Source organism: Vicia villosa, linkage group LG2 (genome assembly GCF_029867415.1).
Source record: "Vicia villosa cultivar HV-30 ecotype Madison, WI linkage group LG2, Vvil1.0, whole genome shotgun sequence".
Lineage (NCBI taxonomy): Eukaryota > Viridiplantae > Streptophyta > Magnoliopsida > Fabales > Fabaceae > Vicia > Vicia villosa.
This window is the reverse complement of record NC_081181.1, coordinates 111461056-111533144: the sequence shown is the minus strand read 5'-3', so window position 1 is coordinate 111533144 and position 72089 is coordinate 111461056. Positions and strand designations below refer to the sequence as shown.

Below are 72089 nucleotides of genomic sequence, written 5' to 3'. Positions count from 1 at the left end.
TTTAGGCGATGGCCGTTAAGCCATTGTTTGAATGTGTAGAATCCATTAAAGATCTTTCAAACTCAACTTATCTCGCCTTTTACAAAACAATTTTAACTCATCAAATCATTCTTTTTCTCGCCCAAGTGCGAATCTCTTTCATCACCCAAGAGGGGTTTGTACGTACTTGTACAAGTTGCTCTTTATAGCATTTAGGCGACGGCCGTTAAGCCTTTGTTTGAATGCTCGTTTTCTTCTAATAAACAACTTCAAATTCATTAACACTTTTTGTCATCTTGACTTTTCATTTCAAACTTCTTTTCATAAACGAGACACTTAGTTAAATTCAAATGCAGTTATACTTCCACATGTGAAGATCGAATATTTTCCACTCGAATACGATGATGGACAAAATCTCGTTTACTTTTGATTTAGTTATCCATTCTTGTAGTGATGCAAACAATCTCTTATCCATGTGCGCATAGTATTGTTTGAATGCGATCGAGTACCTCTCGCTAAAATCAACCAACAAACTTTCGTGGTTCCATACTCCAAACTACGATTGCTCTGACTTTCCCATTGCACGAGGGAATACGTAGGCACATAATACAAATGTCTTGGCGAGCACAATAATTAAAAAAACCATATTTTGTTCCTTTCTTTCTTCTAATTTAAACAAATAACGCAAGTAGATATTAAGCTAACAAACAATCACAAGATTAAATAAATGGGTCCCATCGAGTACGATGGAGGTGAGGGGTGCTAATACCTTTCCCTTGCTTAACTGACTCCCGAATCCGCTTATGGTTGTGACGACCATCCTATCCATTATTTCATTTTCTTTTTATGGGTTTTATCGATATTTTCCCTTTCCTATTTGGAATAAATAAAGTTCGGTGGCGACTCTGTTCTTTTCGCGCCCATCGAGGTGCGGAATTTTTTAGGCCGGCCGCTACACCTATGATTGTGAAATTTTGCATTTTCCAAATGGAAGGTTTCTAAAATTGGAGACTGAACCTCAGTCGCCTGAATAGAATAAATTTCGTTGTAATACACAAAGGAGCCTTTCCCTCTCTTGAATATACTAAAATGGATAAAATCCCCCAAGTGAAGGAGGTACCCTTTGCATCAAGAACCTGGCCAAGCTCAAAGATATTTGCTTCACTGATATGCTGACTATTAACTCATCCTCGAAGGAGTCACATACAAGTTGAGAATGATCTGGCATCTAGAAAGCTTCATAATAGAAAGGTACCTTACGTCTAATCCTGCAATGCGTCTAAACTTCTCTTTACAATTATGGACTTTTCACTATTCTTTCTATTGTATATCTTTTTAAACATCTTTTCCTTTTTATCTTTGCCTTATTGCATGGTACAATATTCATCAAATCTCTCATTTTCTTATCTTCCTATCTTTGTTTGTTGATAGAAAGCAAAAAGGAACCTAGTTGATAAAAAGCAAAAAGGAATCTAAAATATGTAAGAGAAATAGGTGTTTGTTCTATCTCATGCATGTCCAAATAAGTCATGAACTTTTTAAGAATAAAGTTGGTTCTAAGTTATTATATATTTATCTTTTTAAGTGTTGCCATATAAAGTGTTGATATATGTGTATATATAGAACATTCCTTAGTCTATCTAAAACATAATAGAATATATCATTTCTCTATCGAGTAACTCGTCATTTATTTTCACGCTCCAGATGTCAATTCCTGGACATGAGGAGGGTGTTAAGAGTCTCACATTAGATAATAATGGTCAGAACATGTGTTTATAAGTGAGTTAGGCTCAACCATATTTCTCACCCTACAAGTCGGTTTTGAAAAATTGAGTTAGGCTCAACCATATTTCTCACCCTACAAGTCGGTTTTGTAAAATTGAGTTAGGCTCAACCATATTGCTCAGACTAACATCAATTTACAGTGATGCTTCATTGAGCTTGTTAAGTTGGAAAGTGTATGTGATACCTAACTCGTTTGCTTCCAATGGCAATGACAGTGCCAATGTGAGCTGAAATGCAAACTTTCCATTGACGTATTTTGTTCTTCATTCCATTTCCACCCATGGTGCTTGACTTCAAATTCAGAACCTTGTAATCAAGACCTTTATAAGGACTCCATTTGGAAGCCATTTTGAAATTTCTTTCCTATTTTTGCCATTTGTGATGTTTAAGGTTAGTGGGAGTTTTTTTTCAACCCGTGTAGTAATCAAAACCTCTTCATTTGAATGAATATTTGCTACGATTAATATCGAGCTGTAAATTTAGATGCCTGATTGATTAGGAGGACATGTATGTGTCTCAGCTAGCTAGCCAGTTCAATCCATCATTTCCTCATCAACAACTATGGATTTGTAAACTTAAAGTCAGACACTACACTTTTTATCTACACATTGGCATCATTGCATACTTTCTAATATATCTAGATGGCATACTGTAAGAATGGGACTCCAAATTTCTATAACAGATTAAGAAATCACATCTTTCAAAATCATAAATGTTCTACAGGTTATATTCATTCAAACGAATTCACCATAATAGCACAAAACAATACAAACAATGGAATACCACTCAATTCCATCTCATCCCATCCGCTCTGCTCCATTCGATTCTCTATCAATCCAAACAAGGCCTAAGAAATCTATTCCTGAGATTCTTTCAGAGAATCACAAATTATACTAGAGACTACTATGATACTTAGACTCATTCAGGGATCCTATACAACATCCAAACATGATCAAAAAACAAAATAAAATCACTCCAGTAACAAGCTTTCTGAATACTTCATGTTTCTCTACCATAAAAAGCAAGTAGGCCTCCTGCTTCATAACATATTCTCTAGAGACTGGTTCAACCTACAAATATGAAAAACAACAAAATCAGTTCAAGAGACTGGTTCAACCTATGACTAAAATTGGTTAAAAAACATGTAAAAATCCAAATTTAAAATTTACCAATTCATCGTTCATTTGATACCACTGGTTAGCAGAGCAAACGAAAGCAACATAGTGGCCACTAGCTAATCCAGAACCTTGGTGTACGATGATTGCATAAAGCTGGTAAACTTCATTAGAAATAGGCATCACAAAGTCAAACTCAAAATTAACATGACAAGAAATCTTCTCAGCATCATGACTCCACGAAAATCGATTGAAATGAACAATTAGTACATCCGGAGTTTTGACAAGTATCTTGGATTAGGGGTGGCAATTGTATCCATTAAGCTAAAATTTATCCGATCCATCCACCAAAAAATCCATCTAATCCATCCACCAAATAAAAAATAAGTCAATGGATGAATTAAATCCATCCATTTATATACATGGATGGATCCAATCCATCCAACACATTTTGATAATCCAATTGATTATTTTTATTTTATAATTTAAATAGTTTAAATTATTTTTTTAAAAAAATAATAAAATATGAAAATACAAAAAATCGAGTTTCTTTAGAAAATTGAAAAATCGGGTTTTTTCCGAAAAAACCGTGTTTTTACGAAAAACGAAAAAATCCAGTTTTTTCAGGAAAACAAAAAAATCGAGTTTTTTCGAATAAACAAGAAGTCGTGTTTTTTCGGAAAGACGAAAAAATCGTGCTTTTTCGGAAAAACGAAAAAATTGAGTTTTTTTTCCGAAAAACAAAAAATCGTGTTTTTTCGAAAAACGACAAATCTTGTTTTTCCGAAAAATGAAAAAAAATCAGGTTTTACCTGAAAAACGATAAAGTCGAGTTTTTTTTCAGAAAAACGAAAAAATCGAGTTTTTTTCTAACAAAATGAAAAAAGTTGAGATTTTTTGGGGAAAACGAAAAAAATCGTGTTTTTTTCTAAAAAATGAAGAAAGTCGAGTTTTTTTTCGAAAACAAAAAAAACGCGTTTTTTTTCGGAAAAACGAAAAAAGTCGAGATTTTTTTGGAAAAACGAAAAAAAGTCGTGTTTTTTTTCGAAAAACAAAAAAATCGAGTTTTTTTGGGAAAAACGAAAAAAGTCGAGTTTTTTTGAAAAAACGAAAAAAGTCGAGTTTTTTTCGAAAAATGAAAACATAGAGTTTTTTCCGAAAAATGAAAAAAATCGAGTTTTTCTCTGAAAAATAAAAAAAGTCGAGTTTTTTTCGGAAAAACAAAAAAGTCGAGATTTTTTTTTCAAAAAACGGAAAAAGTCGAGCTTTTTTGGGGAACACGAAAAAATCGAGTTTTTTTCAAAAAACAAAAAAAACGAGTTTTTGGGAAAATGAAAAAATCTAGTTTTTTTTCGAAAAAACAAAAAAAATCGAGTTTTTTTTGTCAGAAAAACGAAAAAATCGAGTTTTTTCAAAAAAACGTAAAATCGGGTTTTTTTTCGAAAAAAACAAAAAAAATGAATTTTTTTCGAAAAAACGAAAATTCAAATTTTTCCAAAAGAACGAAAAATCAATTATTTTTTAGAAAAACGAAAAAACTATTTTAAAATACGTAAATTATTATTTTTATGAAATTTTTAAAAAATTAAAATATTTTTAATTGTCTTTTGGATGGATGAATATCCATCCATTAGAAATTTGTTAATGGATGGATTTGATGGAATTTATTCCTTAATGGATTGGATTGGATTTTTATTTAGAGAGTTTAATGGATTGTAATGGATTGGTTTGATCCATCCATTAAGGATCCAATCCATATCCATCCATTTTGCCACCCCTAATGGATTACTTAAAGAATTTCTTTTTATAGGGTGCTGGAATTAGCAATATGGGTATGACATGCTACATGTCATCCATTTTGCAGGCTTTGTGTCATTCTCACTATTTCTATCTTTCCATCAAACAAAGTTGTGTGGGATCAGTTTTGGAGCACAATCATGGTACTCTGTCTCTTCCCTTCCTTAAGTATATGCATGTTGGTATGCATATAAATTTCATAAAATATAATGAAAACTAGGCTTGAGTTTAAAAAATACATTAAAACATGGAAACTGATGTTAGTAATTTATTTCAGGTGAACATGATTTTTGTGTGTTAAGAGCTTTACACGCCTTCATCGTGAACACTTTTCGACCAGGCCCTGATCCTAGGGTCATTATTCCCTATGAGCTTTCGGGTAACTTGCTGGAGATTTCACATAATTTCCACCTATGGCGTCCGCAAGATACACACGAGTATTTACTACATCTCTTCAACAAACTACAAGGCTGTGATCCAAATTTGATTCAAAAAACATTTGGAATCTATTTTCACATCATGGTAAATAATTTGGTTAAATTGGAGTTCTTATCTTCAAATCTCTTCAAAAAACATTTGGAATCTATTTTCTCATTTTCACATCATGGTAAATAATTTGTTAATTTGTTTACCATGATGTGAAAATAAATAATTTGTTTGATGGAAAGATAGAAATAGTGAGAATGACACAAAGCCTGCAAAATGGATGACATGTGGCATGTCATACCCATATTGCTAATTCCAGCACCCTGTAAAAAGAAATTCTTTAAGTAATCCATAAGGGGTGGCAAAATGGATGGATATGGATTGGATCCTTAATGGATGTATCAAACCAATCCATTAATCCATTACAATCCATTAAACTCTCTAAATAAAAATCCAATCCAATCCATCCATTAAGGAATAAAATCCATCCAATTCATCCATTAACAAATTTCTAATTGATGAATATCCATCCATCCAAAAGACAATAAAAAATATTTTAATTTTTTAAAAATTTCATAAAAATAATAATTTACGTATTTTAAAATAGTTTTTTTGTTTTTCTAAAAAATAATTGATTTTTCGTTCTTCCGAAAAAAATTGAATTTTCGTTTTTTTCGAAAAAATTCGATTTTTTCTGTTTTTTTCGAAAAAACTCGATTTTACGTTTTTTTGAAAAAACTCAATTTTTTCATTTTTCTAAAAAAACTCGATTTTTTCGTTTTTCTGACAAAAAAAACTAGACTTTTTTTGTTTTTTCGAAAAAAAACTAGATTTTTTCATTTTCCCAAAAAACTCGATTTTTTCGTGTTCCCCAAAAAAGGTCGACTTTTTTTCGTTTTTCGAAAAAAAACTCGATTTTTCATTTTTCGAAAAAAAAACTCGACTTTTTTTGTTTTTCAGAGAAAAACTCGACTTTTTTTGTTTTTCAGAGAAAAACTCGACTTTTTTTCGTTTTTCCAAAAAAATCTCGACTTTTTTCGTTTTTTCGAAAAAAAACTCATTTTTTTTTGTTTTCGAAAAAAAACTCGACTTTCTTCATTTTTTAGAAAAAACACGATTTTTTCGTTTTCCCGAAATAAAACTCGATTTTTTCGTTTTCCCCAAAAAAATCTCGACTTTTTTCATTTTTTAGAAAAAAACTCGACTTTATCATTTTTCAGGTAAAACCTGATTTTTTTTCGTTTTTCGAAAAAACAAGATTTTTTCGTTTTTCGGAAAAACTGGATTTTTTGAAAAAACACGATTTTTTGTTTTTCGGAAAAAAACTCGATTTTTTTTGTTTTTCGGAAAAAAAACTCGATTTTTTTTGTTTTTCCGAAAAAACACGATTCTTTCGTCTTTCCGATAAAACACGACTTCTTGTTTATTCGAAAAAACTGGATTTTTTTGTTTTCCTGAAAAACTGGATTTTTTTCGTTTTTCGTAAAAACACGGTTTTTTTTCGTTTTTTCAGAAAAAACTTGATTTTTCAATTTTCTAAAGAAACTCGATTTTTTGTATTTTCATCTTTTATTATTTTTGAAAAAAAGTAATTTAAACTATATAAAAATAATCCATTGGATTATCAATATAAATGAATGGATTTAATCCATCCATTAACTTATTTTTTATTTGGTGGATGGATTAGATGGATTTTTTGGTGGATGGATCAGATGGATTTTTTGGTGGATGGATCAGATGGATTTTAGCTTAATGGATACAATTGCCACCCCTAGCCCTAGTTAACAAACAGTATATTTTAACATATGAAGGACATTGTGCAATAAAATAGGATAGAACATATGAAGGACATTGTACAATAAAATAGGATAAAACATATGAAGGACATTGTGCAATAAAATAGGATAGAACATATGAAGGACATTGTGCAATAAAATAGGATGCAAAAATTCTTTAAGTTAACATACAACATATTTTTAACATATGAAGGACATTGTGCAATAAAATAGGATAGCATATGTTTAACATATGAAGGACATTGTGCAATAAAATAGGATAGAACATATGAAGGACATTGTGCAATAAAATAGGATAGAACATATGAAGGACATTGTGCAATAAAATAGGATAGAACATATGAAGGATGTAATACGGTGAGCTGACTTCATTTGAAATGTTGCGGATAGCAAGAGTCGCCACCGACTTTTATTTTATCCAATTGGAAAGGCTAAAAGAATAGGAAAGACCTTTGAAAGATTTTGAGTTCGGGGGGTAAGTTATACAAAGGGAAGGTGTAAGGCACCCTTTGTATCCATGGTTATCCATGGGCTCTTAATTGCTTAGCTCACTTGTTTTCAAAATGTTTGAATTGTTTGAAAAGTAGTGTGTAAATAAGAACTTTAGCTTGTAAATAAGCGTAGTCTTTTTGAAAAGTTTCTTTGAAAAGAAGTGGGAAAAGATTTTGAATTTTAATTTGAAAAAGAGAAAAGCAATTAATAGCAACTACCTTAAGTTTAGAAATTTGTTCTTTTAGCTTTTCAAGACGAAAGGGTCTATCCATACCATAAGAGGGTAGGAAGTCTTTCAATTGGAGGTTTAAGGGTCATCGAGAATAATCGTTCGCCATAAGACTGTCCCATGCCATAAAGAGGGCAGGTAGTCTAAGGGAAGGATATAATAGCCATTTAATCTTTAGGCAACAGACGAGGATACCTTAGCAATTGGGACAATTATTCTTTATAAGGCAACCTCGAGGGAGTTTCAATCACTTTGAAGGCAACATTGCTTTAGGTAACCTCGGAATCGAGGGACTTGACTATTTTTAGGCAACAAAGTTAAGGCAACAAGGCATCAATTAATAAGGCAACAGGCAACAAGAAGAATTACCCTAAAGTTGTGTGGGTGCAACAATCACGTGATTAAGTTCGATTATTATCTTGTAATTAGTTATCCTAATTCTGTTAAAGGCTTGCACTCCCTAAGATTACTAACCACGCAGTTTTAAAATGGCAGGAATTAAAGGCAAAATTAAAAGTTCCTACGTTATTACAATAAGCACCTGCGGGCAGAAAAATAAAATAAAAGGACAGAGATTAAAAGGCAAAAAATAAACCCTAATTAAACTATTACATCCTGTGAACAGTTACATAATATAGTAAAAATTTATTGAGAAATTAAAAGAAATAATTAAGTAGATAATGCAGCAGTAGTAATAAAATAAAGACAAGATAAAAGTAATGAAGGCAAATAACTTAAATAAATTAAAATAAAGGCAAATAAATTTTAAAAAAAAGCATGCGACAATCATAGAACATGAGGTGAGAAGAGAAATCGCGCTTTGAAAGCAAATTCAATTTGATTACAAAAGGGGCACCCTAAACCCTAAAGGTTTATTAAGAAAACTTGTTGTGACCTAAATAAGGTTTAAACGGGGCGCGTTAACGGACAACACCTACCTAAAATACCTAAGGCTGCTAGGGTTTCTAAATTAATCAAGGCTAGTCAAACCCCTAAAATTAATCCTTGGTTTTTTAACCTAATTAATTATTTTTATGAATCCTGATTTATTTTTATTAACCTAAATTAACCCTAATTATTTTTAAACCTAATTAATTTTAAACCTTATCAAATTAATTATTCTAAGTTAATAAAAAACTAAGTTTGCCCCTTTTTTTAAAAAAGGTTTGGTTAATATGCAAAGGAGAAATCAATTTGATTTTAAAAGGTTTTAGTTAAAATTAAAATTGAGAAAAAGAAATTGGTAATAATAATAAAAAACAAGAAAATAACTAAGGGAACCTGACTGTGATCTCATGTGGCGCATCTGATGGTGTATAGTGTGCACTCATATTGGTGGGTGTCGGATTGTCTTTGGAAAGGATCTGATGGTGGTGGTTGAAGGTGTATCGCAAACCTGCGTTGAAAGGGCGCACATGATCTGAAATCAAGAAAATTGTAAAAAAAACATTGTGGATCCTGGGGATCGATCCCATGCCCTTTAAGTCACGCGAAAAGCTTGCTTGCCTTCTGAACCATTGTCTTCATTTGTTAATATAATTCACGTCAAAATAAAAAAGGAAAATAACCAGTGCCAAACCCAGTGGTCAGACGTGGGACCCTCGTATTTACTCATGGGCCAATCAAATGGAGAGAGAATGGCGTTGACTTGTTGAATGCCGAATCAGAGTTGGAGAGAGGGTGTGTGGATTAGGGGTGTTCGTGGTTCATAAACTGCATTGAACTGAACCAAATTAATGGTTCAGTTCAGTTTTTGAAAACCATTTTAATAAAAAACCAATTAACTGGTAAAACAGTTTCAATTCAGTTTTAAATTAGTTCAGAACCAGTTTGTATTTATAAACTGGTTTATAATCAGTATCTAGTTATAAACTAGTTTAAAACCAATTTATAGTTAAAAACTAAATTTTTCTTTTTCGATTGAAGATTTATTTTATAAATTGTTTCAAAATTGTTTATTTTATATATATATATATATATATATATATATATATATATATATATATATATATATATATAAAGATTTATTAGTGTGTTGTACTTACCAGCTACAAAATCAATTATTAGAATCATATGTAGAAATAATTACTACTGCATTTCATATTTTATTTTTTATTTTATTTACCACCTGAAATTTGTTTGTTAATTATAACATGCAAGCTTAGCTTCTATTATGTATGCAAGCTTAACTTCTATTATGTTTTTCAATAGTTGCAGTGAATTTTTTCGGTTTTGTTTTTCCAGTTTTGCAAGTATCACACGTAGGGTATGTGGCAATAGTTTATGTATTGATAAATATTTTTGCATAATTTTTTTTTGGTTTTCTTGATAAGCACTTTTGCATAAACTTTTTTTGGTTTTCTTGATAAGCACTTTTGCATAAACTTCTTTCAACTATGAATCCACTTTTTTAATTGTAACAGATTTTCTTTTTAACTTCTCCTAGTTGGTGATACTAGATTATCTATATGGATATTCAATGCATTTTCTTAATTGTTGGGTCTAATTATCGTTAATTCATCTATATAATTGATTATAATTGTATAATTTTAAATGCAATATAAATTAATTACCTATATATTTTTGGTATCACATTTGTCATATTTTACCATATTGGTGTATTTGAAATATGGTTGCATTATTTTTAAACTTAATTTTCTAATAATAAATCAGATTTTTTTAATTTTTTATGTTTTAAAAAACAATTAGTAAAACAGTTTAAACTGGTTTTTAACTTAAATTTGGTTAACTGAATTGTTTAAAATATATGGTTCAGTTCATAAACCATTTAAATGGTTCAAGTTTTTTGTGGTTCAGTGCAATTCAGATTAGGAATATGGTTCAATTAACCATATTTTTGCACACCCCTAGTGTGGATGATGAGAAACCAATAACACTTCGCCAACGCACCGCCCCTGCAAGACCCAACGTCTGAAACCTGTGCAGCCACCGGAACAGTGTTTTCCGGTTATCTTCTCAGGCATATCGCGACGGCCAACCCTGCAAAAACAATCACAACACAAAATAAAAACATCCAGATCCAATAATTGGACCCTTGCGAGTCTCATGGTGAGGTTCTTTTCTCCTAAAAGCTCATGTATCGTGCCATTCGAACTCACAGTTCCTCACACCATAACAATGGCATAACCTCATCCTTACGTCAAACCTTGCAAAAAAATAGTTCTAAAACATTCCAATCATCAACCTGAATATTAAGCTACGCATCAAATTAATTTAAAGGGGATGCATGAAGAGTTTGAGATTGAGAAAATATCACTGTCGGGTATGATCGAGGGAAGGCATTCCAATACTGTTCGAGCTTGCGTGATGACGTGGAATGACTCCAGGAAGCCTCAAGAGGATGATAGACTGCTTGGAATTAGATGAAACTCGCTGGATACCGTTTAGCATCGTGCCCTAGTTTTGAATTCTTTGTAAGAGTTTTTATTATCGTTCTCTGAGTTAGGGTTCTCTCCCTTGGCTGCTGAACGTGTTTAGGCTTATATAGCTGAAGGATTTAGGGTTGAATCTTTGAGAAAAAATCAATCAAATGAGTGACATGAATATTAGAAAAGATTTTGTATAAAATCTTTCTATTCTTGAACATTATGCTATTCCATGCATTTTTCTTTTTAATCATGGCCATTGGATTGATTTGATTGGATCAAATATTTGGGAGGATTGATTCATAGAATTCTATTTCAACAAAACTTGATTTTGTTTGATTTAATTTTGAATTTAAATAAATAAAATCAAATATAAATGAAATAAAATTATGAAATCAATTTTCTATGACCAATGGGCCTCCCTCAAGCTCAAAATCACGTGGAAAGTCCAAGTCTTAAGGCCCAATCTTCAAAAATATGAAAAGCTAAAGAGGAATTTGGGAAGGAGAATTGGAACGCGTACAATGCATTGCTCACTGTGGCCATTTACGGGATTGTGATGTTCCCGAATGTTCCCAATTTTGTAGACTCGGCCGCGGTACACATTTTCATGGGAAAGAACCATGTTCCTACATTGTTGGCTGATACTTATTATGCCATTCATTCCCGATATGAGAAGCGTGGTGGTGCTATTACTTGTTGCCTTCAGTTGTTGTTCATCTGATTCCTCTCTTTGTTGCCTAGCAAAGGACCTTTTGTAAAAACAAGGGAAACACTCAAGTGGACCCAAAGGATTATGTCACTTACTTCCTATGATATCCAGTGGGAAAGGTACCGAATTAATGTTTCTAAGGTAATCGTTGGGTGTGGGGAGTTCAATAATGTTCCTTTGGTTGGTACTAGGGGTTGCATCAATTACAATCCTGTGGTATCTCTGCGTCAATTGGGGTATACCTTGAAGGACAAGCTGACAGAAAATTTGGTAGCAGAGACGGTCTATTTTGAGAAGGGGTCGGATCCGGAGAAATTGAGAAGCATAGTTGTAGCTTGGAAAAAGGTTCGTAGGCATTATGGAGTTCATTTAGGGAAGAAAGAATCGCTTGCTTTGACGCCGTATATGGAATGGATTGTGAAGCGGGTTAGAAATTTGTTGCTTCCATATGAGAAAGTTTTGCCACTTCAAATGCAACCTCCTTTGATCCTATCTGAATTTGTGCCAATAGAACTTTACAAGAATGCTTTGGTTACCAACTACAGACTGCATGAAAGAGAACAAGAGACCAACTTGAAATTCTTTGAAGAAAGAGAGGCAAAGATGAGGTTAATGCACCAGCTCAAGCAAGTTGAAGGCGCAAGTTCAAGCCAAGCCAGTGCCCAGAGGCGTCTTTACGAGATGTTAGAGGAAGAGTTATGTCGCAAGCAGCAGGAGTGTCTACAGTTGCAGAGGTCAGAGAATTGTCTCAAGAGGCAGAAACAGGATTCAGATAAACAACTAGTGGAAGAGAAGACCAAGTTTGCTCGACTTGAGGAAGAATTAACAAGACTCTGAGCCCAACGGAGAGGAGATGGAGGAGCTCATTCTGTTATCAGACGATCCTAGTGCTGCTGTGGAGTGGATTTGTTTGGTCCATGGTGTCGATTTGCTGTTTATTTTGATATTTGTCGCCCATATCCAGGATTTTTGGATGGGGTCGCATTTTGATATGCTGGATTTATTTTGTATGCCTTATGAGCACTTTGTGACATGGATATGTGTTTTGTTTGTAAGAACTCAAATTCGCAGTTATGTTGAATGAAATATGCTCTGTTTGCTGAAGTATTCTCGTATGTGGATCATTGTTTGATTATATTCTGTATCAGGGTTTCTATGCCCTATCCGAAAGTGGGATGAACTCTTGGATACCTGAAAACTGACAAACATTTCATACATATCATTCATATGTCATACATGTCATACATTTGCAGGTTTTGCAGGTCTTATATCTTATGTCTCGTTGTTTTGTTGTCAGAAGGTGTTCTAAGACGGCAATTCATTCATATCCAACTCGAAGCAATCAGCGAAGACAAATGGAGCAGATACAGGAGCCGATGGCTGAGATGCGAGCTCAGTTAACTAAACAGATGAATGCACAGATGGCACAGTTTATGGAGGAGTTGGCTAACGTCACCAGGGGCCAAGAGGATTTGCGAGTTCTTGTCGAGAATTCCAGGAGGACCGAAAATTACGGACATCAGTATGGTTTGTTTGACAATGTGTCGGGCCGTATTGACGATCATCGTGATGAGAATGAGTTCAGACGTCCTCACTATGTGGCTTATAATCCTTTCAACCAGAATCAGGGTTTTCCTCCACCGCCTCCATCTCGTCTGTTAGGGAGGAGAGATAATCAGAATCGTGGTAATCAGGATTTCAATTTCGAGAACGTTGATCAGTTGTCAAGGCATAGTGCTGAGGGTGCGCATGAGGAAGTTGAAAGGTATCGTCTGATTGAGGAACGTTTGAGGGCTGTTGAAGGCAAAGGGGTGTTGGGTATGGATATCAATGATCTGGGTCTGGTGTCAGGCGTGAGGATTCTGCCAAAGTTCAAGGTCCCGACTTTTGACAAGTATAATGGGGCGACCTGCCCAATGACACATGTCAAAGCATATTACCGGAAAATGTCTGTGTATTTAGAAGAGGAAGGCTTTCTGATGCACTTCTTCCAGGATAGTCTTGCTGGGGCATCCTTGGAGTGGTATGTTCAACTTGAGCGATCTCACATCCATTCTTGGAGAGATCTCGTGGAAGCTTTCATTAAGCACTATCAATACAACATGGAATATGCTCAGAAATGGCGCGAGCTAGCGGCAAGAGTTCAACCACCTATGACTGAGCGTGAGATAATTGACATGTTCAACGGTACTTTGTCTGGACACTACTACTTGGCTTGCAGTGCTTCCGCAAATTTTTCTGAAATGGTGAGATATGGCAAACATGTGGAGATGGGTCTAAAAATGGGGAAAATTCAGTTGGGAGCCTCTTCTAACGCTTCTAGTGGCAAGAAGCAAGCTGAGGGTTATGCCAGAAGGAAGGAAGGAAATGCGGATGCCGTGTACGGAAGGAATGGTCAAGGGAGAAATAATTCGCAGGTTAATGTTGTTACTATTCCTGTGCCGCAGCAACAACAACAACATCAGCATGGACAACGTCCTAACAACAATCGCTACCCTCCCAGGACTAGGCCTCACAGAAATTTTGATGCCATTCCTATGACGTATTCCCAATTGTTGCAGCATTTACTCAGTATCAAGAAAATAACTTTGAGGGATGCTTCTAACGCTCCAGATACACAGTCTCCGAACTACAACGCGAATGCGCGTTGTGCTTTCCATTCTGGTGTTGCGGGGCACGATACCAAAAGATGCATTGCTTTGAAAAAACAAGGTGCAGGACCTATTGGATCAGAATATGATACAATTCACGCCAACGCCGAACATTGTCAACAATCCAATGCCTACTCATGGAGGGGGCGCAAGGGTGAATGCTATTGAGAATGAAGGGATAAGTGTTGTATCTGATGTGAGCTGTTTGAATTTTCCTCTTGTGTCTGTGAAACAACATCTGATTAATAGTGGCATCTTTCCTGGCTGTGGTATCAATTGTAAGAATTGCAAGAGTCAACCTGGGGGCTGTGCTGATTTGAAAGGTATGGTGCAAAAACTGATGGATGAGGGTCCTCTTCAATTTTACCGAAGGTTGAGAGGCGCGAAGAGTGAGAATGGTGAAGTGTCTGTGATTTCAATTCCTTATGAGCCTGTTGTTCCAATATGTATCCAAGTGCCTATTCAGATACCTGTCAATATCCCATATGAGGAACAACCAGCGGCGTTGATGATTACGGTGCCAGGACCAGTTCCATATGAGAGTGAGAAGGCCATTCCTTGGCATTATGGCTCAGATGTATATTACTATGGTACGAAGAAAGGGGATGGGCCATCTAAAGAGAAATTTGTTGAGGCCGCAGTTGCAAATGCTGATAATTTCGCCGGTACTGGTAGGATCACTCGCAGTGGTAGGGTGTTCTCTCCTCAGCCAGTACAAAACAATGCAGATGCTTTGGCTAAGGCCAAAGGCAAACAAGTGGTGACTGATGTCCAGAATTCTCCGATTCAGAATGGGGCACCTGATAACACTGTATCTTCCAAGGATGTGGAGGAATTGTTGAGAATCATCAAGAAGTCTGATTACAAAGTTGTTGAGCAGTTGGGTCAAACCCAATCAAAGATTTCCATCTTGCAATTACTGATGTGTTCGGAAGGTCATAGAGATGCTCTCTTGAGAATTCTGAATGGTGCCTACGTACCACAGGAAATATCTGTGAACCAGTTAGAGGCGGTGGCCAATAACATTTCAGGTGGAAATGGTTTGGGATTTACTGATCGTGTGTAGCAACCTGCCCTAAAAATTAAAGATTTAGAGTCGCCACCTATTCTGAAGGGCGAATAGGAAACCCTACGCAGTTTAGAGATCGGGGTAAGATACTATATTCAGGTCGAGGGTGTTAGAACAAGATTTGTTCTGATCAATTATCTTAGTTTTGATGATAACAATAATATGAATTTTGCTTAAGATAATATGGTACTCTAATCCAATGCAATTTCCTTTTCAGGAAATATATAAAGAGTATGCATAATTCAGCGCTCAGAAGCTTTGTCTCAAAGGGTTCAGCATGCAACATCAGAACATGGTCTGGCAAGACATCAGAAGATGGTCGAAGCAGAATCAGAACATGGGTCTATGGAAGCATCAGAAGAACATGAGATCAGAAGCACTGAAGTTCTGATGGTATCACGCACAGAAGCACTTCAAGGTCAGAAGATCAGAAGATGCTTTGCACCAAGCTGTTTGACTCTGATGATATTCAAACGTTGTATTCACAAACATCAGATCAGAAGGAAGTACAAGTGGCAAGCTACGCTGACTGACAAAAGGAACGTGTTATACCCCAAAATTTGCCCGCATCTTTTTCAAGAAAACTCCAATCTGGAAATTAAGAGTCTCATATAATCATGGATTTTTATTTCAACAAATATCCTGACATATGAAACACTTAGTTTTTAGAATTTTTCTTATACAGTAATTTGGCTTGCAGTTGAATTTATTCTTACGCAAACGCCAAATACTGTTTATTACTTCACACATGCTATTTATTTATTTACAGATAAATAGTACTGACACAATTGGTACAGAGTTAAATCTTTTGCAGGCGCAGAATCAGTAAACTCATACTGTACTGGTAACAGTAAATATTAGTTATTTATTATGTCTGTGTTTTTCTAACAAGTCAAGTAAATAAACTTTCATTTTTCACATAAAACAAAAAAAAACAACAAAAAAGAAAATTAACTTTGACTGTTGCTTTTTCACTCTAACTGCTACATCAATACCTGAACAGTCAGTTGACAGCCAAACTGCTGGCAGTACAATTCTCAGTGTTTTGTACCATCAATCAAATCAATCTTTCACAATTCAAAATTCCAAGATTTTTGTTCTAGAAGTCTTCTGAATATCACGCGATTAGCAGAGACTCAACACTGCGCAAAAATCAGGTACGCTTAACTGTCTCCTACATAAACAGTCCCTGACTAGGGTTTTTCTTGTTTTTACAGGAGCAACAAGTTTTTGAGAGCTCAAATGGATTTCATACACATCCATATATCTCAAAGTACCATCATACAAATTTTCAAACTTCAATTCACTCAGACGCACCGTCAGCAGCTCAAACAGTCAACAGACGACCCGTTTGACCAAAAAAGTCAATAGACAGTCAAAAAATGAAATTTTTTGTCAAAGTCCATATTTTGTCAAAGGATTCATCATTTGATCATTGGATGATCATAATTCATCAAGGAAAGATCAAAAATCAACAAAACCCTAAGATTCAAAATTAGGGTTTTTGCCTGAAAAGTCAACTCAACTTTGACTGATCATAACTCTCTCATCCTTCATCCAAAAAATTCAAACCAAAGCTTGTTTTGAAGGAAATTCAATTATCTTTCAAATGCCATTGATCCCATGGTCATTGGATTTACCATTTGAAAAATATGATCAAAGACATTACAGGTCATTTTCAAAGTCAACAAAAAGACACTTTTTTCAAAAGGACACACAAGGAGCTTCAAAAATCATTTTGACATGAGACCAAAGGCATTGGTTAGAGGACTCTTTGAGGTTTCCAAAAAGTGCAAGATCTCCTTCATATGACAAAAATTGAGGGATTTACACCTTGTTAAAGTTGGCTAAATTTTGGAAAATGCATGAAACCAACATTGCTCAAAAATGTATTTTTTCCAAATGGGGCCAAGTTTTCAGCATTCAAACATCATTTCCATGTTACTATGGGCCTCCCACGACCAAGACAAAGCCCACATCATTTTTCTCCATTTTTTGATTTAATTTTATCATTTAAGATTAAATTAAAAAGGAAAAAAGGAAGGATAAATCATAGCTTATTTTCTAAGCTAAAAGCTCACACATGTGGCTTAATTATGCAGCAAGAAAGCTGCAAGGAAAGGCTAAGGAAAGAGCAAGCCAAGGTTGCTTGAGTTCCAAGCTTGAAAGTCAAAATTCAACAAAAGCAATCATTGCTTTTAGCTTCAAATTTAAGCACTCCAAGGCCTATAAATGAAGCTGCATATTTCACAAACAAGGGAGCCAAGACACCACGAAATTATAGCTCAAGCATAGCATAGAAACATCATAATCCTCACAAAAATTTCCAAACTTTGTAATTTTCAATTTCCATATTCCAATCAATATTAATACAAACAAACACTTTCAATCATCTTCTAAGATCATATAAAGTAAGAACAAACTCTTTGTGTGGTCCCATGAGAGTCGTATCACGTGCATAAGCGTTCTTCATATTCATACATGAACAATTTTCGTTTTCCTATATTTACTTAACCTCAATATAAACTAATCATTCTAATGAGTTCATAAGGCCTCATAGGGTAGATCTGGGCTCTAACATGAGAGTTTCCACGTGAGAATAACTCTAAGCCATTAACAAGTGTTCTTGCATGCTTAAGCTTCAAACTCTTCGAATCCCTAGATACAGCGCCCAAATAACAAAACTAACCCCACCATCGTGTTCAGGAGGTGATTTTAAGTAGATCTGGGTCATTTATTTTTATTCATAACGCTTATTTTTGCAGGTTGATGAAGCTACCAAAAGTTGCGCTTTTACTGCACAAATAGGGGAGGTTTAAAACCCCCGCTATTTGTTTTAAAAAATAAGAGAGATGGAGGTTGAAGACGACCACGCGTCCAAGCGTGGTTCGCCGGTCAAAAGTGACCCTCTCTCCGCTTGCGTGGCATCTCCTTGCTGGACGGTCAACTTTTCAAACCTCTCTCCCTCAGCTTCCATTGGTTCACGCAGTCAGTGGTGGGCCCAGTCTGAATTTGGTCTCCCCACTAATTCAATGCTTCACTCTATCCCATCATATCATGTTCCCTCATGATCTGAGCCATATGATCAAACTCAAAAGCCAATCCAACGCATCATACAAGCAGTCCATACCATGCACTTTCCAGCCCATCACACCTGATAAGTATCCCTTTTGTTTCTATTTTTATTTTCTATTTTATTTTAATTTCTTTGTTAAATTAATTAAAAATAGTTTTAAAAATCCAAAAAATACACAAAAAATATTTTTAGACTTCTAAAATAATATATTATTTTCTGAAATAAAAATATTTTATTTTTCCTCAAAATTTCAATATTTTGCATAATTAATTAGTATATATTTATATATTTGCTTTTTAATTATTCTAACCAATCAAAAAATCATAAAAAAATTGTTTTTTATATAAAATATTGTTTATATATTATAAACTAATTTTGTACATATTTTGAATAATTTTCTTTTTAAGTTTTAATTATTTGTATAATTATTTGTATAATTATGTATTAATTAGCTTAATCAATTTCCAATCAATTTCAAAAATTCCAAAAAAATTAGTTTTGTTTTAAAATTAATTAACAAATATTTTGTACATATTTTAAACTTAATTTCTAGGTTTAAATCTATTTTCTTCTTTTTTCTTCATTTTAATTTAATTAATCATGCATTAATTATAATTAAAACCAATCATAAAAATTCCAAAAACATGCCTTTTATTTTTCTTGCAATTTAAAATTCCTAGATAAATGTATAGGATGTCAAATTCATGTAAATAGGCTAGTTTACGTTTCCTGCACAATCGATGTAATAGCGTAGATTTACTTTCCGCACTTTACATTTCCGCATTTTAATTTCCAGCACATATAAACTGCGTGTATGTCAAAGACAAAATTGAACCGTTAGATCACTAACTTCAAAGATAAATATCTGAATCCAATCACAATCACACTTGCACCTCTTAAGGTAATCCCTTCTCATTCCTTTCAAAATCAAAGTCAAAATTCCACTGTTTTGAATACAAAATCGAACCTTGCTTTTATATCCGGTGAAAGGATAGATTTTTAAAGGAAATAGGATAAAGACCTTACAACTCAGGGTAGACCTCCTAGTTTGCTTGCTCAAATCAACACAAACAAAATTCTCATACACTGTTGTTTTTCAAAACAAAACTTTCAAAAAAGACAATACTTTGTATACGTCCTAACACGGATTATTACAAAGTTAACGTTCTTTCCAAAACATCTTTCGAAAGATAAACAAGCATTTTGTATACATCCACACACGGATCATTACAAAATTCAATTTACAAAAGTATGTGAAACCACATATGAGCAATTTCAGAGCAATTGAAAAGTGATCGAAAAACAAGTGAGCTAAGCAAACTTAAGAGCCCATGGATAACCATGGATACAAAGGGTGCTAACACCTTCCCTTTGTATAACCTACCCCCTTACCCAGAATTTCTTAAAGGTCTTTTTTCTGTTTCTTTTATAAACCTTTCCTTAATTGGATAAAATAAAAGGTCGGTGGCGACTCTGTGATATTTTCAGAAATGCGAAAGCATTAAGCGACAAAAAAGAGTCAGTTCACGTATCTCTACAGATCAGAGGTATGGCCCGGAATTAAAAAAATCGGAGGTCCACAGAACTGGCGACTCTGCTGGGGAGATACTTTCAAAAACAAAATGTTTTCAAAAGGGGTTACCTTAAGAGAATAGACCACTTCGATGTTTTCAATTGATTGACTTGATTGCTCTATTTTTCAAAGGCTTGCTTGGGTATTTTGCTTGTGTGAAAGATTCTAACCCGAATCTCGAGATACCTTAAGTATATGACAATAGACCAAGGAAACTGTACGGCATGTACCGATACGGTTGATCTGGTAGTCATCGTTAGTGCGATACTTTGGTTTATACTGATGTCCCTTGAAAACGATCAAGGAGTATATTAGGCTTCCGAAATGTCATTAAACACTAATTTGTCTTAGAACCTTTTTAGTTGAACTTGACTTGTGGCCTTTTAAGTGGCTAGCTTTGAAATTGATCGAAGTTAGTTATCCTCGAGGAATATTTTGATCGGCCGCTCGAGCGCCGTATTGAGATGTTACTTCCAAGGATCAAACATAAGTTATACCGATATAAATGCTATTCCTAAATCTGTTGGTGAACTACAGAACTTAGAGACTTTAGATTTAAGAGAAACACTTGTTCATGAACTACCAAGTGAAATAAACAAGTTGGCGAAGCTGCGACACCTTCTTATACAAAATCTTTATTATGTAGAGGTAGATCATGGAGGGGTAGATTCATTCAAGAAATGAAAATGTTAAGGCAGTTGAGGATGTTAGGCTTAAGGCATGTAAGAAGAGAGCATGTAATGTTATAGGAGTTGCAGTAGTAGAAATGAAACACCTTGAAAATCTTAATATCACTACGCTTGTTGAGGATGACAATTAACTTGAACTTTGCCTCATCTCCACCTCAAGTTAAGCGGCTTCATTTGAAAGCTAAGCTAGATACATTGCTTAATTGGATTCAAAAACTTGAGTATCTTGCTGAGATAAAGCTGGCTTTATCTAAGTTGAAAGATGATCCATTACAGTAACCGAAAAACTAGCCAAATCTGCTGAAGTTTGGCCTATCTGACAATGCCTAAGATGGTGAAATTTTGCATTTTCCAAAAGGAGGGTTTCTAAAATTGGAGACTGAACCTCAGTCGCCTGAATAAAATAAATTCCGTTGTAATACACAAAGGAGTCTTTCCCTCTCTTGAATATACTAAAATGGATAAAATCCCCCAAGTGAAGGAGGTACCCTTTGCATCAAGAACCTGGCCAAGCTCAAAGATATTTACTTCACTGATATGCTGACTATTCACTCATCCTCGAAGGAGTCACATACAAGTTGAGAATGATCTGGCGTCTAGAAAGCTTCATAATATAAAGGTACCTTTTGTCTAATCATGCAATGCGTCTCTTATAAACTTCTCTTTACAATTCTTGACTTTTCACTATTCTTTCTATTGTATATCTTTTTAAACATATTTTCCTTTCTATCTCTGTCTTATTGCATGGTACAATACTCATCAAATCTCTCATTTTCTTATCTTCCTATCTTTGTTTGTTGATAAAATGCAAAAAGGAACCTAAAAAATGTAAGAGAAATAGGTGTTTGTTCTATCTCATGCATGTCCAAATAAGTCATGAACTTTATTTATCTTTTTAATGTGCTGCCATATAAAGTGTTGATATATGTGTATATATAGAATATTTCTTAGTCTATCTAAAACATAATAGAATATATCATTTCTCTATCGAGTCACTCGTCATTTATTTTCACTCGTCATTTATTTTCACGCTCCAAATGTCAATTCCTAGACATGAGGAGGGTGTTAAGAGTCTCACATTAGATGATAATAATGGTCAGAACATGTGTTTATAAGTGAGTTAAGCTCAACCATATTTCTCACCCTACAAGTCCGATTTGAAAAATTGAGTTAGGCTCAACCATATTTCTCACCCTACAAGTCGGTTTTGTAAAGTTGAGTTAGACCATATTTCTCAGACTAACGTCAATTTTACAGTGATGCTTCATTGAGCTTGTTAATTTGAAAAGTGTATGTGATACCTAACTCAGTGATGCTTCATTGAGCTTGTTAAGTTGGAAAGTGTATGTGATACCTAACTCAATTTTTCAGAACAATCATATCCACACAACAATCATACTACAGACATCATTCAAGCCCATTTCCAGAACGCACGGGGAAGAAGACGAAGGAGATCGAATAACAGAAGCATAACATACATGGTTTCTATTTCTTTCTTTTTCGTTTTGATAGTTTAAATCTTGTTATAGTCATGTAATCGATTTCTATAACTGTGAAGGCTGATGAAAATTGGGAAGAGGGGATCGATTGGGTTTAGGGTTTTGTTTGCTTTGATATAGATATGTTCATTGCATGATGCGAATCGAGAGAAGCGAGAGTTTCGTTGTGGTTGTTTCGATTTTGACGAAAGGCAGAGAATGTACCATGAGATTAGATAAACAGAGATAAGCAAGGATGTTTTAATCTGAAGCCATGGTGAAACCGTGTTTTCTTTGTGTTGTTCTTGGTGTATGCCATAAAAGTTAAATTTCTTTTCATATAAAATCACAAAAAAAATGTTTATTGTTTATTTTATTTACTAGATTTATTAAATGACCAAAAAAAATCTTTAGATGTATGTTTAGGTTTTCTTCTCAAAAATATTTCAAATGATACAAAAATACCTTTTTTAAATCGAATCGAGTTTTGAGTTTTAATGGGTGAAGAAGGGTTTGTACGCACTTGTACAAGTTGTTCTTTAAGCATTTTGCGATGGTCGTTAAGCCAATGATCGAATGTTTAGCCTCCATTAAAGACTTCCATAAAACTCGATTTAACTCACCTTTTTATAAAAACGCTTTCTTTTAACATCCGAATCATTTTAGTCTACAATGGATAATGAAGAAGAGTTTGTACGTATTTGTATAAGTTGTTCTTTAAGCGTTTAAGCGATGGCCGTTAAGCCATTGTTTGAATGCGTAGACTCCATTTAAGATTCCATAAAACTCGATTTAACAAATGCTCTTTCAAGTATTTTAAGCGATGGTCGTTAAGCTTTTGTTTAAATGCTTGAATCCAATTAAAGATCGTCCATAAAATTCGATTTATCTCACCTTTTTTTACAACACGCTTTCTTTTAATCTAAATTTGGTCTATAATGGATAATGAAGAAGGATTTGTACGTACTTGTACAAGTTGTTCTTTAAGCCTTTAGGCGATGGCCGTTAAGCCATTGTTTGAATGTGTAGAATCCATTAAAGATCTTTCAAACTCAACTTATCTCGCCTTTTACAAAACAATTTTAACTCATCAAATCATTCTTTTTCTCGCCCAAGTGCGAATCTCTTTCATCACCCAAGAGGGGTTTGTACGTACTTGTACAAGTTGCTCTATATAGCATTTAGGCGACGGCCGTTAAGCCTTTGTTTGAATGCTCGTTTTCTTCTAATAAACAACTTCAAATTCATTAACACTTTTTGTCATCTTGACTTTTCATTTCAAACTTCTTTTCATAAACGAGACACTTAGTTAAATTCAAATGCAGTTATACTTCCACATGTGAAGATCGAATATTTTTCACTCGAATACGATGATGGACAAAATCTCGTTTATTTTTGATTTAGTTTTCCATTCTTGTAGTGATGCAAACAATCTCTTATCCATGTGCGCATAGTATTGTTTGAATGCGATCGAGTACCTCTCGCTAAAATCAACCAACAAACTTTCGTGGTTCCATACCCCAAACTACGATTGCTCTGACTTTCCCATTGCACGAGAGAATACGTAGGCACAAGATACAAATGTCTTGGCGAGCACAATAATTAAAAAACCATATTTTGTTCCTTTCTTTCTTCTAATTTAAACAAATAACGCAAGTAGATATTAAGCTAACAAACAATCACAAGATTAAATAAATGGGTCCCATCGAGTACGATGGAGGTGAGGGGTGCTAATACCTTTCCCTTGCTTAACTGACTCCCGAATCCTCTTATGGTTGTGACGACCATCCTATCCATTATTTCATTTTCATTTTATGGGTTTTATCGACATTTTCCCTTTCCTATTTGGAATAAATAAAGTTCGGTGGCGACTCTGTTCTTTTCGCGCCCATCGAGGTGCGGAATTTTTTAGGCCGGCCGCTACACCTATGATGGTGAAATTTTGCATTTTCCAAATGGAGGGTTTCTAAAATTGGAGACTGAACCTCAGTCTCCTGAATAGAATAAATTTCGTTGTAATACACAAAGGAGCCTTTCCCTCTCTTGAATATACTAAAATGGATAAAATCCCCCGAGTGAAGGAGGTACCCTTTGCATCAAGAACCTGGCCAAGCTTAAAGATATTTGCTTCACTGATATGCTGACTATTAACTCATCCTCGAAGGAGTCACATACAAGTTGAGAATGATCTGGCATCTAGAAAGCTTCATAATAGAAAGGTACCTTTCGTCTAATCCTGCAATGCGTCTAAACTTCTCTTTACAATTATGGACTTTTCACTATTCTTTCTATTGTATATCTTTTTAAACATCTTTTCCTTTTTATCTTTGTCTTATTGCATGGTACAATATTCATCAAATCTCTCATTTTCTTATCTTCCTATCTTTGTTTGTTGATAGAAAGCAAAAAGGAACCTAGTTGATAAAAAGCAAAAAGGAACCTAAAAAATGTAAGAGAAATAGGTGTTTGTTCTATCCCATGCATGTCCAAATAAGTCATGAACTTTTTAAGAATAAAGTTGGTTCTAAGTTATTATTTATTTATCTTTTTAATGTGCTGCCATATAAAGTGTTGATATATGTGTATATATAGAACATTCCTTAGTCTATCTAAAACATAATAGAATATATCATTTCTTTATCGAGTAACTCGTCATTTATTTTCACGCTCCAGATGTCAATTCCTGGACATGAGGAGGGTGTTAAGAGTCTCACATTAGATAATAATGGTCAGAACATGTGTTTATGAGTGAGTTAGGCTCAACCATATTTCTCACCCTACAAGTCGGTTTTGAAAAATTGAGTTAGGCTCAACCATATTTCTCACCCTACAAGTCGGTTTTGTAAAATTGAGTTAGGCTCAACCATATTGCTCAGACTAACATCAATTTACAGTGATGCTTCATTGAGCTTGTTAAGTTGGAAAGTGTATGTGATACCTAACTCGTTTGCTTCCAATGGCAATGACAGTGCCAATGTGAGCTGAAATGCAAACTTTCCATTGACGTATTTTGTTCTTCATTCCATTTCCACCCATGGTGCTTGACTTCAAATTCAGAACCTTGTAATCAAGACCTTTATAAGGACTCCATTTGGAAGCCATTTTGAAATTTCTTTCCTATTTTTGCCATTTGTGATGTTTAAGGTTAGTGGGAGTTTTTTTTCAACCCGTGTAATAATCAAAACCTCTTCATTTGAATGAATATTTGCTACGATTAATATCTAGCTGTAAATTTAGATGCCTGATTGATTAGGAGGACATGTATGTGTCTCAGCTAGCTAGCCAGTTCAATCCATCATTTCCTCATCAACAACTATGGATTTGTAAACTTAAAGTCAGACACTACACTTTTTATCTACACATTGGCATCATTGCATACTTTCTAATATATCTAGATGGCATACTGTAAGAATGGGACTCCAAATTTCTATAACAGATTAAGAAATCACATCTTTCAAAATTATAAATGTTCTACAGGTTATATTCATTCAAACGAATTCACCATAATAGCACAAAACAATACAAACAATGGAATACCACTCAATTCCATCTCATCCCATCCGCTCCGCTCCATTCGATTCTCTATCAATCCAAACAAGGCCTAAGAAATCTATTCCTGAGATTCTTTTAGAGAATCACAAATTATACTAGAGACTACTATGATACTTAGACTCATTCAGGGATCCTATACAACATCCAAACATGATCAAAAAACAAAATAAAATCACTCCAGTAACAAGCTTTCTGAATACTTCATGTTTCTCTACCATAAAAAGCAAGTAGGCCTCCTGCTTCATAACATATTCTCTAGAGACTGGTTCAACCTACAAATATGAAAAACAACAAAATCAGTTCAAGAGATTGGTTCAACCTATGACTAAAATTGGTTAAAAAACATGTAAAAATCAAAATTTAAAATTTACCAATTCATCGTTCATTTGATACCACTGGTTAGCAGAGCAAACGAAAGCAACATAGTGGCCACTAGCTAATCCAGAACCTTGGTGTACGATGATTGCATAAAGCTGGTAAACTTCATTAGAAATAGGCATCACAAAGCCAAACTCAAAATTAACATGACAAGAAATCTTCTCAGCATCATGACTCCACGAAAATCGATTGAAATGAACAATTAGTACATCCGGAGTTTTGACAAGTATCTTGGATTAGGGGTGACAATTGTATCCATTAAGCTAAAATTTATCCGATCCATCCACCAAAAAATCCATCTAATCCATCCACCAAATAAAAAATAAGTTAATGGATGAATTAAATCCATCCATTTATCCAACACATTTTGATAATCCAATGGATTATTTTTATTTTATAATTTAAATAGTTTAAATTATTTTTTTTTAAAAAATAATAAAATATGAAAATACAAAAAATCGAGTTTCTTTAGAATATTGAAAATCGGGTTTTTTCCGAAAAAACCGTGTTTTTACGAAAAACGAAAAAATCCAGTTTTTTCAGGAAAACAAAAAAATCGAGTTTTTTCGAATAAACAAGAATCGTGTTTTTTGTTTTCCTGAAAAACTGGATTTTTTCGTTTTTCGTAAAAACACGGTTTTTTTCGTTTTTTCAGAAAAAAACTTGATTTTTCAATTTTCTAAAGAAACTCGATTTTTTGTATTTTCATATTTTATTATTTTTTAAAAAAATAATTTAAACTATATAAAAATAATCCATTGGATTATCAATATAAATGAATGGATTTAATCCATCCATTAACTTATTTTTTTATTTGGTGGATGGATTAGATGGATTTTTTGGTGGATGGATCGGATGGATTTTAGCTTAATGGATACAATTGCCACCCCTAGTTAACAAACAGTATATTTTAACATATGAAGGACATTGTGCAATAAAATAGGATAGAACATATGAAGGACATTGTACAATAAAATAGGATAAAACATATGAAGGACATTGTGCAATAAAATAGGATAGAACATATGAAGGACATTGTGCAATAAAATAGGATAGAACATATGAAGGACATTGTGCAATAAAATAGGATGCAAAAATTCTTTAAGTTAACATACAACATATGTTTAACATATGAAGGACATTGTGCAATAAAATAGGATAGCATATGTTTAACATATGAAGGACATTGTGCAATAAAATAGGATAGAACATATGAAGGACATTGTGCAATAAAATAGGATAGAACATATGAAGGATGTAATACGGTGAACTGACTTCATTTGAAATGTTGCGGATAACAAGAGTCGCCACCGACTTTTATTTTATCCAATTGGAAAGGCTAAAAGAACAGGAAAGACCTTTGAAAGATTTTGAGTTCGGGGGGTAAGTTATACAAAGGGAAGGTGTAAGGCACCCTTTGTATCCATGGTTATCCATGGGCTTTTAATTGCTTAGCTCACTTGTTTTCAAAATGTTTGAATTGTTTGAAAAGTAGTGTGTAAATAAGAACTTTAGCTTGTAAATAAGCGTAGTCTTTTTGAAAAGTTTCTTTGAAAAGAAGTGGGAAAAGATTTTGAATTTTAATTTGAAAAAGAGAAAAGCAATTAATAGCAACTACCCTAAGTTTAGAAATTTGTTCTTTTAGCTTTTCAAGGCGAAAGGGTCTATCCATACCATAAGAGGGTAGGAAGTCTTTCAATTGGAGGTTTAAGGGTCATCGAGAATAATCGTTCGCCATAAGACTGTCCCATGCCATAAAGAGGACAGGTAGTCTAAGGGAAGGATATAATAGCCATTTAATCTTTAGGCAACAGGCGAGGATACCTTAGCAATTGGGACAATTATTCTTTATAAGGCAACCTCGAGGGAGTTTCAATCACTTTGAAGGCAACATTGCTTTAGGTATCCTCGGAATCGAGGGACTTGACTATTTTTAGGCAACAAAATTAAGGCAGCAAGGCAGCAATTAATAAGGCAACAGGCAACAAGAGGAATTACCCTAAAGTTGTGTGGGTGCAACAATCACGTGATTAAGTTCGATTATTTATCTTGTAATTAGTTATCCTAATTCTGTTAAAGGCTTGCACTCCCGAAGATTACTAACCACGCAGTTTTAAAATGGCAGGAATTAAAGGCAAAATTAAAAGTTCCTACGTTATTACAATAAACACATGCGGGCAGAAAAATAAAATAAAAGGACAGAGATTAAAAGGCAAAAAATAAACCCTAATTAAACTATTACATCCTGTGAACAGTTACATAATATAGTAAAAATTTATTGAGAAATTAAAAAAAATAATTAAGTAGATAATGCAGCAGTAGTAATAAAATAAAGACAGGATAAAAGTAATGAAGGCAAATAAATTAAATAAATTAAAATAAAGGCAAATAAATTTTAAAAAAAAAGCATGCGACAATCATAGAACATGAGGTGAGAAGAGAAATCGCGCTTTGAAAGAAAATTCAATTTGATTACAAAAGGGGCACCCTAAACCCTAAAGGTTTATTAAGAAAACTTGTTGTGACCTAAATAAGGTTTAAACAGGGCGCGTTAACGGACAACACCTACCTAAAATACCTAAGGCTACTAGGGTTTCTAAATTAATCAAGGCTAGTCAAACCCCTAAAATTAATCCTTGGTTTTTTAACCTAATTAATTATTTTTATGAATCCTGATTTATTTTTATTAACCTAAATTAACCCTAATTATTTTTAAACCTAATTAATTTTAAACCTTATCAAATTAATTATTCTAAGTTAATAAAAAACTAAGTTTGCCCCTTTTTTAAAAAAAAGGTTTGGTTAATATGCAAAGGAGAAATCAATTTGATTTTAAAAGGTTTTAGTTAAAATTAAAATTGAGAAAAAGAAATAGGTAATAATAATAAAAAACAAGAAAATAACTAAGGGAACCTGACTGTGATCTCATGTGGCGCATCTGATGGTGTATAGTGTGCACTCAGATTGGTGGGTGTCGGATTGTCTTTGGAAAGGATCTGATGGTGGTGGTTGAAGGTGTATCGCAAACCTGCGTTGAAAAGGCGCACATGATCTGAAATCAAGAAAATTGTAAAAAAAACATTGTGGATCCTGGGGATCGACCCCATGCCCTTTAAGTCATGCGAAAAGCTTGCTTGCCTTCTGAACCATTGTCTTCATCTGTTAATATAATTCACGTCAAAATAAAAAAGGAAAATAACCAGTGCCAAACCCAGTGGTCAGACGTGGGACCCTCGTATTTACTCATGGGCCAATCAAATGGAGAGAGAATGGCGTTGACTTGTTGAATGCCGAATCAGAGTTGGAGAGAGGGTGTGTGGATGATGAGAAACCAATAACACTTCGCCAACGCACCGCCCCTGCAAGACCCAACGTCTGAAACCTGTGCAGCCACCAGAACAGTGTTTTCCGGTTATCTTCTCAGGCATATCGCGACGGCCAACCCTGCAAAAACAATCATAACACAAAATAAAAACATCCAGATCCAATAATTGGACCCTTGCGAGTCTCATGGTGAGGTTCTTTTCTCCTAAAAGCTCATGTATCGTGCCATTCAAACTCACAGTTCCTCACACCATAACAATGGCATAACCTCATCCTTACGTCAAACCTTGCAAAAAATAGTTCTAAAACATTCCAATCATCAACTTGAATATTAAGCTACGCGTCAAATTAATTTAAAGGGGATGCATGAAGAGTTTGAGATTGAGAAAATATCACCGTCGGGTATGATCGAGGGAAGGCATTCCAATATTGTTCGAGCTTGCGTGATGACGTGGAATGACTCCAGGAAGCCTCAAGAGGATGATAGACTGCTTGGAATTAGATGAAACTCGCTGGATACCGTTTAGCATCGTGCCCTAGTTTTGAATTCTTTGTAAGAGTTTTTACTATCGTTCTCTGAGTTAGGGTTCTCTCCCTTGGCTGCTGAACGTGTTTAGGCCTATATAGCTGAAGGATTTAGGGTTGAATCTTTGAGAAAAAATCAATCAAATGAGTGACATGAATATTAGAAAAGATTTTGTATAAAATCTTTCTATTCTTGAACATTATGCTATTCCATGCATTTTTCTTTTTAATCATGGCCATTGGATTGATTTGATTGGATCAAATATTTGGGAGGATTGATTCATAGAATTCTATTTCAACAAAACTTGATTTTGTTTGATTTAATTTTGAATTTAAATAAATAAAATCAAATATAAATGAAATAAAATTATGAAATCAATTTTATATGACCAATGGGCCTCCCTCAAGCTCAAAATCACGTGGAAAGTCCAAGTCTTAAGGCCCAATCTTCAAAAATATGAAAAGCTAAAGAGGAATTTGGGAAGGAGAATTGGAACGCGTACAATGCATTGCTCGCTGTGGCCATTTATGGGATTGTGATGTTCCCGAATGTTCCCAATTTTGTAGACTCGGCCGCGGTACACATTTTCATGGGAAAGAACCATGTTCCTACATTGTTGGCTGATACTTATTATGCCATTCATTCCCGATATGAGAAGCGTGGTGGTGCTATTACTTGTTGCCTTCAGTTGTTGTTCATCTGATTCCTCTCTTTGTTGCCTAGAAAAGGACCTTTTGTAAAAACAAGGGAAACACTCAAGTGGACCCAAAGGATTATGTCACTTACTTCCTATGATATCCAGTGGCAAAGGTACCGAATTAATGTTTCTAAGGTAATCGTTGGGTGTGGGGAGTTCAATAATGATCCTTTGGTTGGTACTAGGGGTTGCATCAATTACAATCCTGTGGTATCTCTGCGTCAATTGGGGTATACCTTGAAGGACAAGCCGGCAGAAAATTTGGTAGCAGAGACGGTCTATTTTGAGAAGGGGTCGGATCCGGAGAAATTGAGAAGCATAGTTGTAGCTTGGAAAAAGGTTCGTAGGCATTATGGAGTTCATTTAGGGAAGAAAGAATCGCTTGCTTTGACGCCGTATATGGAATGGATTGTGAAGCGGGTTAGAAATTTGTTGCTGCCATATGACAAAGTTCTGCCACTTCAAACGCAACCTCCTTTGATCCTATCTGAATTTGTGCCAACAAAACTTTACAAGAATGCTTTGGTTACCAACTACAGATTGCATGAAAGAGAACAAGAGACCAACTTAAAATTCTTTGAAGAAAGAGAGGCAAAGATGAGGTTAATGCACCAGCTCAAGCAAGTTGAAGGCGCAAGTTCAAGCCAAGCCAGTGCCCAGAGGCGTCTTTACGAGATGTTAGAGGAAGAGTTATGTCGCAAGCAGCAGGAGTGTCTACAGTTGCAGAGGTCAGAGAATAGTCTCAAGAGGCAGAAACAGGATTCAGATAAACAACTAGTGGAAGAGAAGGCCAAGTTTGCTCGACTTGAGGAAGAATTAACAAGACTCCGAGCCCAACGGAGAGGAGATGGAGGAGCTCATTCTGTTATCAGACGATCCTAATGCTGCTGTGGAGTGGATTTGTTTGGTCCATGGTGTCGATTTGCTGTTTATTTTGATATTTGTCGCCCATATCCAGGATTTTTGGATGGGGTCGCATTTTGATATGCTGGATTTATTTTGTATGCCTTATGAGCACTTTGTGACATGGTTATGTGTTTTGTTTGTACGAACTCAAATTCGCAGTTATGTTGAATGAAATATGCTCTGTTTGCTGAAGTATTCTCGTATGTGGATCATTGTTCGATTATATTCTGTATCAGGGTTTCTATGCCCTATCTGAAAGTGGGATGAACTCTTGGATACCGGAAAACTGACAAACATTTCATACATATCATTCATATGTCATACATGTCATACATTTGCAGGTTTTGCAGGTCTTATATCTTATGTCTCGTTGTTTTGTTGTTAGAAGGTGTTCTAAGACGGCAATTCATTCATATCCAACTCGAAGCAATCAGCGAAGACAAATGGAGCAGATACAGGAGCAGATGGCTGAGATGCGAGCTCAGTTAACTGAACAGATGAATGCACAGATGGCACAGTTTATGGAGGAGTTGGCTAACGTCACCAGGGGCCAAGAGGATTTGTGAGTTCTCGTCAAGAATTCCAGGAGGACCGAAAATGATGGACATCAGTATGGTTTGTTTGACAATGTGTCGGGCCGTATTGACGATCATCATGATGAGAATGAGTTCAGACGTCCTCACTATGTGGCTTATAATCCTTTCAACCAGAATCAGGGTTTTCCTCCACCACCTCCATCTCGTCTGTTGGGGAGGAGAGATAATCAGAATCGTGGTAATCAGGATTTCAATTTCGAGAACATTGATCAGTTGTCAAGGCATAGTGCTGAGGGTGCGCATGAGGAAGTTGAAAGGTATCGTCTGATTGAGGAACGTTTGAGGGCTGTTGAAGGCAAAGGGGTGTTGGGTATGGATATCAATGATATGGGTCTGGTGTCAGGTGTGAGGATTCCGCCAAAGTTCAAGGTCCCGACTTTTGACAAGTATAATGGGGCGACCTGCCCAATGACACATGTCAAAGCATATTACCGGAAAATGTCTGTGTATTCAGAAGAGGAAGGCTTTCTGATGCACTTCTTCCAGGATAGTCTTGCTGGGGCATCCTTGGAGTGGTATGTTCAACTTGAGCGATCTCACATCCATTCTTGGAGATATCTCGTGGAAGCTTTCATTAAGCACTATCAGTACAACGTGGACATGGCGCCGAGTCGAACTCAACTTCAGAGTTTGGTTCAAGGTGCTAAAGATTCCTTCAAGGAATATGCTCAAAAATGGCGCGAGCTAGCGGCAAGAGTTCAACCACCTATGACTGAGCGTGAGATGATTGACATGTTCACCGGTACTTTGTCTGAACACTACTACTTGGCTTGCAGTGCTTCCGCAAATTTTTCTGAAATGGTGAGATATGGCGAACGTGTGGAGATGGGTCTAAAAATGGGGAAAATTCAGTTGGGAGCCTCTTCTAACGCTTCTAGTGGCAAGAAGCAAGCTGAGGGTTATGCCAGAAGGAAGGAAGGAAATGCGGATGCCGTGTACGGAAGGAATGGTCAAGGGAGAAATAATTCGCAGGTTAATGTTGTTACTATTCCTGTGCCGCAGCAACAACAACAACATCAGCATGGACAACGTCCTAACAACAATCGCTACCCTCCCAGGACTAGGCCTCACAGAAATTTTGATGCCATTCCTATGACGTATTCCCAATTGTTGCAGCATTTACTCAGTATCAAGAAAATAACTTTGAGGGATGCTCCGAACGCTCCAGATACACAGTCTCCGAACTACAACGCGAATGCGCGTTGTGCTTTCCATTCTGGTGTTGCGGGGCACGATACCAAAAGATGCATTGCTTTGAAAAAACAAGGTGCAGGACCTATTGGATCAGAATGTGATACAATTCACGCCCACACCGAACATTGTCAATAATCCAATGCCTACTCATGGAGGAGGCGCAAGGGTGAATGCTATTGAAAATGAAGGGATAAGTGTTGTATCTGATGTGAGCTGTTTGAATTTTCCTCTTGTGTCTGTGAAACAACATCTGATTAATAGTGGCATCTTTCCTGGCTGTGGTATCAATTGTAAGAATTGCAAGAGTCAACCTGAGGGCTGTGCTGATTTGAAAGGTATGGTGCAAAAACTGATGGATGAGGGTCCTCTTCAATTTTACCGAAGGTTGAGAGGCGCAAAGAGTGAGAATGGTGAAGTGTCTGTGATTTCAATTCCTTATGAGCCTGTTGTTCCAATATGTATCCAAGTGCCTATTCAGATACCTGTCAATATCCCATATGAGGAACAACCAGCGACGCTGATGATTACGGTGCCAGGACCAGTTCCATATGAGAGTGAGAAGGCCATTCCTTGGCATTATGGCTCAGATGTATATTACTATGGTACGAAGAAAGGGGATGGGCCATCTAAAGAGAAATTTGTTGAGGCCGCAGTTGCAAATGCTGATAATTTCGCCGGTACTGGTAGGATCACTCGCAGTGGTAGGGTGTTCTCTCCTCAGCCAGTACAAAACAATGCAGATGCTTTGGCAAAGGCCAAAGGCAAACAAGTGGTGACTGATGTCCAGAATTCTCCGATTCAGAATGGGGCACCTGATAACACTGTATCTTCCAAGGATGTGGAGGAATTGTTGAGAATCATCAAGAAGTCTGATTACAAAGTTGTTGAGCAGTTAGGTCAAACCCAATCAAAGATTTCCATCTTGCAATTACTGATGTGTTCGGAAGGTCATAGAGATGCTCTCTTGAGAATTCTGAATGGTGCCTACGTACCACAGGAAATATCTGTGAACCAGTTAGAGGCGGTGGCCAATAACATTTCAGCTGGAAATGGTTTGGGATTAATTGATCGTGATCTTCCTCCCGAGGGGAGAAACCATAACAAGGCGTTGCATATTTCGATGGAGTGTAAGGGGACGACCTTGTCTCGTGTCCTAGTTGATACAGGTTCTTCCTTGAATGTGCTTCCCAAATCGGCTCTCATGAGAATTGACTATGCTGGTGTTGATTTGAGGCCCAGTGAATTGGTGGTACGCGTTTTTGATGGTTCAAGGAGGTCTGTGTTCGGAGAAGTAGACTTGCCTATCCAAGTTGGTCCTCAGGTCTTCACCATAACTTTTTACGTAATGGATATTCAACCTGCTTGCTGTTGTCTGTTGGGACGACCCTGGATTCACAAGGCTGGCGCTGTGACATCCACTCTTCATCAGAAGTTGAAGTATCCAGTTGATGGTAAAGTGGTGACGGTTTATGGTGAGGAAGATTACATCGTGAGTCATCTGTCCTCTTTCCGATATGTGGAGATCGAAGGTGAAATACATGAGACGCCGTTCCAAGCGTTCGAGGCTGTAAATGCTGTGAGAACTCCTCTTTATGAGATAACGAAGCCAGAAACGGTTATGTCTTCCCTGAAAGACGCTCAGGTTGTTGTTGAGACTGGAAGAGTGGAAGGTTGGGGGCAAGTAATTGATGTGCGTCCCAAATTTGACAAGAACAATCTTGGTTTTAACCCGGGGAGGCAGAATTCACCGCTCAAGCCTGATATCCTCAGCCCGATCAAGTTTGTGAGTGGTGGTGTCATTCAAAATGGCCAGGTTAATGCCATTGTCAATGGTGAAGAGGTGGATAGCGACTGTGACTTTGATAGTTGGATTCGTCTAAGTATTCTTGGAAAGATGCCTCACAACTGGACAATCGAAGATATCATTCAAGTCACACAAGCTCAGGAGTAAATTTCTTGTTTTTACTTTTCTTATCATGCAATAATTCCTACGTTATGCCCAAGGCATAGTGAATCATTTGTAGGGCCATGCAGTTCGCATTTTCAAAGTTAATCATGAAATAAAAGGACGTTTTTTGCATTCAAATGTTTTGCTCTCTGTCTTTCTTTTTAACTTTTTCCTTTAAATGGCAATGCTTTTGCACACACTTGCACATAGCTTAATAAATAAAACTAAAATAAAAAATCAATCATGCAGATGTTCCACCACCACGGATTCCATTGGTAATAGTTACGCTATTGCTTATTATGATTTTGACAATCTGATCTACCAAGCCGAGGAGGAAGCTTATGAAGACTGTGACCTTCCCGATGAGTTGGCCAGATTGTTGAAACAGGAAGAAAAGAAAGCGATTCAGCCGCATCAGGAAGCAATTGAGATGGTAAATGTGTTAGAACAAGATTTGTTCTGATCAATATTCTTAGTTTTGATGATAACAAGGATATGAATTTTGTGTGAGATAATGTGGTACTCTAATACATTGCAATTTCCCTTTCAGGAAATATATAAAGAGTATGCACAAATCAGCGCTCAGAAGCTTTGTCTCAGAAGGTTCAGCATGCAACATCAGAACATGGTCTGGCAAGACATCAGAAGATGGTCAAGGCAGAATCAGAACATGGGTCTATGGAAGCATCAGAAGAACTTGAGATCAGAAGCAGAAGCACTGAAGTTCTCATGGTATCACGCTCAGAAGCACTTCAAGGTCAGAAGACAAGAAGATGCTATGCACCAAGCTGTTTGACTCTGATGATATTCAAATGTTGTATACACAAACATCATATCAGAAGAAAGTACAGGTGGCAGGCTACGCTGACTGACAAAAGGAACGTTGGAAGCTATTAAAGGCAACGTCAGTAGACACAGCGTGAACAAGGCTCGAGGTAGTTGACAAAAGCGTGAAACATTAAATGCAATGCTGTACGGAATACGCAAAGCATTAAATGCTCCCAACGGTCATCTTCTCAAACGCCTATATATATGAAGTTCTGATGAGAAGCAAGGTTAACGATTTTTGAAAGAACTTATTCTGAAAAACTTGCTGAAACGCTGTTCAAATCAAAGCTCAGAAACTTCATCTTCATCAAAGCTCACTACATTGCTGTTGTAATATATTAGTGAGATTAAGCTTAAACGTTAAGAGAAATATCACTGTTGTGATTATAGCTTTTCAGAAGCATTGTATAACTCTTATTTGATTACATTAATTTGTAAGTAACTAGAGTGATCAAGTGTTGATCAGGATACTCTAGGAAGTCTTAGCTTGTGTCTAAGCAATTGTAATTAGAGTGATCACGTGGTGGTCAGGATACTCTAAGAAAGTCTTAGCTTGTGTCTAAGCATTTGTTCCTAGAGTGATCAGGTTGTGATCAGGATACTCTAGAAGACTTAGTCGTGGGCTAAGTGGAAAACCATTGTAATCTGTTGCGATTAGTGGATTAAATCCTTAGGTGAGGTAAATCACTCCGTGGGGGTGGACTGGAGTAGTTTAGTTAACAACGAACCAGGATAAAAATAACTGTGCAAATTGTTTTTATCGTTCAAGTTTTTAGACTACACTTATTCAAACCCCCCCCCCCCCCCTTTCTAAGTGTTTTTCTATCCTTCAAAATGTTGGCATTAAAGAGCAAGTCCGAGAAGTCAAGATAGGGGTTGCGCTTGAGAATAGTGTGAAGCAGAGGCTTATTGCTATGTTGAAAGAGTATGCGGATATCTTTGCTTGGTCCTATAAGGATATGACTGGTCTCGATACAGATATTGTGGTACACTGTCTACCTCTCAAGGAAGATAGTCCTCCTGTCAAGTAGAAGCTTCGAATGACTCGCCCAGATATGTCTGAGAAGATTAAGAAAGAGGTTGAGAAACAATTTGATGCTGGCTTTTTGCAAGTTGTGAATTACCCGGCGTGGGTTGCGAATATTGTTCCTGTGCCTAAGAAAGATGGAAAGGTCAGGATGTGTGTGGACTACAAAGATTTGAATAGGGCGAGTCCGAAAGATGATTTTCCTCTTCCCCATATCGATGTGCTGGTGGATAATACGGCTCCTTTTAAGGTGTTTTCTTTCATGGATGGCTTCTCTGGGTATAATCAAATCAAGATGGCACTAGAAGACATGGAGAAAACAACATTTATCACACCGTGGGGAACTTTCTGCTATAAAGTCATGCCTTTTGGGTTGAAAAACGCAGGGGCAACGTATCAACGTGCCATGGTGACTCTTTTTCACGACATGATTCACAAAGAGATTGAGGTATATGTCGATGACATGATTGCAAAGTCTCACACTGAAGAAGAGCATTTGGTTCACTTGCAGAAGTTGTTTGAAAGACTTCGGGAATTCAGACTGAGGTTGAATCCAAACAAGTGCACTTTTGGAGTGCGATCGGGAAAGCTATTGGGTTTTGTTGTCAGTGGAAAAGGTATTGAGGTCGATCCTGCGAAAATAAAAGCTATACAAGAGATGCCTGAGCCGAGAACAGAAAAAGAGGTTCGTGGTTTCTTAGGGAGGTTGAACTACATTGCTAGATTCATCTCTCATCTTACAGCCACATGTGAACCAATATTCAAATTGCTAAGAAAAGATCAGACGGCCAGGTGGAATAATGATTGTCAAAAAGCATTCGAAAAAGTGAAAGAGTATCTGCAGGAACCTCCGATACTAATGCCTCCAGTTCCAGGAAGGCCTTTGATTATGTACCTCACAGTTCTCGAAAACTCAATGGGATGTGTGCTGGGTCAACATGACGAGTCTGGCCAAAAAGAGCATGCAATATACTACCTTAGCAAAAAGTTTACCGACTGTGAATCCCGATACTCACTGCTCGAGAAAACTTGTTGTGCTTTGGTGTGGGCTGCTCACCGGCTGAGGCAATATATGTTGGTTCACACCACCTTATTGATTTCCAAGATGGATCCTATCAAGTATGTCTTTGAGAAGCCCGCTCTTTCCGGAAGAGTAGCCAGGTGGCAAATGATTTTGACCGAAAATGATATCCAATATACTACCCAGAAAGCCATCAAAGGTAGTGTGTTGGCAGATTATCTTGCGCATCATCCTGTCGAAGATTATGAACCGATGAAGTTTGAATTCCCCGATGAGGATGTCCTGTACATCAAAGACTGTAACATTCCCGAACCAGAAGAAGGACCCGAACCAGGATCGCGATGGACGCTCGTGTTCGATGGTGCCTCTAATGCACTCGGGAATGGTGTGGGAGCTGTGATTACTTCTCCTTCAGGTTTTCATATTCCGTTTACAGCCAGAATCTATTTTGATTGCACTAATAATATGGCTGAGTATGAAACCTACATTTATGGTATCGAAGCTGCGATCGATTTGCGAATCAAGTACTTGAAAGTTGATGCGGATTCTAATCTTGTCATTAGCCAAATCAATGGAGATTGGGAAACTCGCCATCAGAATTTAATTCCATACAAGGAGCATGTGATGAGACTTATTCCATATTTTGACGAGATAACATTCGAGCATGTTTCTAGAGAAGAGAACAATCTTGCTGATGCTCTCGCTACTTTGGCTTCCATGTTCAAAGTGAAATGGGCCAATGAAGAGCCTAACATCACCATCAACAGATTGGATGAGCCGGCGTTCTGCTTTGAGGCAGATGTGGAATTGGATGGTAATCCCTGGTACCATGATATCAAAAAGTTCCTTGAAACTCAAGAGTATCCGCCCGAAGCGTCGGTGACTGATAAGAAGTTTTTGAGAAGGTTCGCAACTAAGTTCTACCTCAATGGTGGGGTATTGTATAAGAGGCATCATGACGGTGTGTTGTTCCGATGTGTTGTGAAGGAAGAAGCTTCGAAAATCATAGAGGAAATGCACGAAGGTGAGTTTGGTACCCATTCTAGTGGGCATACAATGGCTAAGAAGATCTTGAGGGCTGGTTACTATTGGTCCACTATGGGAACCGATTGTCATAACCATGTCATAATTTGTCACAAGTGCCAGATCTATGTTGACAAAGTGCACGTGCCGCCTGTGCCTTTGAATGTCTTGACTTCTCCGTGGCCTTTCGCAATATGGGGCATTGACATGATTGGAGAGATTAAGCCTACTGCTTCCAATGGGCATCGCTTCATTTTGGTTGCCATCGATTACTTCACCAAGTGGGTTGAAGCCGCATCTTATGCGAATGTCACCAAGCAAGTGATTACTCGTTTTATCAAACACAACATAATCTGTCGTTATGGGATTCCCGAGAAGATCATTACTGATAATGGATCGAATCTCAATAACAAGTTGATGAAGGAGCTTTGTGAGTCCTTCAAGATCAAGCATCACAACTCTTCTCCGTACCGTCCAAAGATGAATGGCGTTGTGGAAGCGGCCAATAAGGATATTAAGAAGATTGTGCAAAACATGGTAGTGACCTACCGAGATTGGCACGAGATGCTGCCTTTTGCTTTGCATGGTTATCGCACCTCTGTGTGCACATCAACTGGGGTAACTCCTTTCTCACTTGTTTACGGCATGGAAGCAGTATTGCCTGTTGAAGTTGAGATTCCTTCCCTGAGGGTTATGAAAGACGTCGAGCTTGACGAGTCAGAGTGGGTACAGAATCGGATGGATCAGTTAAACCTCATCGACGAGAAGCGTTTGGCAGCTATTGGTCATGGTCAGGTGTACCAAAAGTAGATGAGAAAAGCTTTCAAAAAGCGGGTGCGACCCCAAAGCTACAAACCAGGTGACCTGGTACTCAAAAGAATCATCTTTCCTCAGGGCTACCCACGAGGCAAGTGGACTCCGACGTATGAAGGTCCCTTTGTTGTGCAGAAAGTAGGGGTGGCAAAACGGGCCCGGCCCGTTGGGCATGCCCGTTTTACCCGCACTTTAGTGCGGGGCGGGCCAAGGTTTTAGGCCCTCACCCTCTAATGTGACCGCCCCGCCCCGCCCCGTTTTCAACTCGGGCTTTTGCGGGCATGTGCATTTTCATAAATTTTTATGTTTTTAGGCTTAAAAGGTGCAATGCCCGCGGGCTTTGCCCGCCCCGCCCTCACTTTTTTGCGGGGCGGGGCTAGGTTTTAGGCCCGCATCTTCAACTATGCCCGCCCCGCCCCGCCCCGTTTATTTGCGGGCTTTTGCAGGGCGGGCTAAACGGGCGCGGGCATGCCCGTTTGCCACCCCTAGCAGAAAGTATTCTCTGGCGGTGCCATGATGCTTGCAACGATGGATGGCGAGAACTTTCCGCACCCTGTGAACGCAGATGTAGTTAAAAAATACTTCGCATAGACCTGATAAAAAAAGAACGAAAAAAGAGGAAAAAAGAAAATAAAAAAGGGAAATGAATCAGGCAAAAGAATGAAAAAGAAACAAATATACCCGCTAAGTTGAAAACCCGAAAGGGTGGCTTAGGCAAAAAAAGGGACAAAAGCGAACGACTACATCTCGCATGCCACCTTGGCAATCACTCTCCATACATGTTTGAAATGCTTAGGGCTCCCGACCGAGGGATAAGCAAGACTCTGTGTTCTTGAGTTCGCATCATCTGGCAGCTAAAATCCCTAAAGCATTTACAAACCCCAATCGCTTTGTTTAGGGCTCCCGACCGAGGGATAATCAAGACTCCGTGTTCTTGAGTTCGCGTCTGGCAACTCAAATCCCTAAAGCGTTCGCAAACCCCAATCGGGTCCTCAAGCTCCGTTGTGTTGTCATCGAATCGGGCAGTGATCAATCCTAATAAGTACGGTCTTCCAAAGTAAGGAGATGAGAACGTCAAGGTTATAAAAGTGATAGCGGGATCAAAACCAATGGATATCTGTTTCACATTGCCATTTCTCTTGTACTCAACATTATGCAGTTACCTCTTACTAGGAATTGCTTCCTAAATGTGTTTGCCTTTCTTCAGGCATTTTTCTCATATCAATTAATAAAGCTCTTTTCATCTTAAAAAGATGTTTTCTTTTATCTGTTTTGTTTGCATAAAACGTCTTGAGTTTGTGTTAACTTTGCATATGAAAACTGCATTGTTGTTACAATACATGATTAGAAATGATAAAATCTTTGAATTTACTTCGAAGTTTTGTGTAGCTCGGATGGCATGCCAAGATTCCATGCTATATCCTGGGGCATTTTAATCTATTTGTCTCGCAGGTACATCCTTGCAGGGGCATCGTATCAGCATATTGATGGATCCAGCCGAGTGAGAAATTCTTATTCCCCAGTTGAGTGCGTCTAGATGAGGTTTTCTTCTTTCAAAGATTCTCATCTCTTCAGCAAAAGCACATCTCAATGCAATCTCCGTGCTTCAAAAGCCTTATTCCCCGGTGGAATATCTTCTCCCCAGTTGAGTCATGATTCCCCAACAAGCTCTTAATGAGGTTCCTTGCCCGAGTTCTTCATTTTTCCCAGTTCAGTGTTTTTCTCTCCAACAGATTGACCTGTTTTCCCCAGGAGAGTCATCTTATTCTCCAGTGGAGATGTATTAAAAAGAGGTTTTTACGCCGAGTTCCTTATCCCCAGTGGATTTCGTATCTTCTCAGTGGATCTGTATGTAGAAGTAGTCATCTTCCCCATTGAGTCTTTCCTCAGTAGAGATTCACATGCATCCTCAGCAGAATTTGCGTCCGTCCAAGGCTTTCCCCAGCGGAACGCGTTCTACACAAGCAAGTTGGTCACTCCCCATCAGAGTTATCTCCATGACTTGCACTTATCTCCACATCCCTAGTGTGTCAAGAATTTGCTTCTCCAGTGAAGTTGTTAGGGTATTCCCCAAGCAGGATTTACTCCCCCAGCCAGAGCTCGCGTCTAGAGTTGATCGTCTCCAGCGGATTTATGATCCATCTTTGCCAGCTCGCAGTTGTGACCCTTGGTCACTCATCTTTGTCCTCCCCACAAGAGTTCTATACTCTCTCCAGGACTTCTTCAGCAGTTCAGTGCTCATCCGCTGTTTCCCCAAGCAGTGTCCGAATCATGCATCATTCGCATAGCATTCTCAAAAGCGTGTAGCATTTCCATCATCAGAATACTAATCCATAAACATTCATACATGCATCATGCATAAATCATATCATATATGTTTCTTTCTGCAGGAAAGTTATTAAGATACAAATGCCTCCTAGAGAGCAACTCGCCTAATCATTATCCTGATGTCTAAATCAGAAGAAGCTTGTCTCCCTCTCCCTGACATTGTCAGACCAGATGAAAGCCATGCTTATTCCCGATGTCCCCAGATCGGTTGAAGATATCTGTTCCTATCCTAATATCCAGATTAGTTGAAGGAATCGCCTCCGGATCTCCCAAGATCTTCCTAAGGAGCCAGCCCACTGATGCCTCAGATCAGTTGGAGATATCTCCTGATGATTTATTTCATCAGAAGAGGACTGTCTATTATTCCTGATATCGCCAGGTCAATTGAAGACATTCCTATTCCCGATGTCCCCAGATCAGTTGAGGATATTTGTTCTTATCCTGAAATTCAGTTCAGTTGAAAGAACCGCCTCCGGATCTCTAAGATCTTCCGAAGGAGCAAGCCCTCTGATGCCACAGATCAGTTGGAAATATCCATTCCCTGACGATTTAGTTCGTTCAGAAGAAGATATGTCTGCTCAGTCCTGATGTCCCCAGATCAGTTGAAGACAATCTTGATTCCCGATGCCCCCAGATCGGTTGAGGAGGTCCATTTTCTTCCTGATGCCCCCAGATCAGTAAAAGGCACAATCCTGATGTTTCCGATCAGTTGAGGACTTCCACCCACCTGACGATTTATTTTCGTCGGAAGAAGACTTGCTTGCTCAGTCCTGATGTCCCCAAATCAGTTGAAAGCATTCTTTAAAGTTCTCGGTGTCCTCAGATCGGTTGAGGATATCCATTTCCTTCCTGATGCCCCCAGATCAATAAAAGGACACAATCCTGATGGTTCCAATCAGTTGAGGATGTCCACCCACCTGACGATTTATTTTCGCCAGAAGAAGACAGGTCTACTCAGTCCTGATGTCCCCAGATCAGTAGAAGACATTCTTGTTTCCAATATTCAGATCGGCCAAAGACGTCTGTTTCGCTTTGATATCCAGATCAATCGAAGATGTCGACCTTCTCTTGGTGTCCAGACCAATCGAAGTTTTTTCCCTCAGCAATGAGGTTGCCTGGTCTTTCTTGTTGCAAGTTGGATCAGTTAATTATCAAGAGCGCAAATTTTTGAGTTCATTCTGGTATTCAATCTTCTTCCACCGTAACGGTTCGAAACTTTCGTTTCTCGCTCGTCAGGTTCAAGAAGTTTGAATAGGGGCAGCTGTTGCACCCCAAAATTTGCCCTCTTTCTCCGTGCTATAAGTTATCAAGGACGTTTATTTGAACGCTTAAAAATCAAGAAAAATATTAAAGAGTTTCTTATATATGGTGGCCGCAATCGTTAATGCGACTGAGATTCATTCGATTTCATGTCGAGATGTTCTTATGTGCCTCGATCCTCACCTTCTCCAAGGATTCTTTAAGGCGTTATTGTTATGTTGGATTGGAGTTCGAATGTGAATCATGGCATAAGGAAGTGAAGTAACGATCAAAGTTTGTGTTTGTCACTTTTAATGCAAGAATTTTGGGTTCATTATAATTCAAAGAGTGGATCAAGACTTAAGCATGCCAATTTGGAAAATAGGATTACAATGGAATACTTGAAATTCATTCATCCTTTAGGTTCAAAGTTGTAATGGTGAAAAAAAAGTGAAATAGGTCTAATCAAAGGCCTATGCTTGGACTCGGCTCTCTACTCGTGTGCTCATACATCACCACTTTTCGTATTGCCAAGTTCATACATCCACAAATATCCAATACAAAATAGATTCATTACAAAAAGAAACTGATACCATTACATAACAAAATCCAATTTCACCATTACATGTTCAAGAATCCAGATTTTCATACAAAGTTCGTTTTCAAAAATTACGCAAAAATAGTTCGCACAAGTTGTAACAGAATGCCCACAATTCAAATGCCCAAGTGATAGAAGAATTGCAAGCCATTTACGCCTTAAACTCCTTGCAACTTCAAGCTGTTTCCAAAAATAAACCGAACCGCGGCTGAACCGCAAATTCTGCAGCAACGAATTCAACTCACCCTGCACTTCAAAGAGAAAATAATACGGTTCAGCAAGTTCAAGATCAGCTACACCATCTTGCAATAAAACCAGCAAAATCCAAGATGCACAAAACTGAATCAAGCACAGAAAAAAACCTGTAACAAACTCTCTCGGAACTAGACTCTTAAAGCTTCCCTCTGAATTTGATCTTGATCCTCTGAACCTGATTCCATATTCTTCAAGATTCATCGCCATCAAAATTCTCTCTATCTCCTTTGCATCTTCGTCCACCAATTCAATCTTCACAAATTCACAGAAAATCAATCAACTAAAATCTCCGTCTTCATCAACCACTTCTCAGAACCTTCAATCCACATAGATTCACCATCAACAGAATTCTTCAATTCATCAACCTTCATCATCTTCATTGAATCACCAAGAACATCTTTTCATCGTTTTTTTTGTTATCGTCAGAAATGAAAGGAAAAGATGAGAAGAGGAAAATGGCGTAACAAACTCAAAACAGAAAATGGAAAGAAAACTCAAAACCACAAACCTGTGACAGAAATCGTACCGTCATCGTCAATCTTCACAGTCTCAATCATCGATCCGCATTTGTGTTATCTTCGACAAACCTTCATTGCGATTTGCATCTTCATCTGCTCCATCGAACTACAAACAAATTCAAACATGTACTCGTCGTTAGACCTTCAACGGTTTCGATCTTCATCACCAAATCATCGGCTTCTCTGATATCGCGACCTCCGAAGAATTCACCTAACAGAAACGCTTCCTCTTCTACAATCACCTTGGTTCTCCATCAACAAACGTGATTCACCATGTAACGGTTAGCTTTGGTTCGCTTCGCGACGCGTTCATCATCATCACTGCCTCTGTGCATCAACAACCTTTATCGTAGACGAAGAGGAGAGTGAGAGTTGAGTCGAATTGAAGGCGAGATTGAGAGGAATAGACCGAGAGAGTGAAAACCGAGATGGAGGTGATGTGTTTGAGAGATGAATCGGAGATGAGATCGAGAGAGCAGAGAAGGAGAGTTCGTGGTGGCCGGAAGGTGCCTACGGTGGAGCGTGACCGGAGAAGAGTTCATCGGAGACGAAGCTTGAGCCGTCGTTGTTGCCGTTTGAAAGAGATGAGTCTGAGAGTGTTAAACGAAGTGGAAGCGTCACATGTAAAAAACCTAATCCTCTTTTAATTTGCACTTTGATTTTAATCTGATTTAGTGTTAATTAATTGGACTGTAATCTGATTTGTTTAGCTTTAATTGATATTAAAAGAGATTAACAAGAAAATCTGAACAATTGGGTTTTGATTCCATAACATTGGGCCTTACGAATTTATGCATGTGCACCACCTCCATAGCTCACCAACATTACTTTGTGCCAAATCCGACTAAAAATTGCTTTAGGGCCTATACACCTTGGGCCTTGCATCCAAAAAATTACTGCCTACACACTCCTTGGCCCTATGTACCTTCTTGTTGTTTTTTTAACATAGCAATTCTGAACAAAAATAAATTTCGGGCCAAATTCTGCATGGGCCTGCGCCCTGTTACTGTCTACACCATTATTTCCAACAATAAACCCCCTGGATCCATTAGTATTTCATATTAGATTTAGTTTTTTTTAACTAATTTGCTTTCCATTATTTTTAGCATAATAAAATGTAATAAAATCAATATTTTGTTAGTTTCTTAAAATGATAAAAATAAATAATCAAAAAACATGTGATACCTTTTGGTTGTTAGAATTTAATTGTTTTATTACATAGTTAGTTCTAATTCTTAGATAGAAATGTCATAAAAGATTTTGTTTTAGAATTTACTTAGAATTTAATTTCTATTATTTTCTATGGCGGGTGCGTGCCTCCTTGTTATTACTGATTTGGTTGTTGAGATGTGCGAGGTACTTCGAGAGAGCCTTTGATTGCGATTCGACTTGCTTCGTGTTCCACTTTATTTGTGGGACACGAATTCGCTTCTGGTGCAACTTGACTCGTGTGGTGTTCCACTTTATTTGTGGGACACAAACATATTTCCGATCGATTCACCTGGTCTCTCATTCATTAAGATGTATATTCCGATATTGTTTGGATTGTATTTCTTACAGGTTGCTTGTGTGGTTGTGTTTGACACGCACCACATAGTGGTTGTGATTTATTTTCGCACCACGTCGCTTTGACGCTTATGCTGGACTCCTGGCTTTGCTGGATGTTAGATTACGTGAAGTTTCTTAGTTCTGCTTGCGTTGCTAACTCATTGCGGATTTGCTATCCGCTCGGTATCCCCTTTGTTCTTTTTACTCTTTCCTGCACCATATCTTGCCATGAGAAGTAGGGTAGGCATGCAGCATCATATTTGCCATGAGAAGTAGGACCAAGGCATTCATCTGGCCAAGCCCTCGAAAGAGGCTATGTTTTTGTTGGTGTGTTTACATTTGTGTTTTGCGGCAGGGAGTCATGGTGTAATAAGTCCTACATGGCACTCCGTTAAGTCCTCATAGAAGGCACGCGGAAAGGGTTAGCAATCAACCCCCACCCAGTCTCATCGAGTCCGTTCACTAAGCGCACGCTACGCGTTGCTTGCTTCTGAACTAGCACAAGATCTTGTTATTGAGTATGTCAGTAAAAGGGTTCATGCAATCGGACCCCCGAATTTCCTATAGCCCGCGTCGCTCGAAATTAATGCTCGGTGTACGCATGCACCGTTTTCCTTTCAGATCCGTGACGGCTTGGTTGCTGAGAGGGACCCGCTCCTCTTGTCTATGGCCCGATCATTTTCGCGAGGTCTAATGCTTGGTTGACTCGGGTGATTCGCTCCCCTTGGCTATGGCAGGACCGCTTTTCTACTACTTGGCCATTTCCAGTAGGTTGTTTGTTTTACAAGCGGAGCTCGTTTGTGTGCCATTGTTGTGCATTTGTTTGATCACTACTTCGGTAGTTTGCTTGATTATCGAGCGGAGCTCGATCGTAGGCCATATCTTTGTGATGCTTGTTCACTATCTTTGTATCTGCTATGCTTGTTAGTATGATATCTTTGTGATGCTTGTTCACTATCTTTGTATCTGCTATGCCTGTTAGTATGATATCTTTGTGATGCTTGTTCACTATCTTTGTATCTGCTATGCCTGTTAGTATGATATCTTTGTGATGCTTGTGCACACACCTGCACATGTATGCCTGTTACATGTTGTTTGCGATGCCTGTTCGCATTATCACTTGTGATGCCTGTTCACACACTCACATTCGTGTATGCCTGTTACATGTGTGTTTTCTGTTTGCGATGCTTGTTCGCATGTTCTTATCTGTGATGTTGTCGCTACCGCGAAAATCAACAGAGTCGCCACTAACATATTTATCTTTAAAAGGAAGGGAATGCCAGCAAACCACAAAACAAAACAACGGTCTCACGACCAGAGAAGAGGGTAAGGGAGTCGGTTACGCGAGGGGAAGGTGTTAGCACCCCTCGCGCCCATCGTACTCGATGGTATCCATGCTTGCGTCTAAATCTATGGGTGTGTAAGCAAATTGCGCTAAATCTGAACTAAAATGCATGCAAAATGTAGGGAAAAGAAAGAGTTATACTCGCACGGGCCCTACCCCGCTGCCTACGTATCCGTTTTGCGGAATCAGAGGTACCTTAGCTCGGCTAACTAGTTTCTGTTTGTTTTGTGTTTTTTAGGTGAACGAGTTACATTCACACTCCGCTGCTCGACCTTTGGAGACTTATGCTTGGGAATGGAGCAGAAATAACAAGTTCTTAAGAAAAGAAAATCAAAGAGTGTGGTTTGTGTTTTAAAGAATGCATGAGGAAAGCCTAAGTTAAGGGGGAAAGCTTGCTACCTAATGTTATCATACAAAGGGTACAAGTCTAAGCTAAACTAGAAATCTATAGGGAAAAAGGCGAAAGCAAACAAGAGTATCACACAAACAATCTCTGCTCGTAAAGCAAACAAAACCAACGGCACTGGCCGGATGGTAGAAAAGCGGCCCCGCCATAGCCAAGGGGAGCAACTCGACCCAAGTCAACCAAGCATTAGACCTCGCGAAAATGATCGGGCCATAGACAAGAGGAGCGGATCCCTCTCAGCAACCAAGCCGTCACGGATTGTAAAGGAAAACGGTGCGTGCGTACACCGAGCATCAACGCCGAGCGACGCGAGCTATAGGAAAGGCGGGGGTCCGGCTACATGAACCCTTTTCCTGACATACTCAATAACAAGATCTTGTGCAGGTTCAGAAGCGAGCCACGCGTAGCTTGCGCATACTGAACTGACTCGATGAGACTAGGCGGGGGTTGATTGCTAACCCTTTCCGCGTGCCTTCCAAGAGGACTTAACGGAGTGCCATATAGGACTTATTACACCGTGACTCCCTGCCGCAAAGCACAAATGTAAACACACCAACAAAAATAGAGCCTCTTTCGAGGGCTTGGCCAGATGCATGTCTAGGTCCTACTTCTCATGTTAAAGGATGATGCGAAAAAGCAATAAAGTGCGAGAAAAATAAAATGAAACGGAATCAATACCAAACGGATGATGATCCGTAAACTAAAGTGAAGCAAAGCGAAGAAACTAAGAATCCCGCGAGCGAGCTAGCAAAGCAAAAGCAAATAGTCAGCACACCGATTAGCCATGAAAGCACACAAAGGTCGATGTATGCGTCGAGCATGATCACAATACACCTTCCAGAGGAACAAGCAAACCAAACAAGCAGATATAAAGTAATAGGAACGTGTCTCCAAGATGAGAACACGATGCGAATGAATGGAATCGTGTCCTGCGAGTAAAACGGAACACTCGAGCAATGAGCGTCGATCGGTGATTATCCAAAAGCCTTGTACACTAGCACACAAGTTAGAGATAACAAACACCGCAATCGGAATTGCGTTATTGCTATAAACCAAAAGAAACGGGCGAGTAATATAAAACACGAAATGAACGATGAAACATCCAAGAGAAGTCAAACATGGACGATCTACAAATTAATGAAAACTAAGCATCTAGAAGGATAGTACATCTCATAAGCTTTCCGACGATATAAAGAATGTGCAAATCGGAGTTACGAGTAAAAAGTTATGCGAGATTGAAGTTAAGGAAAGAAAACACAAAAATAACACACAGGAACCGGTTCCTGCATAGGACAACCCGGTTCCTGGTACAAAAAACCAGAGGCAGAAAACTGGGAACCGGTTCCCACCTAGGGACAACCCGGTTCCTGGCACAAAAACCAGAGAGTAAAAACAACGCAGGAACCGGTTCCTGCATAGGGACAACCCGGTTCCTGGTACTAAAACACAGAAAATCAGCAATTTTGGATTGAGTGGGAACCGGTTCCCGCCTGGGACAACCCGGTTCCTGGCGTAGCAAAACAAGTTTTTATGCATTTTTAAGACCTCGGAGCCATTCGCACTCAATCCAAAACCATGCCAATTCAAAATTAATCATAAACGAGCACCAAATTACATGCTATACGCAATGAAACGTTCACGGAAGTAAGGCCTAAACACCACCACACATCAACACGAAACATGTTATGAGCAAAGCGCGAAAGCGACACGTCAATCAAAACAACGATCACGTTAATGCAACAACGACATCAAGAATTAATACATGCGATAATGATCAAGCCATCAAATATATTCGAGTCATGATTTAAGCGTTAAACAAGTCGATTATCAAACACAAATCCATCGCATGCATTTATACAAACACCTTGAGTGCGTCGCAAGTCACATTCATGAACATCAACTATTATGCACGCAAAATCAACACCGAACCATGGATTCAAACACGAATATCGCAATTCCCAATCAACGGACATCAATTATATGCAACAAACATTAAATCCAAACACAATTCACATGAACACGACCAATTCGAGCAAAAGATGAACAAATTCACCGATCAATCATCATCAATCATCCATTAATCAAGAACAAGAGGTAGATCTAGATTCGAATTCACATAATAATCAACAATTAAGCACTTAATTCAAGATCCGAAAGCTTACCGGATGAAGATCTAAACCGAAGCACGAACACGAACACGATACGAACGCGAACAAGACACGAACGCGACACGAACGCGAAAGCGAAATCCTAAGGGAGAGAGAGAGAGGCGCGCGAGATCTAGTGAGGAGAGGAGAAGAAATTCGAACTTCCGATCTTGATTCTTCAATCCATGTTCTTGATCTTGGTGAAAATTGATGAATCTTGATGAAAGTCTTATGTAATTTGTGAGAATTGAGAGAGAATTGAGAGAAAGTGTTTTTGATCTTTTGGTGAATTGAAATTATGAGAGTCTCCTTTTGATTTGTGAAGAGAAAAATGTTTATATATTGTCAACGCGAAATGTCCAAATTGCCCTCGGTGCGTCTTATTTTGGCTCGTTTTTAAGGAAACTTGGTTCGGCTCTGAATTCCGGAACGAAACCAATGCCATTATGAGGATGACCAAATTCGTGAATCATCGCCGCGAGAATCGTCTCAATCTGATAAGCGACGAAGAAACTACGTGCGTTTGAATGACGAGAAACGTCGATTCATCTGGCGCGACTGTGCGAAATTTTGTGTGTACCGCTCAAAGAACTCGATAAAACCCCATCTTCGGCTCAAAATCTGAACAAGCATGTGTGACTAAAAATCGAAGCTAACAAAATTTCCGAGAGAATGCCGCCGGAATGGACTTCATACGATAAAAATCGAAGGAGTTATGAATTTTCGAACTCGGCTCGACACACTCGAAAACACACTTTTTACCGAAACAACGTGACGATCCTTAAAATTTTGGGAATTTTTAGTGCACAATTGGCCTTCGGTCCGAACATATGAAATCTTGGTAATGATGGTACGGAGCTCCAGTTAAATTTTCAAGCGAATCCGACGAGCGGATTAGGAGATATGAATTTTCTGAGGTCCGAAACCCTACATTCAGCACTGTTTTTCACTGTGAAATCTCAAATAATTTGCAAATCTGGCAAACTTCCTCAAAGAATTGGCTTCTGAGCCGAACACGAAAGTTGTAGATATCGTTGAAACAGTCAAGGCCGCGCGGGAACTTAGCTCATATCACCTTCCAAATATGACTTGTGAATTTTCTCGTATTTCCACTGTTTAAACCATTTTTCACACCTTTCTTCTTAAACCCATGAAAACTCTTTATTATTTTTCTTCAATTTTTGAATGACGAAATAAAAGTCATCATTAACTTATAGCTCAAATAAAGAGGGCAAATTTTGGGGTGCAACAGATGCCTATTCACATGCCATGTTTGCTAGGATCTTTGTGACGCTCCTTGTTTGCATGCTCCCTTAGGGTGCTCGCTTCCGTTTCTCTAGGAGACGCGAATCGAGATAGAAACAGAAACTTTTGGGCTGAACTACGGCGCTCTGATTTCTCCATTGCATATTGGAGGTACGTAGGCACAGGGTACGAACACCCTAGCGAGCGAACTTTTCTTTTTTTGTTGTTTTGTTCGACTTTTTCCTTTATCTTGTTTGCCTACTATTTGCACGTTCCTGTTATCTGTTTACCCTTCCATTGCATGTTTCCCTTAGCACACTGCATGATACACACACACACGCACACACACACTCTTAGATTAAAAACTGGCAAAAGTGGATACTGTGGAGTACCACAGGCGTGAGGGGTGCTAGTACCTTCCCCTCACGTAACCGACTCCCTTACCTGTTTTCTGAGACCTGTGCTTGTTTGTTTGGTTTTCTTCGATATTTTCCATTCCTTGGCATAGGATAAATAGATGTTCGATGGCGACTTCATTGTTTTGTTTCGATGAGTTTTCCAGTTGCTTCAGTGATCACATAAGAAGCCTTTCCCAAAGAGATATCTTCTACATTTTCTTCTTTCAAAGTGGGGCTTTCATGGAATAGCTTTGGGTAATGTCCATTGAACTTGAAATTTTTATGGTTAAATACGTTTTTAGTCCTTATAAATACGTGACCCTGCATTTTTAGTCCCTATAAAATTTTCCTTCAATGAATGGTCCTTATAAAATTATTATGCACTTAGTTTCAGTCCCTACTATCAAACCAATGTGTATTTTAAAATGATTATTTTACAGACATGTTCATAATGTTTTAAAAAGTTCCTGGAAAAAAAGAAACTCAAAAATTTAATTTCTAAGTTGAGATTTTCATTACGTTTATCATTATTTTTTGAAATTTGAAAAATTCATATTTAATTCTTCTCGTATTAAAAAATTCTAAAACTTGGTAAATAAATTATTTACAGTATTCTATACATATATAAAAAAAATTATTCAAAAATTTAAAAATTAAAGGGTAATTAAACAATTTTTAAAATTTTAGAAAATAGCAGGGACTGAAATTGCATGCATAAAAATTTTAGAAGGACCATTCATTGAAGAAAAAATTTATAGGGACTAAAAATGCAGGGTCGCATATTTATAGGGACTAAAAACATATTTAACCCAAATTTTTATTAGTGCCTTCGCCTTTTATTCCAGGATCAAAGAAGAATCTTCGATAAATAAAAGTGTCGAATGGGCACGTGATCTTCTTTTCCACAACATCAGAGATCAAAAGATTGAGGGGATGCCTCGTTACTTTTGTTTCATCTTCCCCTTCAATTGAGACCCTATGCAAAATCATGGACAGGCTAATATCGAGAATGTCAGCCAATGTCCACCCAATCGCCTTCTTATGCTTCTTCAAGACCTGCAAAAGCTTATTTTCTTGATCAAAATCAAGGTTAGATGAAATTATAACCGAGAGTTTTTTATTACTCTCTAAATAAGCATATTTCAAATTTTCAGGAAGTTGCTTCAGCTCGGGGGAAAGTGGATGCTCAATGGAAGGAGTGCTTGGGGAAGTCGGGATGTCAAGAGTATCAGCTGCATGAACAGCTTCATCGATAACAACTTCACATGTAGTAAATATGTTACCCTGCAAGGCAGCATCAATCTCAGCACATACAACACAAATGTTAGTGTCAGTACAATCAGAACATGAGTAAACATCATCAAAATCAGTCAGTGATGGAAAATAAGATGCAAGCAAATCATTACAAGTATCATCAACATTTTCAGAAAGCAACTCTATTTGAAAAATAGAATGTTCTTTCATGGGTTGTTGGTTTGATCCTTGAGCTTGCTGCATGGCATTCATCAAAGTGACAAGATGCCCAATCTGTGTTTGCAAAGTCTGAAGAGTAGAATCTATTTATTGTTGATATTGAAGATTATTTGCAGCCATTTGTTTGACAATATCCTCTAGTGAAGGTTCGGAAGGTGCAGAGCACACAACCTGAAATTCCTTCATATGCTTATGCGGCTCCTCACCTGCAAAACTATTAAACCTAGGCAACAAATATGTTAAACCATATTCCAATTCAAAAGGTGCATCAATTGTAGGATAGTCAATACATAAACCATTATAGTTCACATTAGGGACAACCAACTGCGTCAAAGTTCTTTGTTCAGCCATGGTTTCAACAAACACTGAAATATTAGTTATGTCCCATACAGGCAGAAACAAATAGAAAGAAGGAAAACGATTAAAATAAATTCATAAAATTATAAAAACATAACATTTCATCTAATATGACGAAATAAGAATTATGGAAATTTTTTTGGATTTTTTCGAAACAGCAAAAACAACAAAAAAATTAATTAAAAATAGAAAAATGATGAATTTGGAGATTTAGGGTCGAATTCCTTTACTCTTCTAGAGTAATGGAGTACTGATCGCACGATTTTTATGCTCCCAGTAGGCAAAAACAGATTATCGATCAGACTCAATTTTCCAAAAAAACTGGTTTTTCGACTCAAAAAGGCGTTATGGCTGAAACTGCGAGGAACCTATGGCCTAAACGCACAAACACTTAACCTAAGGCTCCAAAGCTAGTTAATAACGATAATAATCCTCGGCAACAGCGCCAATTTGATCCACTGTCGCGCACGAATCAAAAACGAGTATTTTGTAAAACGTAGTTTAGCGGTAACGACAACTCGGATATTGTCTCACAAGGATTCTTAGTTATTACTAACCGTCTGGAATTCGAATTAAGGGGGGTTTGTTTCGTGTTCAATTATAAAAATGCAGAAAATAAGTTATTATGAAAAAGTGATTATCTGAATAAGCTGAAACGAATCAACCCACTGTATCAACTTCCGACTTATCATTGATCCCTATAAAATTCCAATTCCCTAAACGGGTCTGATCCTATTTGATTACAAAAACTACTGACAAGCGTAATAGCAATTATACGAAATCTGTCCATGAATTCCGGATAAAGCAAACGGATTAAAAGCTATTGTGAATTAAGCAAACATAATATGATCGAACGCGATAATGCAAAAGCTACACTAATCACGAAATTGATTAAAGAACAGACAACAATCAAATTAAAGAATTCTATCATATAAAAACAATTAAATTAAACAAGCAATTGTAATTATAGATTGAATTCAAAGGAACAGATTAATGGAAAATTATAAAAGAACCTCAAAGCGGCATCTGATTACAGTGAATTGATCCTCGAGGTTTAGTTCTCCATTATAATTATCAAGCTCTCAAAAATTCGTGAATAGAAAACGTGAATAGTCGATCGCGAACAGTGTTTCGTGGCTGCTAGACCTATTAGGAATCAGCAAAAAAATGTTTATGACCCAACTGGGTCGAATTACAAAACCCGACCCACTTCTAGCGACCCGAAACACTAAAATAAAAAGTGTTGCAGCTTTAAACGCAAAATTGGGAATTATTGGCTCTGAATCTGACTTCGACTCAAACATGAAAGTTGTAGCTCTCTCTTAGCTTTCCGGCGATTATTAGAACACCTTAATCAGACTCTTGAAACTCCAGTTATGATCGTTTCCGTGCAGACTGCTAAAGTTGAAAAATAAAGTGCGAAAATTAAATAAAGCTAAAAATAAAATAAATTATAAAAACATATTAAAACATAAAAATAATTAAAATAAATGGAAGAAATGCTTGAGCACAAACATGGAAGAACGTGCATCAAAATGCAATGATCACTTGTCTATCGAATTAATAGCATACAAATCTCAGTCTTAACGTCTACAACCTGATAATAGAGGTTAATCGGAAGATTCCCCCCTTACCTCGAAGGTTGATCGTGATTCTTCCTCTTCCTTGCTCTTTCGCACTTTCACATTCTCTGCTTTCTCCCCAAATACTCTTCCTCTTTCTCTTTCTCCAAAATTCTTGTTTTATGAAAACACAACATAACTTTAGTAATGTAACGCCCCGAATTTAATTAATTTGTTAATTAAATTATGGAAGGAATTATTTATTGGATTTAGCTGAAATTGGATTGTTATGCTGATCGAAGATATTAAGTTTAAGTCGGATTTATTTAGTCGGTTTAATTGGAGGATAATAGTAAGAATAATATGATTTATTTATTGGACTAATTGATTTAAGTGAATTGGGTTGGATTAGTGTGTGGTAAATAGCAATGAGGAGGTGTGAATGATTGGCCCAATAAGAGTTATAGGAGTTATTTGGATTATTTGGAAAATAAAGAAAAAGAAAAGAAATAGGTTTTTGTTGTACTGTACGAAGAAAATAAGGGTTTGGAGGAGAGGTGAAGAAGAGAGCCATGGCGGAAGAGAAAAGCCAGGGGAAGTCCAATTTTCGCAGCAAGTTTCTGTGGTGAGACACCTTAGCAAAACAAACGTTTCTCCCGATCCAACCGTTGGATCGTCGCGGTTCTTGGACAGAGCATTCCAGACTCGTAGAGGTAACTTCTGACCGGAGCGATTTTCGTTTTGATGATTTTAAGTCCGTCTGACAAAACGATTTCCGAACAGGTTTTTGGTGCGTCTCTGCACGTTGTTAGAAAAGATTTTCGGAGAAAAGTTGGAAGCGGCGGCATAAGCTATGGCAACCGGGAGAGTAGAGGAATCTCCAATCCAAAGGTAAGGGTGGGGTTCTTACTCTATAACCGGGGTTATGATGAACACGTATGTGGGATGGGGTTTATGAATTTGCCTCAGTGTCGGTGTTTGATTATGTGGTTGATTCTGAGTCCTTGGTTGTTATTCATAATTGGTTGCTCCGTGTTGATTTGGGGATGATTTGTAGGTTGTTGTTGTATTGTGTTTTAGTGGTGGAAAATTGTTATGTTGCTGTTATAAATGTTGTGTTCTTGAATTAAGTTGTAGAAATTCAATCAAATGAATTGGTAGTAATGCTTATTATTAGAAATAGTTGGCATGTGGTATAAGTTGCAGAAAGTGGAAAATAACACGAAGGAGCAATGGCAGAAGTATAAAGTAGCAGGCTGAATCGGTAGCCTAATTATAATGCGATAAAAGTAACTGTAGCAATAATGATGGCTTATGTAGCGGTAATTCAAGTAACGGAGTTGTTGATAATTAACAAATAATAATAATTAAGTTGTTGGTGCCTTAGTGGTATATGTTGATAGCGAATATTAAGTTGATAGCTGCAGAGTTGTTACAACCTTGGTAGGAATAATTTGGTAGTAGTATAAGGACCGATGATGTAAGTTGGTGGACAATTAAGTATAAGTTGTTGAGTAGAATGTAGTATATGTTGCTATTAAGTAGTATAAATAAGACTTATAATAATAGTCGGTATGAGTAAGCGTTGGGTCGAGTTGTTGTTGTTATGTTGTTTCTAGTATGTTATTATTGAACATGATATAGTTGAATATGTTGTTAGTAAGTTGTTGGGAATATGTTGTCGTTGTTGAACAAGTTGTTATTACTATGTTGAAATGTTGTTGTTATACGTTGCTGTTGAATTGTCGTTGATTACGTTGATGATGTTGTAGGCCTATGGCCAATGTTGAATAAGTTGAAAATTGATTATGTTGTTCAGCGTTGTTATTGTCCCGACTTGTGGGCATGTTTAAGTTGTAGGTCGTATGACCAATGTTGGATTAAGTTGATGCATCTGTTGCATGTTCAAGTTGTTGTTTACGTTGTTGTTGTCGTTGTTGTTGTTGTTTCGTTGTTGTTGTTATGACGTTGTGGTTGTTGTCGCATGCATACATTTGCATTGTTTACGTTGGCCTAGATGGCACCTGATTACGTTGGCCTTGATGGCACCCTGTTTACGTTGTTGAAATGCCTCGATAACCTGGCATATGTTTACGTTGGGAGTTTTACTCCAAATGGTACCACATGCATTTGCATAGTTGAGTCACATTCGATTTGTATGTCTGAGCTGTTGTTGATGTTTAAGTTGTTACCGTTGTTGTTGTTGTTGATGTTTAAGTTGTTACCATTGTTGTTGTTGTCGATGTTTAAGTTGTTATCGTGTTGTTGTTGTTGTTGTTGCTATCTGATAAATTGTCGTTTGATATAAGTTGATGTGGTTATAAGTTGCTTTTGTGATTAAGTTATTGTTGGTTATAAGTTATGATTGCCATTAAGTTGTTATTGCTGTTAAGTTGTCATTACTGTTAAGTTGTTGTTGTGATCAAGTCGTTGTTACTAAGTTGTTGTTATTAAGTTGTTGTTATTAAGTTGTTGTTACTAAGTTGTTGTTATTAAGTTGTTGTTACTAAGTTGTTGTTATTAAGTTGTTGTTACTAAGTTGTTGTTGCTAGTAAGTTGTATTGATTTAAGTCGCTTACTCGTTGTTGTATAATTGCTATGTAAAGTGGTAGAATTTGTATAATCCTAATCTAATATACTGTTTATCATACACCTGTTTATATTGTATGATATCTCACCCCTTCTGTAATGATGTTACCTATTATGGGTAATTGAGCAGGTACTCAAGAATAGCTGTGGAAGCGAAGTAACTTTATGAAGTCTTTAGTTGCTGTTAGTCGATTGGTGTCTTGCTCTGATACGTAGCACTCGGGATGGGATTATGATTGTTTATGTCGGTCATGTTGTTGTTATTATAAGACGATGAATAGTTGTTATTATTTGTTGTTGAAATTGTTTCTAATTGTTGTTATTACAATAATTCTTGAATAATTATAAATTGAAGTTTTGATTTTAGTTGGATAAAGTTGTATATGATTTATAAGTTGTGAACGCCGAATGCTATGTATCATAATAAAAGCAAATATAGGTTGGTTGTTTGTTGGAATAAGTTGAGAATGTAATGCCTCATGTTTAATGTTTGAAATTTCCGCACCTGTAGATTTATTTAATTTATGTTATTCATTTTCTACTGCTTTTATTTAATTTATGTTATTCCTTTTCTACTACTTTATGGATCATTGTTTACTAATGGTTAATTGAATCTATATGAATATGGTTGATATAATTTTATTACTCTGGTGCAACCTTGATTTATTTTCTTATTCGTCAACTTTGATATGGACAAGGTCTCGTATTTTTCATATTCATGACTCAAAATATATTTTAATGGTACTCCTTAATAATGAATTGCATTTTGGTTTGTTATAATTTGCTTTGATAACTCATCATTTGGGTGTGCATAATATTTGCTTTGGTGGTAAAATTTATCCTGCAATCTTGATTTTGAGATATAGCAAATTTATCTCTGTTTAATGGTTTCATACATTAAATTTTGTAAATTGCAGGGCGTAATCTTGTAATCTTTGCAATGCAATACACATTAATTTTGCCTTTAGTATTTAAAAAACAGAAATTGTGAAATTTCAAAAGTCAAACCATTCTCCACCATGCAGCTGCTCATTTCTCATAACTAAGAAATTGCTTTGAACTAATGCACGTCTAGAGAGAAAAGTATGAAAGTAACTAGAATCAAAGGATTTTGTCTCTATCTCTCTATTATTTTGTAGTCACAGCATTTGCAGTGCATCCAGTTGGATTTCAGCTCGCAAAGCCATCTGATATGAAAATAGCATAGTTCTATTTGCATGTGCTGCAATCTACTTTACAATTGGTTTATTCGGCTATCTACTTTACAATTGGTTTATTCGGCTATCTCTTATTTGGAGATTTAACACAATAAGACATTCTCTTTGAGAGGCAACGCTGATGAACTATTCTTTCCCAAGAAGCCTCTACTAGCTACAGACAACAAGATATTTATTCTCACTCTTGTGATCTGAGAAGTTGATCTCAACAGCCTAGAAATTTTCATGTATATGATTTAGTTAGCTTGTTGTATTATTTACATATGCCTGTAGTGGTGACTAGCAAGGTATGCACACAGTCACATTTATTTTTATACATGCATGCAAAAATGTCTGGTTTAGATGTAATTTTTATGGCAGCCATTTGTTTTTATGAAGAAACATCATTCGAATTACATGACAATGCTATTAGTTAGGGCTCTTATCTTTAGATCATTGTCTTGTTTTATTCTATGTGACGCTGGTTACTACCTTTTTCTCATCCCTAACATTTTCGCATTACTAAAATCTCCCACATATTGTATATAAGCTTGCCCTATATGCATTGCTACATAACTACTTCATGGATATATCTTAGATGCGAGTTAGGATGACAAACAAGTAGATGTAAACACTATTGACAATTTTCCTCTATTGGTTTTCTGTCTACTATACTAGTATGATAGTATCCCAATTAGCATTAGAAAAGTCTCTTACATCAAGATCCGCGTTGTTACTTCCTTGCAAGTACCCTAATATCTTCTTACGGCAATAGTGCATGTTGTCTCTACTTGCAGGAACCTCATAAAGAATTGCTAAAGTTATTTGATTATGCTTCATACCTGATTCATTTGGCTGTATTTGGTATCATGGGGGTAATATTCTTATCTTGTAAACTAAACGGCAATTCCTCAGGTTCATCCTATTTTTTTCTTCATATTTTAAATGATGTCCTTTTAATTGTGATGTTCCATCTAAATAAATTGGTAATTTCTATGATCTTTTTTTAATTTATGGTTACCTTGCCTATTTTATTGTTGGATTCTTCTTAAAAAATATATATTACTCTCGAAGATATTAATAGGATTGCTAATTAATTATTTTATTCTGTTAGTTATTAGATTTAATTATTTTATTCGGTTAGTTATTAGATAGGATCGGTTTTAATTAGATAGTAACTAGCTAATTAAGTTGTTGCTAATTTTATGTATCTATTTATGTAAATGTAAAGTTGTTATATTGTAAACACTATTTATATGAGCCATATTCAACAGAAATGAAAAATTCATTCTGACTTTAATTACAATACATGTATTAAAAGATATATATTTGTCCCTAGTGTTGGTTGACGCCGAATCATATTTGTATTCTGGACTGCCTGGTTTTATGCATTATACTTTCATATGGATTTATTTTGCAACTAAATGCCCTCGAATTCATCAAAATCAAGTGGCATCGACTTACTCGGACATGTGGTTGTGTTAACAGAGAATTTAACCATATGTTCCTCTGTATGCTGATCCTCTGTATCTGATAATTATACAAGATCAAAGTTGCCATTTCAAATTGGTGACCAAACACATTTTTGAAATATTCCAAGGAATATAATTCTCACTATTTTATTCCTAGAAAAATTATTCCATCCAGAGATCAGCATAGAGGAACATATTTTTATATGACTCAACATGTAGGCTTTAAGAAAACTCCATAAAATTGGCCTACATGAGGAACATATTGTAGCTTTTACTTTGCCTACATTGAAAGGAAATATAGCAATAGATTCCTTTCATGAATTTGCTGGATTTAAGTGGCTGAAGGACAAACCTCTCTTGAAGTTTGATCAGAAGGGTGAAGAAGAGGAACTTCTTAAAGTTGCCTGATGATGACAATGAAGGGGAACATCTAGTCAGCTTTGGAATGAGCAGCGTAAATCAATCCTGCAGGACACTGTTTCAAACTTTCTTTTGCCTTCTATGGAGAAGGAAGCACGGACATTGTTAAATGCTAAGGCTAAAAACTGCTCATTAATGAAGTATGGGATGCAGTTTTGGAACATAGTCTCTGTGGCACCATATCTAAACATTGACAATGTTGCTGCATAAGAGCGACTTGGTTGATATAATGCATGTCGGGTCACTGACATTGTGATCTCAGAGTATCAACGACCATCAGCGCAGAAAAAGTAATCAGAAGTGTCTCCTCAAGTTTCTAACAATTCACCGACCATAGGTTATTGTACTAGGAGCTTCCAATGCATCCTGTATAAGGTTGAATGAGAGAAAACTAGGTTCCAAATGAGAAGTAAGTTTTTTGCTTTCTAATTATCTTGGGTTGCATGGAATATACCATTCAGATTTTCTTTGGGTTTCATGTGGAAGGAAGCAAAGGCCTTTTGTTGAATGCTAAGGGACGGGTAAACTTTGTTGTTAATACAATATGCAATGCTAAGCCATTGTGAAATTTAGTGGTATAAGGGTTATACACAGTTTAGTTTAGTGTTAGAGTTAGAACTTGGAAGTAATAGTTTGCTGTTGTTAGGGTTGTAACTTGTAAGTACTAATTTGGTGGTATGTTGGATAGAAGTAGTACTTTATTGCTATTATTAGGGCTGAGTGTTTTGGGTTGCATGATGTATATTATTCATATTTCTTTGCTGATACTGGTTATTAATGTAGGATGCATTATGGAGTGTAGTCCATGTGGCTCTGTGAGATACTCTTATTTTTTGAAATAACTTGTTTTGTTACAAGAATATTGTATATATTAATATAATGTGTGTTGTATGTTACATTACAGTTTAGGAAGCAAGAGCCTTGCTGATGCAAATGCTAGTACTGGTTATTAATGTAGTATGGGATGCATTTTGGAGTATAGACCCTGAGGCTTTGTCTGAGAGACCCTTACTTTTTGAAATGATTTGTTTTGTTACAAGGATAACATGTATTAATATAATATGTGTGTGTCCGCGTGTTCTATATCTATTTTTGGGAACAAAATACATTCACCAATGTTACATTTTAGAAAGCATATTTTTATTTAAGACTTTACATCAGTTTGAAAATGTGGTTTGATTTGTTTACTTGAGTGATTCCTTTTAAGTTTGAAGTTCCTTAATGGATTGTAGTTCCTGTAATTTATGTTATTTCTACACTTTGCAATCACGCCTTGGAAGTTAATAATTTTTGCCTATATAAATATCTGTTTAGATGTCGGCTATTTTGTTGATAAGTAACATTGACAGTGCATGTTAATTATCTATAGTTCTTAGTGTCATTGACGAGTGGGCACCTTTATTCTGTGAGTAGATAATAGTACAATTCAATGAGTTTTATTCAACTATCATCATTCAGATTATTTCTATGATATACGAGGATAATTTTCAACATGTTAGTCAAGAGATGAATAGAGATGATTGAATGGATCGTGATAGATATTACAAACTGTTCTGGACTGGGCCGAGCAGGCCCAGCTCTTCTCACTAGCCGAGCAGGCCCAAGTCATTTGGGCCCGTTTACTGGATAACCGTCAAGAGCTATCCACGCGCGAAGACCACGCGTCACGCAGCGGAGGATTCGGTCAACCATCTCCGAACCCTACGCTATGCTCATCCAGAACGTGAGTCTCCTGCTGACTCAGCCCTATCACGGGACGTTCTGGCAGTTCCCTAGCACGTGGGCCTCCAGTTGGATTTGGCCCAATTAGGGAACCTTGGCCCAGCGCTGGGGGCTATAAATACCCTCTTTCACTAGAGGGTCAGGTATTCCATTCTTCACTCTCAACCCTCATTCTCTGATAGCTACTAACTTAAGCATCGGAGAACCTTGCAGGTACCCCCCCATCTTGCTCTCCAAGCCAGATTCCGCTGCCTTGATGATTCTTCTGATCAGGTACGATCAGTGGCGCCGTCTGTGGGAATCTTGCTCCCCCTTCTTTAACAAAGATCAAAGCATTACCTTTCACGATCGTCATGGCTAACAACAACAACATCCCAAACCCCGATCCTTTCCTCCTGGAACAGCTGATCGAAGATTCCACCCGCGAGGCGACGAATCGTCGTCGGCAGGAAGAACCACAACATACTCTTGCCGGACAGAGAAGGCCGAGACATGAGACCTCGCAACCTAGGAGGCAGCGCATCCAGAGCATCCAGCAGCTGCCAGGCCTCCAACAGGTTCAGAATGTCGAACAAACCCCTCCCGAGGGACACGTTCAGAACGGGGAAGACGAGCAGGCCCGAACCCACAATGGGCCTGAACATCCCCAAAACGAGAATGAGACTGACGCCAGAGACGGGCACGCTGCTTCCTCATTCACCCACACCTCCGACAGGCAGAGAGCCCGTCATGAAGAAGAGGAGGAGCCGCTCAACATCCCCGAGGATACTGACCCCATCACTGTCCGTCTGCTCAAAGAACTGCAAAAGACGAACAGCCTCCTCCGACTTCAGGACGACCGTATCCACGAGCTGGAAAGGAAGCGACGGCACCGCTCCCCTCCGCGGAGACATTACCGGTCGCGCTCCTATTCCTCCTCGCGGTCACCACCGAGGAGACACCGTCGGCGTTCCCCATCTTCTTCACGCTCTCCACCTAGAAGACATCGCCGCCGGAGATCATATTCCCGCTCTCCACCAAGAAAGAGCAGGAAGAATCAGAGACCAGATGTCACTGAAACAAGAAGCCTTTCCCCTGAGCAGGATCATCGCGGCCCTTCCAAGGCTATGCTGAAACCCCGCGAGCGTCCTCCTCCTCGGGACAATCGCGTCAGCCCCGACAATGACCAGGGAAGACCCCGGCGAGGCAGGCATTCAACTTCACCAAGACCGAGCGACGAAGAGGACTTCCGCAGCCCTTTGTCCGAGAACATCTTAAGAGCCCGCCTCCCTCGAGGGATGGAAAAACCCCCGGCGTTGGACCAATACGATGGAACCACTGACCCCGACGACCATATTCGGAGCATTGAAGCGGTCATGGACTACCACGTCGTCAAAGGCTCTATCAAGTGCTGCATCTTCCCGACCACCCTCAGAAAGGGAGCAATGACTTGGTACAGAAACCTCCGTCCCAACTCCATCCATTCCTGGACCGACCTCAAGGAACTCTTCTTGAGCCATTTCACAGCCTCCCGACGACAACCGAAATCGGAGGCCAATCTCGAGGCCGTGATACAAGGGCCCAACGAACCTCTTCGGGATTACCTCGACAGGTTCAACAAGGAAGCCGTCCAAGTACAGACGGAAGACTACATGAAGAGATACCTCTTAGAACGAGGACTTCTCCCCGGCAGTGACTTTAAGAAGGCCATCAAGATTGAGAAGGTCCACTCCATGAACGCCCTCCTTCGCAAAGCTCAAGCTTTCATCGCGTTCGAGGAAGGAGAGGCTGCTGCCATCAAAGCCTCGCGAGGTAATGACGCCGCTCGCAGTTCAAACTATGAGCACTCAGGCTCGAAGCGAGGGCATGAAAAAAGGAAAGACGACAGGTCTCTCGACATCAAAGAGCGCCGAGGGCCATCTGGTCGCTTCAACGACTACACCCCTCTGAACACCTCGCGGGAGAGGATCCTGGCCGAATGCCAAAACACCGACTTCAAGAAATCAAACATCAAGCCCCCGAAGTCGAACCCCGCAAGGCCAGGAACCGACAAGTCAAAGTACTGCAAATACCATAAAAGTCACGGCCATCTGACCGAGGAATGCATCCATCTCAAAGATGCCATTGAAACACTGATCAAGGAGGGTCGCCTTTCGAGATACACAAAGAAAGGGGAACCTTCCCGAAGGGACGACCAAAGAAACTCTGACGAAGGGAACTCGCCGGATAACAGGCCCCTACAAGTAGCACTGTCCGTCACCCGACCAGAGGATTTCATGCCATCGGTCGGGATCCCTACCGCACTCAGCAAATGGGAAAATTTCCTATTCACCATGGTCGTCTCCAACGGCGGGGATCCAGGCTCCCTCACCATCAGTTCAGTGAAGAGAAAGTTCGACGAGTTGCTCAGCGCCAACGCAGACCTCGGTCCTACGCTGCGAAATTTCCGGGGAAAGTCAGAACCAATCACCTTCTACCTGGAAGAACTGCCCGGCGGAGCTCCAAACGCCACAATTCCCCTGCTCGTCCGAGCTAGAATGGCGAATTTCGACGTCCGACGGGTCCTGGTCGACGAAGGCAGCTCGGTCGACATCATGTATTCCCACCTCTTCCAGACACTCCAGCTGGACGACTCACACCTCACTCCCTATGTGGGTTCGGACCTCCAAGGTTTCAACGGAGCTACCACCAAACCATGGGGTTACGTCGAGCTGATTGTCACCTTCGGAGAAGGGGAAGCCTCCAGGAAAATCAAAACCAGATTCTTGGTGATCGACTGCAAAACCCTGTACAATTGCATTATCGGGCGCCCCACTCTAGACGAGCTAACCGCCATACCCTCCACTGTCCACCTAAAGATGAAGTTTTACACGAGGACAGGACGAGTGGCCACCATCGACACCGATATTGAAGCTGCCAGGAGAATCTTCGACGCCTCCGTCAAGGGACTAGAACTGATCGCCCCTCCAACCAGCTCCAACAAAAAGCCAAGAGCCGAAGACAAACATCCTCGAGAAGACCAGCATCAGACAACCAACGTCAGCTCAGTCGACCTTGATGCACGGTTTACAGAAGAAGAACTGAAGATCGGGGAAGAAACGCGATCAAAGGCACCTCATCCCGTCCGACCTATCCCAAACGGGGATTTCGAGCTGGTCCCATTGGGCGACAACCCCGCCAAAGCGGTAAAGATCGGCAAGGGCATCCCAGATCTACCAAGGAAGCAGCTCGTGGCCTGCCTTCGAGCCAATGCAGACTTGTTCGCCTGGAGCGCCGCAGAAATGCCCGGACTCGACCCCGAGGTCGCCTGCCACCACCTCTCCATCGATCCAGCCGCGAAAGCCATAGTTCAACATAGGCGTCGGCAGTCCCCCGAGAAAGAGGAGGCTGCCGAGAAAGCTGTAAAAGACCTCCTAGAGGCAAATTTTATTTTCGAGGCCAAGTATTCAACTTGGCTCTCAAACGTTGTACTTGTTAAGAAATCTAATGGAAAATGGAGAATGTGTGTTGATTATACCGATGTTAACCGGGCATGTCCAAAAGACGCCTATCCTTTACCTAACATTGATAGACTGGTCGACAACTCGGCCGGCTATAAACTATTGTCTTTTATGGATGCTTATTCAGGTTACAACCAGATCCCCATGGCGAGGAGCGACAAGCAGTGCACAGCGTTTATGACAGAGTCGGGAAACTATTACTACAACGTAATGCCCTTCGGCCTCAAAAACGCTGGGTCCACGTATCAACGGATGATGAACAAAGTGTTCCGAGGAGAGATCGGCGACACCCTCGAGGTATATATGGACGACATGATCGTCAAATCTCGAGAAGACACCGACCACACCTCCCATCTCGAGCGGGTGTTTGAGCGGGCCAGATCTTGCAAGATGCGCTTCAACCCGGAGAAGTGCACCTTCGGCGTCCGAGCAGGCAAATTCCTCGGTTTCTATTTGACCGAACGGGGAATAGAGGCCAACCCGGATAAATGCCGAGCATTCTCTGAACTCCCCACTCCTAACAATAAAAAATCCATCCAAGTCTTAAACGGGATGCTCACCGCACTATCACGTTTCGTCGCGAAATCCGCCCAACACGCACTCCCTTTCTTTAAACTGCTACGAAAAGAAGCGGCCTTTGAATGGTCCGAAGAATGCGAGCAAGCACTTTCACACCTCAAGCAAGTGCTCTCCAAACCGCCCGTCCTTTCTCGACCCGATGACAACGAGCCTCTGTATCTGTACTTAGCCGTTTCAAACGAAGCAGTCAGCGCGGCTTTGATCCGAGAAACCAAAGACGGGCAAAAACCCGTATATTTCACCAGCAAAGCCCTGCAAGGGCCCGAGGTGCGATACCAACAGATCGAGAAAGTCGCCATGGCCCTAGTGATAGCGGCCAGAAGGCTGCGATACTATTTCCTCGCCCACACCATCTTCGTCCGAACAGATCAACCCATCAAGCAACTCCTCAGCCGACCAGACATGGCCGGCAGAATGCTGAGATGGTCCCTCGAGCTGTCGGAGTTCGACATACAGTACGAAAGCAGGAGGGCATTAAAAGCTCAGGCGTTAGCAGACTTCGTTGCAGAGATGACCTCGATAGCCGACTCCCCGGAACCGACCAGGAACAAATGGACCATCTACGTAGATGGCGCCTCAAGCAATTCGGGAAGCGGGGCAGGCATTATCTTAGAAAACGACGAAGGACTCATCATCGAAGTATCGTTAGTCCTATCTTTCAACACGTCGAACAACCAGGCCGAGTACGAAGCCCTCCTGGCAGGCCTGAGACTTGCCGAGGACGTGGGCGCACGGGAGGTCAAGATCTACACAGACTCTCAACTCGTCGCGTCCCACATCAGCGGCGATTACCAAGCCAAAAACGACGTACTCGCCGAGTACCTCACGCTCGTCAAGGATAAAATGAAAAAATTCGTCAAAGCAGAAGTCGAGCACATCCCGCGAGAACACAACTCACGTGCCGACATATTATCCAAACTTGCGAGCACAAGAAAGAAAGGGGGAAACAAGTCGGTCATCCAGGAAATCCTACCCAGACCAAGCATAGGCGAAAACGCGCGAGCTCTACAAATATTCGCTATCGGGGACGACCATTGCTGGATGACCCCAGTATATAACTTCCTCACGAAAGACGAACTTCCCTCTGACGCGAAGGAAGCTTCAGCGATTAAAAGACGAGCCTGTTCGTATACTATCATCGAAAACAAACTATACCGACGAGGCTTCTCCATCCCTCTCCTTAAATGCATCGACGCCTCGCAAGCACTTGAGGTACTCCAAGAGCTTCACGAAGGAATCAACGGCCAACACCTCGGCGGACGATCACTGGCGAGGAAAGCCCTCAGAGCCGGCTACTATTGGCCGACCATGCAGCAAGATGCCAAAGAATACGTCCAGAAATGCGACAAATGTCAGCGTCATGCCGACATGCACCTAGCTCCCCCGACATGCACCTCGCCTTGGCCTTTCTCCACCTGGGGAATGGACCTCCTCGGACCTTTCCCGGTCGGGTCTTACCAGAATAAATACCTAGTGGTCGCTGTGGATTACTTTACGAAATGGATAGAAGCTGAAGCGCTCGCCAAAATCACGTCCCAAAACGTACTCCGCTTTTATAAGCGGAACATACTCGCTCGGTTCGGGGTGCCACAGGCGATCATAACCGATAACGGCACCCAGTTCACGGACAGAAAATTCCAGGAGTTTGTAACCAAACTCGGGACGAAACAGCACTTCACTTCGGTCGAACACCCTCAAACGAACGGACAAGCCGAAGCCGCCAACCGGGTCATTCTCCGTGGACTGAAGAGAAGGTTGGGCGAGGCGAAAAAGGCCTGGGTCGAAGAGCTACACATCGTCCTTTGGGCATACAGGACGACCCCACATTCGAGCATAGGCGAAACACCGTTCAAGTTAACCTATGGCACCGAAGCCGTGATCCCCGTGGAGATCCGAGAACCCTCTCGTCTGACTGAGTCACCTCTCGAGGAGGAACTCAATGACGAAGCTATGAGAGAAGAGCTCGACATGGTCGAGGAAATCCGAACAGGATCTTCCCTCCGAGAAGCGAAATTGAAACAACAGATAGCCTTACGCCATAGCACTAAAGTCATCAAACGCGGATTCGAAATCGGAGACTTGGTTCTCCGCAGAAACATGAAAGATTCGCGCGAGGGCAAACTAGCCCCGAACTGGGAAGGCCCGTACCGAGTTTACGATAAAACCGAAAACGGTACGTATTACCTCGAGAACCTTCTCGGCGAAAAACTTGCTCGACCTTGGAACGCTGAAAAACTCAGACGCTATTACAGTTAGAAACAACCTAACGCTACCCGGCCGCTCGTAGCGAACACGAGGAAAGGCTGGGCAAGGACTCGCGCCATGGTACAAGCGCGTATGCTCCACGACAGCTTCGGTCGGATAACCCCTATCAGGAGGCAAAGCCGACTACGCGGCAGGCCTTACACACAGACCCTCCGCGGAAGTACCTGCACGGCAGAACCCCAGCTCGCGATGGGATCGTTCACGCCGCGAGCACCTGGCCCCGACCGCAGCCTCGAGCTCGCTTATAGCGCACACCTGCTCTGCGCACCCGGAGCGTTCCCCACACGCCCGGGCCATAAACCTCGGCCGAGCACAAACATAAATATTCGACAATAAAAATTAGATAAGCACAAATAAAAGCAGAATAGTATTAAAAACCGACCAAACTGGCCGGAGATATCCAAATATTACAAAAAATAATCCGGGCATCGCCCAATTAACTTTGGCACGCAGGCCACAAAACATTGGCACGCAGGCCACAAAACATTGGCACGCAGGCCACCATCAAAAAGAAACTGGTCAGACGTCACCATCCTCCTCCTCGGCACCGTTGTCCTCACCCGGGGGCTCCTGCTCATCTTCCCAGTCTTCGAACTCCGGATTTGACTCAATCTGCCCATCCACAACCTTATTGTACGGACCGATGCCTTTCGTCACCAAGCGCGGATTGAGGACTTTCAGCTGATCCACCGCGGCTTTAAATCCAACCCCCAGGGTGGCAACACAGTCGACCTCCAGCTCCCTCACCTTGCCCAGAAGCTGGGAGCGGGTCACCAAGGCTTTCTCGTCTTCATCTTCCTCGGCAGCGGGGAGATGAGACCTCTCCAACTCAGCAATTCGCTCACGGAGCCTTTCTCCCTCGGCCTCCAAAGTCCTGACCTTGTTCTGCCCTTTACAGAGGTCTTCAACAATGCCGCTCTGAACCTCATACTTATCCTTGTACTGTTCAAACTCATGCTCCAGCTCATCATACTTGGTCTGCAGAGCATCATAGTCCGTCTGAGGGCAGACCCTTTGGGCATTGAGGGCCAAGGCCAGGGCGGCCACCCTCATCATCCCTTCAAGATCCTCGGACAAGTCCTTATCCCGGGCCGCCCGATCCCGCCTGACTATATGCCTCACCTCCTCGCGCTCCAGCAGCACATTTCTCTTCGAGAAGATCCCCCGGTGCAGAGTACATGAGGGCAGCACTATGTCATCCTCGGAAGGGTTGTCGTTGATAAGGGGGCGAAGTTCGGGGGTCCCCTCGTTCTTTTGTTTTTTCCCGGCCGGAGAACCCCCCAAAGTCGTCCCAACCGACGAAGGGGAGCCACCATCAGGCGCACCCGCAGCAGCCGCCTTGACCTCCTCGACCCGCGTTCGCTTCACGGTCAGCTTGACGGCCCCCTTGTTCTTTGCCCTCATCTTCACAATCTTGTCATGCAGGTCAGCCATTTTTCCTGCAAAATAAAGAGTTAGAACCGAAAGGATATTGTTCGAACAAGAAATAGTTATCTCACCTAACAAAATTATCGCATCCCCGTAACTCCCACACTCGAGGATAGCTTTTGTGTTGATATGCCGAGGCTCCAGCATAGGACCTCCATCTTCCTCGAATAAGGGATCCCCGTTGGGATATGTACATACCGCCGGTCTAAACCCGTCCACGAAAGAAGCGAGCCGCTGATACCCCCCCGTATCGCGCTCATTGAGATCCTCATCCCGGAAGATGTAATAGTCGGTCCCATGCTCGAAGTGGTCAGGCTGCCACTCCAACAGGAACCGAGCAGATGGGCCCACTCTCCTCACCCCGTCCTCAATATACTCGCGTTCCTCGAACAAATGGTTCTCGGCCTCAGGAGTGAGCGGCTTGATTATGAAATACCGACTCTTGAAATGCTTGATAGAGTCTTGATAAATGGCGAACAGCTTCTTCGGCTGCTTAAAGGACACCCAACTCCACTTGCCGTCCGGATCGCGCAACCTCTGTAAATGAAACACTCTGAAGAAAAGAGGCAGAGTCGCTTCGACCTCCAAGTACCCACATACGACTTCGAAGGCTCTTAAGAACGCTAAAGCGTTGGGATGAAGCTGAGACGGGCATAAGCACAACCAACTGAAGATACTCCGTTGCAAATGAGTGAAGGGAAGCCGGAGGCCAGCCTCCTTAAAGACGAACTCATACATCGCGAAGCGAGGACCAGGGAATTGCGAGCAGATCCTCTGATGAGATTTAGGCACAAAGGCACCCTAAGAAGGCTCCTCGTCCTGATCAAGGTCCTCGATGACGTTAAAGGTTTCCTTAGGACGCGTCGTGAAGCGCGACGCAATCGTCCTCGGAGCAACGGCCACCCATTCCTCAAGTTTCCTCGGGGAAGTCTCGACGACGGGCACGCCCTCGTCCTGCGAGCAACCAACAGCTTCATCCTCGTCTGATATGTCGAAGACGACATCGTCTTTGTTCTCGTCGGCCATTTACCTGAAAAGCAGAGGAAACAGTGAATTCGACTGGTCAAATCCACCCTTCCACCGCAAGTCAAGTGAAAGGGCGAGGAAAAGAGACGAGGAAAGAATTCCGCCTCCCATCGAATACCGACGAACTAAATCAGAAGCATCCACAGAGTAGTCACTAGGTGCGATGATGGACGGTGAGTGCATCTAGCTCTCCGGCAAACTCATACCCTAACTGAGGCATGCAACCACCTTTGCTCGTTGCATTCAAACTATTCTTGATTAAATCTAAAGCCTGGACGTCTCATTCAACTATTTTTGCCCCGCTCACTCAAATCTCACTCGGCAAACGCATGGGAAAAATAACGATCTCCTAGGACTACTCGGCAAACTCATGAACCTTGCTCGATACACTCATCAATCCTGCCCGCC

At 39.2% G+C, this 72089-nt stretch overlaps 2 protein-coding genes and 1 long non-coding RNA gene across 4 annotated transcripts; 2 read left to right on the top strand and 1 right to left on the bottom strand.

Annotated features, from left to right (window-relative positions):
• The first annotated feature begins 13072 nt into the window (after positions 1-13072).
• Positions 13073-14536, top strand: LOC131649802 (uncharacterized). Its single transcript, XM_058919560.1, has one exon. The coding sequence runs from the start codon at positions 13073-13075 to the stop codon at positions 14534-14536; it is 1464 nt and encodes a 487-aa protein (XP_058775543.1).
• Positions 14537-33565: 19029 nt separating this feature from the next.
• Positions 33566-35377, top strand: LOC131649801 (uncharacterized). Its single transcript, XM_058919559.1, has 3 exons — positions 33566-34747; positions 34856-35002; positions 35138-35377. Exons 1-3 carry the CDS (start codon positions 33566-33568, stop codon positions 35375-35377), a joined length of 1569 nt encoding a protein of 522 aa, XP_058775542.1.
• An 8327-nt stretch (positions 35378-43704) lies between these two features.
• LOC131646622 (uncharacterized) lies at positions 43705-45700 on the bottom strand. Of its 2 annotated transcripts, none has more exons than XR_009297537.1 (3): positions 45015-45700; positions 44614-44903; positions 43705-44497 (listed from the first exon to the last, which is right to left on the bottom strand). It is a non-coding gene; the product is annotated as an uncharacterized LOC131646622 (long non-coding RNA). The 2 variants fall into 2 exon arrangements; XR_009297536.1 differs by having other exon boundaries at positions 43707-44502.
• Between the last annotated feature and the right edge of the window lie 26389 nt (positions 45701-72089).

What these genes read in the sequence shown, in the direction of transcription:
- LOC131649801 (XM_058919559.1), top strand. Translation starts at nt 33,566, where the DNA reads ATGCCTACTCATGGAGGAGGCGCAAGGGTGAATGCTATTGAAAATGAA. An exon ending in CTATCCAAGTTGGTCCTCAG is followed by an intron (nt 34,748 to 34,855) that starts GTCTTCACCATA and finishes ACTCTTCATCAG; the next exon opens with AAGTTGAAGTATCCAGTTGA. An exon ending in CGTTCGAGGCTGTAAATGCT is followed by an intron (nt 35,003 to 35,137) that starts GTGAGAACTCCT and finishes AAATTTGACAAG; the next exon opens with AACAATCTTGGTTTTAACCC.
- LOC131649802 (XM_058919560.1), top strand. Translation starts at nt 13,073, where the DNA reads ATGGAGCAGATACAGGAGCCGATGGCTGAGATGCGAGCTCAGTTAACT.